This window comes from Camponotus floridanus, unplaced genomic scaffold (genome assembly GCF_003227725.1).
Source record: "Camponotus floridanus strain SB8 unplaced genomic scaffold, Cflo_v7.5 scaffold3, whole genome shotgun sequence".
Classification (NCBI taxonomy): domain Eukaryota; kingdom Metazoa; phylum Arthropoda; class Insecta; order Hymenoptera; family Formicidae; genus Camponotus; species Camponotus floridanus.
This window is the reverse complement of record NW_020229436.1, coordinates 6,814,876-6,870,340: the sequence shown is the minus strand read 5'-3', so window position 1 is coordinate 6,870,340 and position 55,465 is coordinate 6,814,876. Positions and strand designations below refer to the sequence as shown.

The 55,465-nt window shown below is 27.0% G+C and overlaps 6 protein-coding genes and 1 long non-coding RNA gene across 9 annotated transcripts; 5 read left to right on the top strand and 2 right to left on the bottom strand.

Annotated features, from left to right (window-relative positions):
• The first annotated feature begins 7,420 nt into the window (after window positions 1-7,420).
• LOC105247860 (cytochrome P450 4C1) lies at window positions 7,421-13,398 on the top strand. The gene is made up of 12 exons (XM_020030118.2): window positions 7,421-7,821; window positions 8,164-8,273; window positions 8,550-8,640; window positions 8,905-9,090; window positions 9,321-9,414; window positions 9,977-10,079; window positions 10,518-10,614; window positions 10,849-10,955; window positions 11,040-11,108; window positions 11,580-11,748; window positions 12,799-12,978; window positions 13,073-13,398. The coding sequence occupies exons 1-12, from the start codon at window positions 7,668-7,670 to the stop codon at window positions 13,231-13,233; spliced, it is 1,521 nt and encodes a 506-aa protein (XP_019885677.2). The 5' UTR covers window positions 7,421-7,667; the 3' UTR covers window positions 13,234-13,398.
• Window positions 13,399-17,115: 3,717 nt separating this feature from the next.
• On the top strand, window positions 17,116-18,618 carry LOC109610607 (cytochrome P450 4C1-like). Its single transcript, XM_025410142.1, has 4 exons — window positions 17,116-17,210; window positions 17,416-17,584; window positions 18,153-18,332; window positions 18,400-18,618. Exons 1-4 carry the CDS (start codon window positions 17,127-17,129, stop codon window positions 18,561-18,563), a joined length of 597 nt encoding a protein of 198 aa, XP_025265927.1. The 5' UTR covers window positions 17,116-17,126; the 3' UTR covers window positions 18,564-18,618.
• Window positions 18,619-19,152: 534 nt separating this feature from the next.
• Window positions 19,153-26,125, top strand: LOC105248502 (cytochrome P450 4C1-like). Of its 2 annotated transcripts, none has more exons than XM_025410140.1 (13): window positions 19,153-19,295; window positions 21,278-21,493; window positions 21,850-21,959; window positions 22,245-22,335; window positions 22,583-22,768; window positions 22,980-23,073; window positions 23,642-23,744; window positions 23,955-24,051; window positions 24,282-24,388; window positions 24,468-24,536; window positions 24,761-24,929; window positions 25,537-25,716; window positions 25,829-26,125. In XM_025410140.1, exons 2-13 carry the CDS (start codon window positions 21,340-21,342, stop codon window positions 25,990-25,992), a joined length of 1,524 nt encoding a protein of 507 aa, XP_025265925.1. In that variant the 5' UTR covers window positions 19,153-19,295; window positions 21,278-21,339; the 3' UTR covers window positions 25,993-26,125. The 2 variants fall into 2 exon arrangements, with proteins under 2 accessions (XP_025265925.1, XP_025265926.1); XM_025410141.1 differs by having other exon boundaries at window positions 19,162-19,288.
• Window positions 26,126-27,382: 1,257 nt separating this feature from the next.
• On the bottom strand, window positions 27,383-29,023 carry LOC105248281 (juvenile hormone acid O-methyltransferase). Its single transcript, XM_025410073.1, has 6 exons — window positions 28,996-29,023; window positions 28,650-28,880; window positions 28,395-28,569; window positions 28,033-28,165; window positions 27,808-27,937; window positions 27,383-27,600 (listed from the first exon to the last, which is right to left on the bottom strand). Exons 2-6 carry the CDS (start codon window positions 28,840-28,842, stop codon window positions 27,383-27,385), a joined length of 849 nt encoding a protein of 282 aa, XP_025265858.1. The 5' UTR covers window positions 28,843-28,880; window positions 28,996-29,023.
• A 2,688-nt stretch (window positions 29,024-31,711) lies between these two features.
• LOC112638413 (juvenile hormone acid O-methyltransferase-like) lies at window positions 31,712-33,321 on the top strand. The gene is made up of 6 exons (XM_025410072.1): window positions 31,712-31,739; window positions 31,855-32,073; window positions 32,154-32,328; window positions 32,558-32,690; window positions 32,786-32,915; window positions 33,104-33,321. The coding sequence occupies exons 2-6, from the start codon at window positions 31,893-31,895 to the stop codon at window positions 33,319-33,321; spliced, it is 837 nt and encodes a 278-aa protein (XP_025265857.1). The 5' UTR covers window positions 31,712-31,739; window positions 31,855-31,892.
• A 2,268-nt stretch (window positions 33,322-35,589) lies between these two features.
• Window positions 35,590-41,642, bottom strand: LOC112638426 (probable chitinase 2). Of its 2 annotated transcripts, XM_025410130.1 has the most exons (10): window positions 41,620-41,642; window positions 40,753-40,828; window positions 40,353-40,373; window positions 40,117-40,299; window positions 39,501-39,660; window positions 39,106-39,202; window positions 38,636-38,842; window positions 38,346-38,543; window positions 37,973-38,101; window positions 35,590-35,865 (listed from the first exon to the last, which is right to left on the bottom strand). In XM_025410130.1, exons 2-10 carry the CDS (start codon window positions 40,808-40,810, stop codon window positions 35,626-35,628), a joined length of 1,293 nt encoding a protein of 430 aa, XP_025265915.1. In that variant the 5' UTR covers window positions 40,811-40,828; window positions 41,620-41,642; the 3' UTR covers window positions 35,590-35,625. The 2 variants fall into 2 exon arrangements, with proteins under 2 accessions (XP_025265915.1, XP_025265914.1); XM_025410129.1 differs by lacking the exon at window positions 40,353-40,373 and having other exon boundaries at window positions 40,117-40,320; window positions 41,620-41,641.
• A 10,947-nt stretch (window positions 41,643-52,589) lies between these two features.
• On the top strand, window positions 52,590-55,117 carry LOC105256702. Its single transcript, XR_003122983.1, has 3 exons — window positions 52,590-52,687; window positions 52,794-52,874; window positions 53,182-55,117. It is a non-coding gene; the product is annotated as an uncharacterized LOC105256702 (long non-coding RNA).
• The last annotated feature ends 348 nt before the right edge of the window (window positions 55,118-55,465 follow it).

Genomic DNA, 55,465 nt, shown 5'->3' with positions numbered 1-55,465 from the left:
TTGATAGATGTCGCGTTATACAAGATAGCCTTATTGGATTCTTCGTCTCTCACACCGTCTATTATGTATTGAATCTTAGCTTCAATCTCAATCTCAGCGTGACTCGCTAACTCCAACACCCGATATATGTATTCTTGAAAGGTCTCGTCGGCCTTTTTCGTTACTGCGCTCAGTTCCTTATGTATCTGTCTGCTGTTTAGTGCCTTACCGAATTCTTCGATGAGCGCTTTCTTGAGGTCGCGATATGACCGTGCGTGGCACTCGAAATTAGCGAAAAGTTTTGCCGACCCGCGCAATAGTCTTTTCACATATACAACCTTCTGCGCATCTGTCCAAAAACATAGTTCGGCCGTTTCTTCGAATAGCACGAACCATCTTTGTACACTTTGGGTGCCGTCTCCGCTGAATGTCACTAACGCATCCTCGACGTCCTTGAATGTCAACACCGTTCTCGATCTAATATGTGCTTCCTCGCGCATAGCGTGACCATCGTCAAAAGCAGTGTCCTCATTGGTCCGTGACATCCCTAGATCGCGGATCGATGTCACCGCTCTCGTGCCGCCACCTATCGTGCTGCGTGTAACGCTCGTTATACCGTCGCGCACGTCCGCCGTATTTCCGTCATGGACGCCATCTGTGTCTTTCCCGCCATCATCTTCTTCATCACTCGTGTTGTCCTCGTCGTCCTCGTTTCGTTGTAGGGCCGCCCGCAATCTTTCACGGAGAACCGCCTTTGTTCCCATCGTCTGTAATCCTAGCTCGCGTAATCGGCTCTGTAACGCTTCCTTCCGTAACTTCTCCAGACCGTCGCCGATCGCCATCGGTGTCCTCTCGCTGCCGGGAATCCCCGATGCCTCGCTCACCTGCGGTAGATTTTCTTTCGGCTCTAAAGCCCTTCGCAATCTCTCGCGTAACACCATTTGGCCGCCCGTCGTTGGCAATCCTAGATCCTCGAGCTTCTTTACTAGCTCGTTAGTCGACATATCGGTCGGCACGCTTACCGCACTCGCCATATTCGCCGTATTCGTCGCGTTTGCCATTAGGCCTGTCGTTTCGTCACTTCGACACGCGCACGTTTCTCCTTGTAGCACGTAGCCGCACCTCACTACATCTGCCACCTCACAGAATATAGTTTTACCGTGTCGTCACTCAGACAACGTCCCGCCTTATATACTCGGTTTGCCGCGTTGTCTCTCGTGTGTCGCCCGGTTATTTTCTTGTATCCGAAAATTCCGTCCGCGATACTATTATTTCCTTCGCAATTCCGACTCGCGATCCCGGACGAGCCCCCAATTTGTAGGATCGCGAAACTAGAATACGGAATTAACTGGCGGACAAAACTTTATTCGTAATCGAATTACACACGAAAAAAAGATCGCGACCGTTTTTTTGCTCTTCTTCCTCTTCTTCTTTTTTTTTAAGATGCTCTCTTTTTCGCTATTCCCTCTACTCCTCTCTCGACTCTCTCAGTGTCGCCAACTGTGGGAGATCCCTCGTTCCCACATTACATATAAATATTATATTTATTATATCGTGAAAATATACAAGGTGTTGATTAAAACTTTCCACTTGTTTATTTCATGATTGATTATTTTTTTTTGCGAAAAATACCAAAAGACGTTTTATTTTGGAGAGAGACTGATTTAAGTACATTAAATGCAACGAAATTATTTTACTTCCTGCGTCAGGGTAGCTAACCCTTCAAAAATTTTTAATGGCAGTAGAGGTCAAGTGATATATTATTTTAAAGGTCTTTTGATTCCTTGTATAACTGTCTTTCTTTGTTTTTATTTGAGTGAATACATTTGTAGAAATCGTTTTTCGAAGTTTTAGTTGTTAAAAATGTTTTACATACAAAGATACATTTTGAAGTACAATTTATTTGTCATTTATTACAACAAATGTTCAAAATGATGTCCATTATTTTTTAAACAATAATATTAACGATTTTCAAATTCTGAACAAACAGAGTGATCGTAGCAGTAAACGAATAAACTAACGATTACTGGTTTTGCAATGAAATTTACTGGCTTTACAGTGAATTTTACTTTAACTGACTATAATCAGTGATATGAGTACGATAAATATTCGACAACTCCCGACGTTTGTGAATTCCTTGATTCCTCGTCCGGTAACGGTCTCATCTTACGGCGAGACAAATTCAAAATCGTTTATTTTAAATCGTTAGCACAAGATAAATTTGGCAAATTATCACATATTTGTTAAAAATTATTGATTAAACATTATAATAAATATAAATAATTTATTAAAAATTATTCCTTTAATAGATACTTAATCATTTTCAATTGCATCAAAATTAAATTAGAGCCACAGCAATAGTTGCGTAGAAGTGTAAGGAAGAAACAACATTTCCTTCTTTCTGATTAAACTTATATTTTAAATTAAATATAATTACATTAACAAAAATGAATGTCTCGGATCATCTTTGGATCTCTCTTCAGCGCGACGCATTCACTTTTATTTTAATATAATTATGTATAACATGAAATATTATGTATAATTACATTATATTGTATATTTTTAATCTGGTATAACGTATGTTATGGATTGCTTGTAATTATTTTAATATATTTTGCCAACATATTTTACTTTTAAAGCATAATAATATTCTAAATTTTTTAAATTCTTTTTAATTCTTCTCTTTTCTCTTTTTATTTCTTTTAAAATTTGTAGATAAAATCATATTGATCAAATTGATTATATATTACAAAATAATACAAAAGAATACAATATATAAAATAATACAAAAATTAAAAATGTTAAATATAGTTTTATGTTTAATTAATTTTTTTTAATGTGTTAAATAAATATCTTTTTTCACTATTATTCATTTCTAAACGCCAGCAACTACTATTCGCAGTTTTACGTCGAACGCAAAGGAAAATAAATACATAAGAATAAATAAGAAAATATTAAATTTAAGTTACATGTTTATACATTACAGTTTTTACATGCCGTATATAATTATGCTGTATAGAAAATTCCGCGCGTAAGATGGATTTTAAACATAAATATTTAAATTTTAAACTAGAGACTTTTAAAAAATTGATGAGGCTCTATATTTATTCTTGAATGTAAAATTTTTTTTCTCAATGTTACAATTTATAAGTTGTCGGATATTTTCTTATACTAAGTTTAATATATAATATATAATGCAGATATGTATTTTTTAATTCTTTTTAAATAAATCGAAGATTTTGTAAAAATTATGAATTTAAATTTTTCATCTTTATAATATTAAAATGAGAATTTTTCACTTTTGCATGTAAAGATGTTGCTTGACATTTTCTTAAAAGAAAAATTAATATCACATTATAAATAAAGAAGTACAATTTGTAAATGCGGTTATGCAGATGAATCTAGTGAAAATTAATAAATTTTTTACGCGTCATATTTAAACATTTATATGGATCGAAATTTATAATTTTCTCACAGTTTATTTTTGCGCGCGCGCGAGTCAAAAGAACTATTACAAAAATCTATATTAATAGAAATAAAACCCCCTATTTTTCATTACATATGCCTGTAGGTCACCTCGAAAGCTTTCCAAAACATTATAATTAAGAATGTATTGGAGATATATTATAATCAATGAGATCGCCGTGAATTTTTAATTTAACATTCTTAATAACATTCTAAATCATCATGAATTATTTCAAATTTTTTTTACTTGCTCCTTTAAAAGTTATTAATTTTTGAATTTTGCGATTTTAACGTAGGATCTTATGTAAACGTTCAAGAGACGGGTATTAATAAATTATTCACAAACTATAAAAAAAACAATAACAAAAATTTCATTTTGTAATATTATGTTCTTCATACATGTAAAAATGTTCCCACAAAGTTTTAAAACGATTTACTTGCTAGTTTTGAAATTATTATTAAAAAATAACTGTGATTATCGGTTTGACGCAATATTGATGATAAAACGTGGCAACACTGCATAATCTTATTTGTCAAACGATACGCACGAAGTTTGACATACTCTGAAGTTTGAAACTACGGACATTTGAACTTTTTTTTAATGGTAGAGTAATATTGAGAAAAATTAAAAAACAAATCAAATTTATACATATATAAATATATTTATAAATATTATCGTATATTTAATATTATTGTATATTATCATATATTTAGAGCAGTTTTTAAATTATCTTATAAATAACAACAAAATTACTTTATTTTTTGGTGTCAGTGAAATAATTGATAACATTTTGTATAGAACGAGCTTGTAATTTTTCCATTTTTTTGGTTTCTATTTTTTGCTTCAATAGAGCACGAATATCAGAAACACTATCTTTTTTATAAACGTTCATCAAGATTTCCATAGTAAGTGTTAATGTTTGCAAAAGTTCTTGGATCTTAACAAGAGCTGTCCACTGTTCAATTTTTGTGTTAAAAGATATTGCATTTTCTAGAATCATACTTTATGTAATTTTCGATTTACAAAGGATTTTTAGCAGACTCATTGGAATAATGATGCAAATATAAATGTGAATGTAAAACTCATATTTTTCATCTTTTTATGCTCTTTCCTGATAATTTACTATTTTTTTCCTCACAATTGCAATCAATCAATCATGATGATTCAACTATTAATCTTTATGTTGACTGAAATATGTATATGAAGGCAATCAATTCTGTCGATTTAATAAAAACTATCATTAAATCAAGATATTTTTGACCTTTAAATCGAATTCTCATCGTGCTTCATCATTTTTCTATCAAATAATAGTCTATAATATACAGGGTCTACCAAAAGTGTGGAAACCCCTAAATATCTCGGAAAATATACGTTTTACAGAAAAGTGTTTCCAACAAAAGTTGTAGGGTTTAAGAAGATCTATATACTGATTCTATCAGTTTGACCTTGGATGGCGTCGTCAAGGTCAGGTCAAGGTCACATTGACTTTTTTAAATGACACCCCCTACATTTGATTGCATATTCTTATAGCTTAATTCAAGAGCTTTCCAAAACACTATAATAATGTTCATTTTTATTAAGTACTTTGCGAGTTATGAGGGTTGAAATAATTTCTTAATTTTACATAAACCATAAAATATCTAGTAAATCATTCATTTTTCGATTATCTTACCTTCATACTTTTATGTACAAATTAATGAGAGGAATCAATTGGTGTAAAGAAAACACATAGTTGTTTCTAAGAAAAAATATGTAATTTGCAATTAACAATTCCATATTTTTTCTTAAAAACAACTGTATGTTTTCTTTACACCAATTGATTCCTTTCATTATTTTGTACATAAAAGTATGAAGGTAAGATAATCGAAAAATGAATGGTTTACTAGATATTTTATGGTTTATGTAAAATTAAGAAATTATTTCAACCCTCATAACTCGCAAAGTACTTAATAAAAATGAACATTATTATAGTGTTTTGGAAAGCTCTTGAATTAAGCTATAAGAATATGCAATCAAATGTAGGGGGTGTCATTTAAAAAAGTCAATGTGACCTTGACCTGACCTTGACGACGCCATCCAAGGTCAAACTGATAGAATCAGTATATAGATCTTCTTAAACCCTACAACTTTTGTTGGAAACACTTTTCTGTAAAACGTATATTTTCCGAGATATTTAGGGGTTTCCACACTTTTGGTAGACCCTGTATATGAAAGAAAATCTTATGTATATGTATAAATTTCTTATGAGTATAATTATCTTATGAGTATATGTATAAATTTTTTTTCGTAATTTTTAAAGATATGAGATAGTAGTCAAAATAATTATTCAGCATATTTAATTATGAAAAAATTATATATATAGGGTGTTCTAAAAAGTTATGTCAAAAATTTAAAGAGATATTCTTCACCCCTGAAAGATATGATTTAATGGAATCTTGAGTATGTTACAATAAATATTGGAAATGTTCATCATTTTCCTGAATACAAGCGGTGACACGTCGACGCATCGATTCACGTTCAAAAATGCTCTTAAAATAAAACCAAATGTAAATAAGCCTAATTAAATGATTGTCGTCATCTACAATAATTAATCCTAAATTTTTTCTTGTGTAAGTAATACAGCTAATAGTATTTTCAACATAACTCCTGAATTTCCACACTCATTTCCACACCTATATCCATATAACATTTCTTCATCCTTCAGGTATGAGGAATATCTCTTTAAATTTTTGACATACTTTTTTAGAACACCTTGTATAGCAGAATGTTTGTTAAAGTAACAGCAAATGAATCATCCGCATGTATTGATAGTGCGTCAAAAAAAATTATCAACGTAGTAAAAAATTATCAACGTAGTAATTAATACGAAAGTTTGTTTTTTTAGCAATTAATATTTATTGTAAGTTTGTGAAGTAAATAGTAAGAGATATTTCTTAAACACTTTTATTTATCTTCTTACTTATCCTTCATATATTGTTTTAATAATTCGTATTAATTTAATAAAATAAGGTTATTATCTTCTTTTTCGTTCTTACAAAGTTTGTCAAAGAATGAATTATATTATTTTATATAAATTATTGAATATATGTATATATAATAGATATATGTTAATATATCGTGTGTCTATGTGTATGTGTGTAAACTACAAAGTAAACTACTATAAAGTAAAGTAAATTATATTTTTCCTTTATTCAAGCATAATTCATAAATACAATTAATGCAATCTACTTATAATCATTATTTAAATTATTAAAATTATTGCTTAGTTAATAGAAAATGAGCAAAAATGGGCGAATTCTCTAATAATAAAAATAATTCACTTAGTAATAAGTGACTAAAAGTGTGGAATATGCACTAATCTAGATTAAATTTTATTTACTAAATCTTTGGAATTGGCTCAGTGTTAAAATGTGTGACAATATATATTTTTTAAACAATTTATTTTTCACGAGAAAAATTTTTCTCCTTGTGTATCATTGATATTATTGAAATATCGATATTTAAAAAAATTGATTTTAAACGACAGTTAAATTGATCATTTAAATATTTTAAATCTCAAATCCAACTTTCCGAGATGATTGCATAATCATTTCTGAGATAAATACCATCTAGACCTACTTAGACTTGCAAATCACATTATTAATAAGATATCGTTCTTGAAAAATGAAAATATATTCCGATTATCTTAACATACGACGGTTATATTACGACGGAGTCTGAAAGAATCGGTCTAACTGAGCGGACGTAACTTTATTCGTAACTCATTTTACGAATATTCCGAGTTCTCGTGTGAATTTTGGTGGTTTATTCTCTTGTTCCTTTTAATTCGTGTCATATTATTTACGAGTGTGTGAGTGCCGCGTGTATAGCATGTGCCGATCAGTTCTGTAGCGCGTATTTGATACATATTTCCAGATCTATGGAAGCAACAATATTTGCTCTTGAATTATATAAATATACGTATAAACCTTACATTTACATTGTTAATTTGTAGAAATTTATCTTACTGATATATATAGCTTTCTGTAGTTATTAATAAAAAATAAATTAACGCGTTTATTCCATTTAACATATTTGGGATATCAAGATAATTATCTTAGTTTTAAGTAAAGCAAATATAATTTATTTAGTGACCAACGATCTGAGAACCAGAGTATTGAGAAGCTGAAGAAAACTGAGTTGAATAGACGGCTAATCTTAATTTAATACACATCGAGGAATAATGTTTATTATTATATTACTAGTATTCATTCTTACTTTATTGTCATATAATTATTACGTGCATCATAGAAGAAATGGACGACTCATTAATTTGATACCAGGACCACCGAGTTTTCTGATTGTTGGCAATATATTCGAATTTATTGTTTCACCAAGTAAGTAAAAATTTTTAATTTTATTTGCATTAAATGATATACAATACATCATTTATATATACAAGCAAAAATTTAATTTGTAAATTCTTTGAATTCTTTGAAATATATGCCTATCAACATTATTGGTTGTTTTTAAAATAATTATTCAATATTATCAGTATTTTTCTTCACAATAATATTCTTTTAATATTTTCTTAATTATCATTAATTTGTTTGTAATGTATTTGATATAATAACACAGATTAACATTCAAAAATACTGATAAAATCAAAAATTCTAATGATAATCTCTACTGATAATCTCAAAAATTTTTGTACTTATATTTATAATGTACTTATTCAGAGAAACAATGGAAGGTGCTGCATTCTATGCTTAACGAATATTATCCCATTACAAAAACCTGGACTTTCTTTTTACCTTTCGTATCTATTCGCCATCCAGATGATCTAGAGGTAATAAATTACAAAATTTAATTTTTTTATTATTAAATTATGATTTAGCTAGATTTAGAAATCTTACGTTACATATAAAAATATATTCGCACGTAAAAAAATGTATTTTAACAAAGAAAAAGAAGAAATCAAAGATATATTAATTTGAGACTTTTGTTAGAGATTATTTGTGTATATGTCAGAGATTAAAGTGAAATGATCTGAGATTGAATGCTATAATAAACTGATGTTTCATATTTAATATCTATTATCATTTTTAACCTATTGTAATTATAGACGATAATGAGCAGTACCAAGCACATCGAGAAAAGTGCTATGTATAGTCTATTACATCCTTGGTTTAGTACAGGTCTTCTTACTAGCACAGGTAATGTCATTACATCACACATATGTATAAACGAATATATATTTTATTATTACAGTTTGATATTATCTATTTTAATCGCGCAGAGAATGAAGTGAAATTCAGCGATATGAAATGGAAATAAATTTGAAATAATAAATTTGAGTAATTAGTATTACCCAAAGATTTGATATCAAATTGAGAAAAACAAGAATATATTATTTATATTATTATAATTATTATTTATATTTATATATCAATTAGATATTATCTTGTTTTTTCTTTCAGGCGCGAAATGGCAATTGCGGCGAAAGATATTAACACCTACATTCCATTTCAATATATTGAACCAGTTTGTTGACATCTTGAGTAAGGAAAGCGCTCACATGATAAAGTCTTTAAAGGATGAAGAAGGAGCAATTGTGAAAGATTTAATACCATTTATTAGTGAACATACCCTGAATATAATATGTGGTAAAGTTCCTGCATTCTGTAAAGTTCTTATTGTTCTCTGTTTGTAATTATGTACGAGCGTTTTGTTTTAAATAATCAGCTTAAGAAAAGAAGACGAAAACATAAAATATCAATAGTGAGGGGAAGATCGATAATATTAATATTAATGAAAAAATTAATTCGATTTTTATTCTACAGTATTTATATTTTTCGGCTGTGATTTCGGCTCTTTATAACAAATTCATTTATAGAAACTGCCATGGGCATCTCTCTGCATGATTTCGGAGCATTTCAACAACAGTATCGAGAAGCAGTTCATCAAATGAGTGAATTGTTTGTTTATAGGTAATTTACATAATCAGATAAGAAAAATACAGTGAATGATTATTATATATCTACAATTCTTTAAATTGTGATATATAGTTATATTTTGTAAGAGGTAGATTAATTATTGAATTGCAAAAATTGATAATGAAATAAATCATTTAATTAGCAACATTAAAACATATTACATACACTCAATTAAACGTCTTATTTTGAAATAAAAAATATTTGCAGTTTTTATATTGTTGAGAATATCAATAATATTATTATATTAAAATATTAAAATTAATAAATTGTGCAACAAGATCTAAAGATCTTTGATTAAAGAATCTATAAACAAAACTAATAAAATGTCTTAGAAAAGTTTATTCTTAGAAATTTTCAAAATTAATAGAAGGAAAATACGTTCTTGATATACATATACATATATAGTTACAAATTTTGCAATATTTACATATTCATATATGTATATATTTTCGTTATATATAATTACTTAAAATTTACTTCATAATTTAACGGAGGCTTAAAATAAGACCTTTATAAAATTATATAAATTACATAATCTTATTTTATTACGATTTAGATTAGTGAGGCCTTGGCTGTATATTAATCTATTATTCGCATTGTCTCCACAAGGAAGGAGACAAAAGAAGATCCTGAAGATATTACATGGATTTACGGAAAAAGTGCATCACAAATCATTTTACTTAAAATTTTCTGTATTCTCTTCTTTTATGTGAACGTAATAGATATTAGATATAATAGATATAGATATAATAGATTTTATAATCTTCATACAGCAAAATATTATACTGTTATATTATAAATATTAATAACATAAACATATATTAATAGTATAATATATTATTTAATACAATTTATTAACAAATATTGAAAAAAGCTCTCTTCAATTTAATAATAAAATGGAAGAACATAGGCAATAGAGAGCATGTAAATAAATAAATTATTAAAGATCAAGTACAAGTAATAATAATTTAATAAAGTAAACTATAATTGATATAAACATGTTAAATACGATATAAATAGTTAAAAATAATAATAAAAATGTACGGTACAATTTATTAAAAAATGTAATATCATTGTCATTTATTCTATTTATCTAGATCATCGCAGAAAGGAAACTTTACCACGAACGCACTAATGATCGATATTTGAAAAATTTTGAAAAAGAGGAGACTGATGATGCAGAAGTATTTGGAAGTATGTAAGATAAGAGATTTTATTTTAAATTTCATCGCGTATTACAATGTTATAAATCGTACTTTTATTTATATTAAACACATATCATATATAATCACACGTAATAGTGCAATATATATCTGCCGTAAAATTGTTCGTTATTTATAAGTTTGAATTTTAAACGAGAACGATGAAATTTAGTTAAAATGCAATATGCAGAAATGAAAATGACGCTAACATATTCATGCTTTTTAGTCAGCAAAAAACGACTAGCCATGTTGGATCTCTTAATAGCTGCATCTCGAGAAGGATCTTTAACTGATTTGGATATTCGAGAGGAAGTTGATACTTTTATGTTTGAAGTATGTTTTTGTAATTTTCCTTTTTTTATAATTTTCTGTTTTTACATAGATTATTTAAACATGTATAATGTGACGTAATTACAGGGTCACGATACTACAGCGATGGGTATAACGTTTGCATTGTTATTATTAGCTGAACACAAAGATATCCAGGTACCTTTTTGTCTATAAACATCATTTATATTATAATTTTTATTCAAATTACTATAGACATATAACTTTTGTTACTCTATATTGTTTCTATATGTATATTATAATTATTGACAAATTATATATTTATTATATAATTATAATTATATATTATATAATTATAATTATTAATAATAGTTAATTTAAGTAATAATTTAAATTAATTTAAATAATAAATTTTAATAAAGTCTTTATATTTATTTTAAAGAGATTTTAATTTTTTCAAAATGTATACGAATATATATGTATGTATATACATATGTATATACATGTATATACATGTATATACATGTATATACATATGTATTTTGAAAAAAATTAAAATATCTTTGAATATCTTGAAATAAATATAAAGACTTTATTGAAATTTATTAATAATTTATGTCTACTTAGATCATAATATTATAATTATTCTAATTATTATCGTTAATGTAGGAACGTGTGAGGATTGAAGCCAATACCGTGATACAAGAGAACGAAGGAAAACTTACTATGAAATCATTGCAAAATTTACCATATTTAGACAGATGTTTAAAGGAAGCGCTACGTTTATATCCCAGCGTATATTTTATATCACGATATGCTGCGGAAGATGTAAAACTTCGTGAGTAATTTATTACTTTTTTGCTGCATGTATCTTCGTTGTCACATAACATATTATCGAAAACATACACAGTATTACTGATTTAAATCTAAAATATAATATCAAAATTTAATTATGAAATGTTCTGTTAAAAAAATGATGGTCTCTAAACTAGAGATAAATTAAACTTCATTCTAATTTTCGTGCGATGTTAAAACATTATGTTCCTCACCATCCCTCGCAATAGGCTACAGTCTGTTTTTTTTTATTTACAATCCTGTTTATTTCTTCGCAAAACCGTTGGCCATCAAGCTCACGCTCAAATATCTAGAGATACATTGTAATATTGTACCTAGTGATGAGAGAATTAATGATATTCTGTAATTTCTTCAACCATTCAAGGAACTAACAATTATTTGACATGAAATGAATTGAGTTTTACAGTCTAAATACAAACCTATCAATGATCTCCAAGCTTCAAGAATAGAAACATTATTCATTCCAATAATTCTGTTCTTCATCAATGTCTTCTAAACGAAACGTTTGTAAGCGTATTTCCTGAAGAAAATGTTTTTTGTTTAAGAACTCCTAGAATTATATTTCAAGTTTTGCCATTTAACCCAGCATCCTGCATACATATTTCATTTCTTTAACATTGTAAGATATATCTGTTATGTACATTTTATTTTCCAAAAGAATTCTTATTTTTGTATAAATTATATTTAATTTTATATTTTTAAATTTTATATATTAATTTTATATATTAAATAATAAATTATATATTATAAATATATAGATATATAATAATATATAAATATAATATAAATATAATATATAATAATAATATATAATAATATAAATATAATATATAAATATATAAATATATAAATATATAAATATATAAATATATAAATTTATAATATATAAATATATTATAAATTTATATATTAAATAATAATTAATTTTATATATTAAATAATAATTAATTTTATATATTAAATAATAAATAATTTTATATATTAAATTTTATATATTAATTTTATATTTTTAAATTTTATATATTTTCTTCAGAGTCATATGTAATACCTGCCAGGACGGGTATACATCTTAATATCTATGGAGTTCATAGAGACCCTAATTTCTGGCCAAATCCGGAAGTGTTCGATCCTGACAGATTTTTGCCCGACAGAATTCAGAATCGTCATCCTTTTTGCTATCTACCGTTCAGCGCAGGACCGCGGAATTGTATAGGTAAATTACTCACGATTTTTGTTTTTTTTATCATATCGATAGCTTCCGATATATTTTCGATATATAATATATTTAATTATATTTCCAATTGCAGGTCAACGATTCGGTCTGCTGGAAATGAAAGCTATGATAGCTCCACTTGTACATAATTTTTATTTGGAGCCTATTGATTATTTAAAAGACATCCAAATGAAAGCCGATATGATACTTCGTCCTTCTCATTCGGTTCATATAAAACTCGTTCCAATCAACTAACGATTGTTTAAAACAAACACGGTTATTACTAAAATGTAAAAAATTCATATCTTGTAAAAAATGGAAGAAAATATTATTGAGTATAAATATTATATTTATTATATCGTAAAAATATACACAGGATATCTTGCAAGTCCGAGTAACAAATTCTTATATTATAAAAAAATCTTACACAATTAAATGAATTTGTTGAAATTCAACAAATTCATTTAATTGTGTAAGATTTTCTCTATCGTTATTTATAATCGCGCTAAAAATGAAAATAAAAATATATACATATACACAAATGGTAGAAAGAAAATAATGTGAACACCTGAAATAAAACGAGAATTTTTTTCATTTTTACATGTAAAGATGTTGCTTGACGTTTTCTTAAAAGAAAAATTAATATCACATTATAAATAAAGAATTACAATTTGTAAATGCGGTTATGCAGGTAAATCTAGTGAAAATTAATAATTTCTTTACGCGTCATATTTAAACATTTATATGGACCAAAATTTTTAATTTCTCACGATTTATTTTCACGCGCGCGCGCGCGAGTCAAAAGAAATATTACAAAAGTCTATATTAGAAATAAAACATAAATATATTAATATCTGATTTTTTCAAAATTATAACTTGTATAAATATATTTGATTACGAACGAAGAAAAAGAAACACAAAAGAGATAAAAAAAACAGAAAATTATTTTTGGATATCTTATTATAATTTGAATCCGGCATCAACTCTTGACATTTACTTTAACACCGTTCGTAATTAAGACGATAAATTGTATAAAAAATATTTGTAATATAAATATAATCTCTATTTTGACAATTTATGTTACATTCGATACATGTGATTTAGAAATCGATTTTCGTATTCATATTTATTTTCAGTCATATTCATACTTCTCTAAGAAACTCATCTCTGTAAGCTAATATCATCAAAAAATGATAAAGACAAATGTTTTAAAGAAATATATCTTACAACGTATTTATAATATAAGGTAATAGTCAAAACATTTATGCAGCATATTTAATCACAAACAAATTATGTACATAGTAGCATGTTCATTTAAATAATAGAAGATGAATCAGTCGTATGTATAATGTATGTATGTTCTATTTGAATGACAATCCATCAAAAAAAATTTATCGATTACTTATAGAGATAAAACTATCTTAATGTGCACATAATGTTTATAATTTTACACAATACCAGTATAAAATTATTGCATTGCTAAAATCAATAGTTCAATGTATAGAATGTATACCATAAAAGAGTTTAATATGAGAGTTTGTTCTTTTAATAGTTAATATTCATTTAGTAGTTAATATTCATCGTAAGATCATTATGAAATAAATAGTGAGTATCTTAAACACTTTTATTATTATTTATCCTTTAATAAAATATTTGGAATTGGCGCAGTGTTAGAATATGTGCCTATATACAGGGTGTTTCCGCAATATACACATCATTAAGTCGGGTTGCCTTTGCTCACTCGCTTTACTGGGCTCGCAGAATAATCAAATTGGAATAAGAAAAAAGAAATTTGTTTTTATCACTCTATTATAATGAATAATTGTGAAATTTAATATAAAATAAAATATTTATCGAATAAAATAATAATAAAATAAAATAAAGAAAATAATAATAGAAAAAATAACATAAATAAAATTTAATAAACAAATTTGGATAAATAATATAATAAAAAATACTTATAATAAAAAATATATTTGATTTTTAAATATAATAAATTATAAAAACTCGATATAATCACTATTTTCTTCTAAACATAAAGCAATCTTGCTGAAAATATCTCTCACTTGTTTTATCAGAAGAGTGATCACTGCCCATGGATCTTAAGTGGATCTATGGACTTTTTTATGTGGAATATCTTGAAGAATAAAATATATAACACCCTGTCGGAAAATGCAGAAATTCTTAAAAATAGAATTCATAACGCATGTGTGGAGATCATTTCTCTTATAATAAGTCGCGTGAAAGAAAATTTCATAAGCAGAATTGCTTTATATTTAGAAGAAGATGGTGGTTATATTGAACATTTATTATAATTTATTACATTTAAAGATCAAACATATTTGTCATTATATTATATTTGTTTATTATATTTTTTACTATATTTATTCAAATTTATATTAAATTTTTGTTATTAATATATGTTAATATATATTAATAATATTTATAATATTAATAATATTTATTAAATATTATAATTAAATCTTATAATGTTTTAGTAAACAAATTTGTCAGTTTATTAGAATTGAAATTTATAATAATTATTTTACGTATATTATTATTATCTATATTATTAAAAATATATTACATATAAATATATAATACATATTATTAAATATATATTTTATCTATATTATTAAATTTTGCAATTATTTATTATAATAAAATTATTTACTATAATAAAATAATAAAATTTCCCTTTCCTTAATCCCTGTTGAACTCGCATTCTAATCTTATTCAGCGAGTCTAATAAAGTATGCCCCTGACAATGGGCAAGCCGATTTAATGATGTTGCGGAAACACCCTGTACATTTTTTAAACAACCTTTTTCAAAAGAAAAATTTTTCTCTTTATGTATCATTGATATTATTGAAATATTTATTCAAAAAAAAAATTAACTTTAAACAAAAATTAAATTAGTCATTTAAATATTTTGAATCTTAAATCAATTTTCCATTCGGGATTTTTACACAATCGGTTCTGAGATACATACTATTTTATTCGGATTTTCAAAAATTACATTACTGATAATATATTGTTCTTGAAATGTGAAAATTCGAAATGTGAAATTTCTGATATCTTAATATATGACGATAATCTGAGTCTGAAACCACTGTCAGACTGAGCGGATGTGTCTTTACTCTTTCATATTAGGAATATTCCGAGTTTTCGTGCATAAATTGGTTGTTTATTCTTTTGTTTCTTTTAATTCGTGTCATTATTTACGAGTGCCACGTGTATATCATGTGCTGATCAGTTGTGTAACGCGTGTTTAATATATATTTTGAGATCCACGGACACAATGTCCTTGAATTATATAAATATACATATAAATCTTAAATTTACAATTTGAATCTGTAATTTAGTTTATGGAAATTTATTTCACTGAAACTTACTGATATATATATATATATATATATATATATATATATATATATATATATAGTTTCTGTTATTAATAAAAAGTTATTAATAAAAAATAAATTAATGCATTTTATTATACTTAACATACTTAGGATATCAAAATAATTATTTCAGTTTCAGTAAAGCAAATATTATTTCGTGGCAAATGATCCGAAAACCAAAGTATTGAGAACCTGAAGAAAACTGAGTTTAATTAGATGGATAATCACATCAAGGAATAATGTTTATTATTATATTACTAATATCCATTCTTATTTTATTGCTATATAATTATTACGTGCGTCATAGAAGAAAGGGACGACTCATTAATCTGATACCAGGACCACCGCGTTTTCTGATTGTTGGCAATTTATTTGAATATCTTGTTTCACGAGGCAAGTAAAAATTTTTAATATATTTGCTTTAATTGGTATACGATCTGTTATTTATATATACAAGCAAAAATTAAATTTGTACATTTTTTGAATTTCTTGAAATATATGCCGATCAACATTATTTAATGTTTTTAAAATAATTATTCAAGTTTAGCAGTATTTTTCTTCAATAATATTTATTTTGCGTAATTAATCATTTGTTTTTAATGTATTTGATATAAATGATACAGAGTAATATTCAAAAATAAAATGAATCTCTGATAAAATCAATCTCAAAAATTTTTATATTTATATTTATAATACATATTCTTATATATTTTTTTAGAGAAACAATGGAAGAGGTTGCATTCCATGCTTGACAAATATTATCCTATTACGAAAACCTGGACTTTCTTTTCACCTTCCATATCTATTCGTCATCCAGATGATTTAGAGGTAATAAATTACAAAATTCAATTTTTTTATTATTAAATTATGATTTAGCTAGATTTAGAAATCTTACGTTACATATAAAAATATATTCGCAACGTAGAAAAATTTTACTAAACTAATTTTATAAAACTTTATTAAAATTTATTAATAATTTATCTCTACCTAGAGCACAATATTATAAATATTTTAATTATTATCGTTGATGTAGGAACGTGTGAGGATTAAAGCCAATACCGTGATACAAGAGAACAAAGGAAAACTTACTATGAAATTGTTGCAAAATTTACTATATTTAGATAGATGTTTAAAGAAAACGCTACGTATATATGCCAGCGTATCTTATATATCACGATATACTGCGGAGGATGTAAAACTTCGTGAGTAATTAATTACTTTTTTGCTGCATGTATCTTCAAACGTTGTCGCGTGACATATTATGGAAAATATACAGAGTACTCCTGACTTAAATGATCAAACTTGAAATATAATATCAAAATTTAATTATTAAATGTTTTCTTCAAAATGATGATTTCCAAACCAGAGATAAACATTGTACCTATTGATGGGAAAATTAATAATATTCTGTATTTCTTCAAAGATTCAAGGAACCAGCAATTATTTAATATGAAATAGATTGAGTTTTTTCTTGTTTACAATCCAAATATAAATCTATCGATGATGATCTCCTAGTTTCAAAAATAAAAACATTATTTATTCCTATAATTCTCTAACTTTAGAAATCAATGTCTTCTGAACGAAGCGTTTGAGAGCATATTTCTTGAAGAAAATGTTTTTTGTTTGAGCTTTTAGAATTATATTTAGAATAATATTCAAGTTTAGTCATTTGATCCGACACCCTGTATACATATTTAATTTCTTTAACATTTTAAGATATATGTGTCATGTACATTTTATTTTTCAAGAAAATTTTTATATTTTCTTCAGAGTCGTATGTAATATCTGCTGGAACGAGTATACATCTTAATATCTTCGGAATTCATAGAGATCCTAATTTCTGGCCAAATCCGGAAGTGTTCAATCCGGATAGATTTTTGCCCGATAGGATCCAGGCTCGTCATCCTTATTCCTATCTACCGTTCAGCGTAGGGCCGCGGAATTGCATAGGTAAATTACTCGCGAGTTTTTTGTTTCTTCATTATATCGATAGTTTCCGATATATTTCTAATTGCAGGTCGACGATACGGTATGCTGGAGATGAAAGCTATAATGGCTCTGCTTGTACATAATTTTTATTCGAAGCCTGTTGATTGTTTAAAAGACATCCAGCTGAAAACCGACATAATACTTCGTCCTTTTCATCCAGTTCATATAAAATTCGTTCCAATCAAATGCTAATGATTGTTTAAAACGAACACGGATATCACAAAAAGGCAAAAAATTCATATCTTGCAAAAAAATGGAAGAAAATGTTATGTATTACGTATAAATATTATATAATATTATATTATACGTGAAAATATGCGTACAAAATATTATAAAAATTACGTATAAATATTATATAATATTATATTATACGTAAAAATATACATACAAAATGTTATGATAAATTGAGATCACAGATCCTTATATGTCCAAATTCTCAGTAAATTCATTTAATTATGTAAGGTATTCTATCGTTATTTATATTATTATTACAAATTTTGACAGCTTGTGTGACAGTGAGAAATGTATATGTATATAATAAAAAGGAATAAACGGCGCGCGCGAAGCGCGCGCTTTGCGTTATCTAGTATTAAAAATTACAAATATAATATAATAGTTAAAACAATTATTCAGTATATTTAATTACAAAAATTATATATAAAGCAGGATGTACGTTTAAGTAATGGCATATAAATCGGCCGAGTGACGGTGTATCAAAAAAATTATCAGCATACAGATAAAATTATCTTAAGCAGTTTTATAAACAATGTTACTTAAGGGTCAGTATAAGAGGATTCATCGCATTGCTAAAGTGCCAGAGTAGTTAATACGAGAGTTTATTTTCTTAGCAGTTAATAGGAATAGTTCATTGGAATAGTTAATAGGAAGTTTGTGGAAGTTTATTGGAAGTTTGTGAAGTAAATAGTAAGATGTCGCTTAAACACTTTTATTTATCCTCTTACTTATCCTTTAAATATTGTTTTAATAATTCATATTAATTTAATAAAATAATATTATCATCTTCTTTTTTTCTTTCTTACAAAGTTTGTCAAAGAACGAATTATATTATATATATATATATATATATATATATATATATATATACACACATATATCATGTATCTATATGTATATGTATAAACTACAAAGTAAACTACTATAAAGTAAAGTAAAATTATATTTTTCCTTTATTCAAACATAATTTATAAATACATTTAACGCAACCTACTTATAATTATTATTTAAATTATTAAAATTATTGCTTAGTTAATAGAAAATGAGCGAATTCTTTAATGAAAACAATTTATCTTGATAATAAGTGACTAAAAGTGTGGAATAAAAGTGTAGAAACTTTTATTTTCTAAATCTTTGGAGTGGCTCAGTGTTAGAATGTGTGACAATATACATGTGACAATATACATGTGACAATATACATTTTTTAAGCAACATTTTTTCTTCGAGAGAAAAATTTTTCTCTTTGTGTATCATTGACATTATCGAAATGACAATTTTGAAAAAAGATTTTAAATGAAAATTGAAATGACAATTTTAAAAAAAGATTTTAAACGAAAATTAAATTGATCATTTAAATATTTTGAATCTCAAATCAACTTTTCTTACAAAATGATTGCACAATCGTTTCTGAGATAGATACTATTTATTTGGAGTTTCACAATCGTTTCTGAGATAGATACTATTTATTTGGACTTTCAAATGACATTGCTGATAATGTATCGTTCTCAAAAGATGAAAGTTTATTCTGATTAATTAATTAACGTTCTTGAATTAAGAGATTAATTATAAATATTTATAGATCTTAAATTTATATTCTTAGTTTGTGGAAATTTATTTTACTAATAATAAACATTAATTTTAGCTAACTGTTTTACAAGATTTGCGATTTATATTTAAATATTAAATAAATTCATCACACACACACACACACACACACACACACACACACACACACACACACACACACACACACACACACACAGCTTTCTGTAGCTATTAATAAAAAATTAATTAATACATTGTATTTTATTTAACATATTTAAGATATCAAGGTATATATCTTAGTTTTAATAAAGCAAATATACATATATATATATACAGGGTATCCCATTTTAATCGATGACCCCGAATAACTTTTTTAATTTTGATTTTGATGTAGGAAAACATGTTTCAGACAAAAGTTGTATGACTTGAAGGGGGACATAAGATGGTGTCTTTAGTTTGACATTGAAGAGTCACCTGAAGGTCACATCCAACTTTTTAAATGGGACACCTTGTATGCTTTTGCATATTTTTTTAGTTCATCTCGAGAGCTTTCCAAAAAACTATAATTAAGTTAAGTGGTGTAAAGGAAAAACACAGTTGTTTTTAAGAAAAAATATGGAATTGTTAATTGCAAATTACATATTTTTTCTTCGAAATAATTATGTGTTTTCTTTACAGCAATTGATTCCTCTCATTATTTTGTACATAAAAGTATTAAGGTAGGATAATCGAAAAATGAATATTTTACTAGATATTTTATGGTTTATGTAAAATTAAGAAATGATTTCAAGCCTCATAACGTACTCAATGAAGAAATACTTTATTATAGTGTTTTGGAAAGCTCTTGAGATAAGCTACATGAATATATGTAATAAAAAATAGGGGGTTCTATTAAAAAAATTGAAGATAGTCTTCATGAGACCTTCAAACAACTTTTCACGATAAAACCAATGATATCATCTTATGTCCCTCTTCAAGCCATACAACTTTTGTCTGAAACATTTTTTCCTACAATCAAAATTAAAAAAGTTATTCGGGGTTATCGATTAAAATGGGACATCCTGTATATATATATATATATATATATATATATATATATATATTTACTTCGTGACCTACGATTTAAGAAACCAGAGGAATGGGATGCTGAAGAAAATTGAATTTCGACGATTAATTACATCAAGGAATAATGTTCATTATTTTACTGCTATTATCGATTCTTACTTTATTATTGTCGAATTATTACGTGCATCATACAAGAAATGGACGACTTTTTAATCTGATACCAGGACCACCGGGTTTTCTGATTATTGGCAATTTACTTGATATTCTTGTTTCACCAGGTAAGTAAAAATTTTTAATGTATTTTCTTTAATTGGTATATGATATGTTATATATATTTAAACAAAAATTAAATTCGTAAATTTTCTGCTTTGAAATATATGCCTATCAACAATATTGATTGTTTCTCAAATAATTATTCAAGTTCATTATTCAGTATTTTTCTTTGCAATAATATTCATTTTCTTAATTATCATTAATTTATTTTAATGTGTGTTTGATGTAATTTATTTTTATTTGATATATTGATACAATGATATTCAAAAATAATGAAAAAACCAATTTCGTTAAAAATTGTTGTGTTCACATTTATAATATATATATATATATATATATATTTTTTTTTTTTTTTTTTCAGAGGAATTATGGAAGTACCTTCATTCCACATTTGATAAGTATTATCCCATTACAGGAAGCTGGACTTTATTTTACTTTCTCATATCTATTCGTCATCCAGATGATCTAGAGGTAATAAAACACAAAAATTAAATTCCTTTTAGAAATTATAATTTAGCTAGATTTAGAAATCTTGCGTAACATATAAAAATATTTTCGCACGTAAAAAATGTTTTTTAAGAAAATAAAAAGAAAAATCGAAAATAATAATAATTTGAGATTGTTATTAGATTTATTAGATTACTTGTGTGTGAAAGATTAAAGTGTAATGATCCGAGATTAAATGATTATAAACTGATTTTGTCTATAATAAACTGATTAATATCTATTATCAGTTTTAATTTATTGTGATTTTAGACAATAATGAGTAGCACTAAACACATTGAGAAAAGTTCTATATATGAGGTATTACATCCTTGGTTTAGCACAGGTCTTCTCACCAGCACAGGTAATGTCATTACATTACACTAAGCGCATATATATTTTATTAGTACAGCCTGATATTATCTATTTTAATTATTCAGAGAATCAAATAAAATTTAATGATATAAAATAGAATAAATGAATAAATTTGAAATAATTAATATTACCTAAATATTTGATATCAAATTAAGAAACTTAAAACAAAAATATATTATTTATATTTGAATTATCACTTATATATCAATTAGATGTTATCTTGTTGTTTCTTTTAGGCACCAAATGGCAATCGCGGCGAAAGATATTAACACCTGCATTCCATTTCAATATACTGAATCAGTTTGTTGATATCTTGAGCAAGGAAAGCGCTCGTATGATAAAGTCTTTGAAGGAAGAAGAAGGAGCAATTGTGAAAGATTTAATACCATTTATTGGTGGACATACGCTGAATGTGATATGTGGTACAGTTTCTGTAAAGTTCTTATTGTTCTCTGTTTATAACTATGTATGAACGTTTTGTTTTAAATAATCATAACTTAGGAAAGAAAAACAATTTGTCGCTATGTAAAATATCAATGCTGAAGCAAAGATCGATTGTATATTTGATTTTTATACTACATTATAGTACTTTTCGGCTGTGATTTTGCCTTTACGTAACAAATTCATTTATAGAAACTGCCATGGGTATCTCCTTGCATGATCTCGGAGCATTTCAACAACAGTATCGAGAGGCAGTTTATCAAATGACTGAATTGGTTGTTTATAGGTAATTTACATAATCAGATATGATGAATACAGTGAATTATTATTATATATCTACAATCATTTAAGTTGTAACATATAGTTATATTCTGTAAGAGATAGATTAATTATTGAATAGTCACAAAAATAGACAAAAATAATTGAATAGTTATTTAATAGTTATTTAATTAGCAATTAGAAACATTAAAACATATTGCATGCACTCAATTAAATATTTTATTTTAAAGTAAAAATTATTTGCTTTTATAATATTAAGAATATTGAAAATATTAAAATAAATAATTGTGTTGTATTAAAATAAATAATATATTGTGCATTGAAGTCTGAAGATAAGTTATCTTTGATCAAGAAATTTATAATTATAAAAAAATATAATATCTTTAGAAAATTTTATATTTAGAAATTTTTAATATATAATTATATATCTTGCAATATTATATATAATTACTTAAAATTTATATCGTAATTTTACGGAGACTTTAAAAATGAGACTTTTAAGAAAATTATACTTGAGACTTTTGCAAAATTACATTATTATTGAAATTACATAATCTTATTTAATTACGATTTAGATTAGTGAGGCCTTGGCTGTATAATAATCTTTTATTCGCATTGTCTCCACAAGGAAGGAGACAAAAGAAGATCCTGAAGATATTACATGGATTTACGGAAAAAGTGCGTCACAAATCATTTTACTTAAAATTTTCTGTATTCTCTTCTTTTATGTGAACGTATATAATAGATTTTATAATCTTCATACAGCAAAATATTATACTGTTATATTATGAATATTAATAACATAAACATATGGTAATAGTATAATATATTATTTAATACAATTTATTAAAAAATTTAATATCATTGTCATTTATGCTATTCATCTAGATCATCGCAGAAAGGAAACTTTACCACGAACGCACTAATGATCGATATTTGAAAAATTTTGAAAAAGAGGAGACTGATGATGCAGAAGTATTCGGAAGTACGTAAGATAAAAGATTTTATTTTAAATTTCATCGCGTATTACAATGTTATAAATCGTACTTTTATTTATATTAAACACATATCATATATAATCACACGTAATAGTGCAATATATGTCTGCCGTAAAATTGTTCGTTATTTATAAGTTTGAATTTTAAACGAGAACGATGAAATTTAGTTAAAATGCAATATGCAGAAATGAAAATGACACTAATTCATGCTTTCTAGTCACCAAAAAACGACTAGCCATGTTGGACCTCTTAATAGCTGCATCTCGAGAAGGATCTTTGACTGATTTGGATATTAGAGAGGAAGTTGATACTTTTATGTTTGAAGTATGTTTTTGTAATTTTTCTTTTTCTAATTTTCACATAGATTATATATTTAAGCATATAATGTGACATGTAATTACAGGGTCACGATACTACAGCGATAGGAATAACGTTTGCTTTGTTATTATTAGCTGAACACAAAGATATCCAGGTACCGTTTTGTCAATATATATTATTTATATTGTTGATTTTTATTCAAATTAATAAATGTTTAACTTTTTTTATTTTGTTATGTCTATATATGTACATATAGATATTAAAAAAATTAAAATATTTTTAAAATAAATATAAAAAATTTATTAAAATATACTAATAATTTATTTCTACTTGGAGATCATAATATTATAAATATTCTAATTATTATCATTAACATAGGAACGTGTAAGGATTGAAGTAAATACCATGATGCAAGAGAACGAAGAAAAAATTACTATGAAATTGTTGCAAAATTTACCATATTTAGACAGATGTTTAAAAGAAGCGCTACGTTTATATCCTAGCGTACATTATATATCACGATATACTGCGGAAGATGTAAAACTACGTGAGTAATTAATTACTTTCTTGCTACATATTCGAATATTGTATATTATCACATTACATATTATCGAAAATATACTGAAATGATCAAATTCGAAATATAATATCAAAATTTAATTATTAAACGTTTTGTTTAAAATTATGGCTTTTAATCCGGAGATAAACATTGCACCTATCGATAAGAGAATGAGTGATATTTTGTAATTTTTTCAAACATTCAAGGAACTAATAATTATTTGAACATAGAATGGATGGCGGTTTTATTTACAGTCCAAGCCTATAGATAACCTTCAAAACCAAACCAAAAAAACATTATTATTGACAAGAAACATTATGTATTCCTACAATTCTGTAACTTTAGAAATCAAAGTCTCTTGAGTGAAGCGTTTGCATGCACATTTTCTGAAGAAATTTTTTTTGTTTCACGTCTTAGAATTATATTTCCAGTTTGATTATTTAACTCACCACCCTGTATACAAATTTAATTTTATCTTTAACATTTTATTTATCTTTAACATTGTAAAGATAAATGTGTTACGTACATTTTTATATTTTTCAAAAGAATTTTTATTTTTGTATAAATTATATTGAATTTTGTACATTTCCTTCAGAGTCATATGCAGTGCCTGCTGGAACGCGTATACATCTTAATATCTACGGAGTTCACAGAGATCCTAATTTCTGGCCAAATCCGGAAGTGTTCGATCCGGATAGATTTTTGCCCGACAGAATTCAGAATCGTCATCCTTATTCTTATCTACCGTTCAGCGCAGGGCCGCGGAATTGCATAGGTAAATTACTCGCGATTTTTGTTTCTTCACCATTTTTTCTTCATAATATACATAATATAACTGATAGTTTCTTCACAAATTTTTTTTCATATTGATATATTTATAATTGCAGGTCAACGATTCGCTATGTTGGAGATGAAAGCTATAATAGCTCCACTTGTACATAATTTCTATTTGGAGCCTGTCGATTACTTAAAAGACGTTCAAATGAAAGCCGACATAATACTTCGTCCTTCTTATCCGGTTCATATAAAATTCGTTCCAATTAGATGCTAATGATTGTTTAGAACGGGCACAGATGTCGCAAAAATGTAAAAAGTTGATAACTTGTAAGAAAAGGAAAAAAATATTATTACATATAAATATTATATTTATTATATCGTGAAAATATACAAGGTGTTGATTAAAACTTTCCACTTGTTTATTTCATGATTGATTATTTTTTTTTGCGAAAAATACCAAAAGACGTTTTATTTTGGAGAGAGACTGATTTAAGTACATTAAATGCAACGAAATTATTTTACTTCCTGCGTCAGGGTAGCTAACCCTTCAAAAATTTTTAATGGCAGTAGAGGTCAAGTGATATATTATTTTAAAGGTCTTTTGATTCCTTGTATAACTGTCTTTCTTTGTTTTTATTTAAGTGAATACATTTGTAGAAATCGTTCTTCGAAGTTTTAGTTGTTAAAAATGTTTTACATACAAAGATACATTTTGAAGTACAATTTATTTGTCATTTATTACAACAAATGTTCAAAATGATTTCCATTATTTTTTAAACAATAATATTAACGATTTTCAAATTCTGAACAAACAGAGTGATCGTAGCAGTAAACGAATAAACTAACGATTACTGGTTTTGCAATGAAATTTACTGGCTTTACAGTGAATTTTACTTTAACTGACTATAATCAGTGATATGAGTACGATAAATATTCGACAACTCCCGACGTTTGTGAATTCCTTGATTCCTCGTCCGGTAACGGTCTCATCTTACGGCGAGACAAATTCAAAATCGTTTATTTTAAATCGATAGCACAAGATAAATTTGGCAAATTATCACATATTTGTTAAAAATTATTAATTAAACATTATAATAAATATAAATAATTTATTAGAAATTATTCCTTTAATAGATACTTAATCATTTTCAATTGCATCAAAATTAAATTAGAGCCACAGCAATAGTTGCGTAGAAGTGTAAGGAAGAAACAACATTTCCTTCTTTCTGATTAAACTTATATTTTAAATTAAATATAATTACATTAACACAAAAATGAATGTCTCGGATCATCTTTGGATCACTCTTCAGCGCGACGCGTTCATTTTTATTTTAATTATGTATAACATGAAATATTATGTATAATTACATTATATTGTATATTTTTTATCTGGTATAACGTATGTTGTATGGATTGCTTGTAATTATTTTAATATATTTTGCCAACATAATTTACTTTTAAAGCCTAATAATATTCTAAATTTCTTAAATCCTTTTTAATTTGTGCTTATTTAATGTATTCGAGGTGTAGTATTTGTTAATAAAATAAACAATAAAGCAATTTTATTATAAAATATACATTTTTATTATCGTTATATACATCTTAATAATACATTATAAATTGTAAATTACAAATTATACATTATACATTATAAAATATACATATTAATTATATATTTTTATTACTGTCTTTGTTACTGGTTTAATCCTTGGCTTAATTGCGTGTATTGATACAATATCATATTTATCGGTACAAGTATTTAAATTACTTTGATAAACGGATCCTTTCATTACATTCAATTGATTTGTAAATATATTTTCCATATACTTTTGTTGTCCAGGTGACATCTCGTTTATAAAAGGAAGGCCGCAAAAAATGTAGGCTGGAAGAAATAATAATTATTATAAATAAAAGTATTTCTCTCTCTTTTTCGGTATTATAAAAATAAATAGTAAATAGAATTATTAAAAATAAATAGAATTATTGAAATGAGTCGTCTCATCATAAAATAGAATTTGTTAGAAAAAATTTAATTTTTTTAAGTAAGATGTTAATATTTGTTCGATATATTGAAAGTAAGAATACTTACGTAAAAGATAATTGGATTCATATTCGACACTGTCAAGATCGCAGTACTTTATAAAAAAATCGGCATTTAGTAGTAATTGACATACATCTGTATCAGCACCACATGCATGTTGAAACGGCGAAGTGTATTTCTTCATATGTCATGTAAAAACAAGATAAAATTAAAAATATGTAAAAAAACGTATATGATTAGAAAATAATATCTAAAATATTAACATATCTATACCTCGAAATATGATCCATAAAATGGATAATCTTTCATACAGTCATATATTTTAAATGCATCGTGAGATACAATCATACTTAAATGGAATATCCCTCCAGGTTTCAACATCTTATAAACATTCTGAAACTCTTGCCTGTTAATAAAGAAAATAATATATTTAATCGATAATTATAAAAGTTGAACATATTAAGATATTTTTGAACTACAAATTTTATTTTGTTAATTTGATTCTATTTTAAATAGTATCAAAATTAATTAACAATAAAAAATTTTCTGTGTTGCTAGGATGTTGGATTATAATTTGAATCATAATATTTTAATGACAAAATGTTGATTAAAGAAAATAAGAAATTTATACTTACAGAATATCATTACGAGAATGCACGGTGGGAAATGAAAATATATGATCAAATTCGGCGATATATTTTTCCGGCAAAACACCTTTCGTTTGAATATCAAGAACTTCAAAATCGATTCGGTCAGTATTATCATAATTTTTCCTAGCATATTCGATCATGCTTTCTGAACTATCAGTACCTATCAATAAGCAATAATTAAGAATTAGAGTATAATTTTATCTTAATTATATATTCTTATATAATCGATTATATTCTTACCTATTATTGTCGATTTTCGATGAAGCATTTTATGTATCTTTGGCAAAAGAAAATGTCTCGTTGTATATCCGAAAGAACAATTGATTTCCATGCATTTTCCAGGTGGCACTAACCCTTCATATTTTAGATCCCATGCGTCTGTATAGAGACTAACATTTTTTTCTTTTAAAGTTTCCTCTGGATTGACCTTCATTATTTTTATGGAATCAAAGCCGTACAAAATTGATGACACTAAAATGATATTACTTTTTTATAATTCGTTCATTAAACTAAAAATATTACGTTGTTCAACTAATTAAAAATATTTATGTATTATAATATTTTGAAAATTCCACAATACACTTACACAACGCACACACGAAATCTGTACAGAACGTACAATATAGTCCGACTGTTGCATACAGAATGAGACCCAAAATTTTGCATGGCTTCTCGGGCACGCAGTCAAGTTTGGGGGTATAACGAAGTGGGGAACAGCTATTGTGTCTACTTAGTGCAGGTAAGATATTTGTATTTTGTCTCAGTGATCAGTTGAATTAAGCCTTCTGGTTGGTCAATCTTTTATTGGTCCAATCGCACCGTGGCTAGAAAGTCATTTCATTTTAGGGCGGTAAACTTTCTCTTTTTTTCGACATTTTAGGGCGGTAGACTTTCTCTTTTTTTTATTGTATATCTATTTTGGCTGTTTTCCGACATTCCTCGCCAATAAAATCTATAGTTCTGAAAATCTATAGTTTAAGTCACGCATACTATATCTATACTATGTACTTCTTGTATATCTATATATACTTCGTCTTCATAGATTGGCGAATAAGAATAGGAACTTTAACGGCGATTTAAAAAAAAAAATGTTATTATTTTCTTAAGCCTAACAAAATTGATGAATGATAGATGTTACATTTATACACAAGCCGAAATTTTCGAAAAATATATATATTAATCCGATCTGAATTGTATCTTTTATGCAAACGATAATATTACGAAACCATCTTTCCCTCAATTTTTCTTCTTTCCATATCTTTTAAATTAAGACAGCAATATCGCATACGATTTTTGACGAGCGATTACAATTGTCGTAACAAGTTATAAGCCGACATGTTTCCGAAATTCTTCAATACAATTTTGCAAAATTGAGTTTAATTTTTTTTTAATTTTCTTGCATCTCTATTTATGATTTTAAAAATAATCTCTCAAGAGAGCTTTCGTCGATGATGAACAAAAATTTTCAGACATTTATAATATACAGTAAGTAGACTGAAATTCTGTTCATATGAAATAATTTATGACTTACGGATGGAAAAAGATTTTTCTTTTATTTTCTTTTATTTTCTTCTATTGTGTCTATTCCATACATATATTGACAAATGGTGATAGAAAGTAGCAAAGAAAAAAATTTTTATTTTCCTCTGAGTTGACTAAAGAAAAATTGGATATTATAATTAAAACACGACGACGAGCAATTGCCATTGTCATAACGATGTAGCATGCCCCTGTAGGAATGTTTCTAAATTTCTATACTAAAATTTTGAGAAATTTATTTTATTTTTCTTACATTTTCTTTCATATTTGTGATTTTAATAATAATCTTCTAGGAGAGGTTTTATCGACATATGCAGAAAATGAGAAATTTATAGGCATTTATGATTTATAGTAGGTAAATTGAAATCATGTTTATTTAGGATACTTTACGAACGACGGGGAGGCGGTGGGCTTAACAAGCTTTCTTTCATTTTCGACTATTGTATTCGTCGTATAAATACATAAACTTACAACTGACAGTAGCGAAAGAAACAATTGTTATAAATGTCCTGACTGATAAAATTGTAGAAAACTGGATATTACAATTAGAACACACAAATTGAAATTTTGAAGAAATATATACGAAATATGGATCCTATCGACATTCTTTTAATGGTTTGTATAGTCCATGCGAGCGTTAAAGCTATGTGACTATCTTGCCGCTTTTTCGCTTCTTCTTCTTCTCTCTTTTAAATTAAGAGAGCAATATCGTATATGATTTTTGGTCGAGTGATTACTATCTTCACAATGAGTCATATGTCTAAGAACGTACATAATATCGCAATATCGAAAAATTATTTACAAAATTATAACAATAATTAACTTTTATAATAAATAATGCTATTAAAATTCTCGAACTGCATATTTTGCGTAATTTATGCATTTAATCAACTAAGAATCGTAGTAACTGAAATTTAAAATAAATTATTATTTCGACATGAAATCGATTTTTCGAACAGATATTGTTTCTTTAATGATATTTATAGAGTCAAATATAATTCGTCCGCGACGCTTTATTTTTCGATCACTTAAATAAAATTTCAGGGTCGGATTTAGTGGGGCGGAAGCAACAGAAGCTGAAGATGTCAGCTCATAACTTGTTACGACAATTGTAATCGTTCGTCAAAAATCGTATGCGATATTGCTGTCTTAATTTAAAAGATATGGAAAGAAGAAAAATTGAGGAAGAGATGGTTTCGTAATATTATCGTTTGCATAAAAGATACAATTCAGATCGGATTAATATATATATTTTTCGAAAATTTCGGCTTGTGTATAAATGTAACATCTATCATTCATCAATTTTGTTAGGCTTAAGAAAATAATAACATTTTTTTTTTTAAATCGCCAGTTCCTATTCCTATTCGCCAATCTATGAAGACGAAGTATATATAGATATACAAGAAGTACATATAGATATAGTATGCGTGACTTAAACTATAGATTTTCAGAACTATAGATTTTATTGGCGAGGAATGTCGGAAAACAGCCAAAATAAATATACAACAAAAAAAAGAGAAAGTGTACCGCCCTAAAATGAAATGACTTTCTAGCCACGGTGCGATTGGACCAATAAGAGATTGACCAACCAGAAGGCCTAGTTCAACTGACCATTGAGACAAAACACAAATATTTTACCTGCACTAAGTAGACACAATAGCTGTTCCCCACTTCGTTATACCCCCAAACTTGACTGCGTGCCCGAAAAGCCATGCAAAATTTTGGGTCTCATTCTGTATGCAACAGTCGGACTATATTGTACGTTCTGTACAGATTTCGTGTGTGCGTTGTGTAAGTGTATTGTGGAATTTTCAAAATATTATAATACATAAATATTTTTAATTAGTTGAACAACGTAATATTTTTAGTTTAATGAACGAATTATAAAAAAGTAATATCATTTTAGTGTCATCAATTTTGTACGGCTTTGATTCCATAAAAATAATGAAGGTCAATCCAGAGGAAACTTTAAAAGAAAAAAATGTTAGTCTCTATACAGACGCATGGGATCTAAAATATGAAGGGTTAGTGCCACCTGGAAAATGCATGGAAATCAATTGTTCTTTCGGATATACAACGAGACATTTTCTTTTGCCAAAGCTTCATCGAAAATCGACAATAATAGGTAAGAATATAATCGATTATATAAGAATATATAATTAAGATAAAATTATATTCTAATTCTTAATTATTGCTTATTGATAGGTACTGATAGTTCAGAAAGCATGATCGAATATGCTAGGAAAAATTATGATAATACTGACCGAATCGATTTTGAAGTTCTTGATATTCAAACGAAAGGTGTTTTGCCGGAAAAATATATCGCCGAATTTGATCATATATTTTCATTTCCCACCGTGCATTCTCGTAATGATATTCTGTAAGTATAAATTTCTTATTTTCTTTAATCAACATTTTGTCATTAAAATATTATGATTCAAATTATAATCCAACATCCTAGCAACACAGAAAATTTTTTATTGTTAATTAATTTTGATACTATTTAAAATAGAATCAAATTAACAAAATAAAATTTATAGTTCAAAAATATCTTAATATGTCCAACTTTTATAATTATCGATTAAATATATTATTTTCTTTATTAACAGGCAAGAGTTTCAGAATGTTTATAAGATGTTGAAACCTGGAGGGATATTCCATTTAAGTATGATTGTATCTCACGATGCATTTAAAATATATGACTATATGAAAGATTATCCATTTTATGGATCATATTTCGAGGTATAGATATGTTAATATTTTAGATATTATTTTCTAATCATATACATTTTTTTACATATTTTTAACTTTATCTTGTTTTTACATGATATATGAAGAAATACACTTCGCCGTTTCAACATGCATGTGGTGCTGATACAGATGTATGTCAATTACTACTAAATGCCGATTTTTTTATAAAGTACTGCGATCTTGACAGTGTCGAATATGAATCCAATTATCTTTTACGTAAGTATTCTTACTTTCAATATATCGAACAAATATTAACATCTTACTTTAAAAAATTAAATTCTTTCTAACGAATTCTATTTTATGATGAGACGACTCATTTCAATAATTCTATTTACTATTTATTTTTATAATACGGAAAGAGAGAGAGAAATAATTTTATTTATAATAATTATTATTTCTTCCAGCCTACATTTTTTGCGGCCTTCCTTTTATAAACGAGATGTCACCTGGACAACAAAAGTATATGGAAAATATATTTACAAATCAATTGAATGTAATGAAAGGATCCGTTTATCAAAGTAATTTAAATACTTGTACCGATAAATATGATATTGTATCAATACACGCAATTAAGCCAAGGATTAAACCAGTAACAAAGACAGTAATAAAAATATATAATTAATATGTATATTTTATAATGTATAATGTATAATTTGTAATTTACAATTTATAATGTATTATTAAGATGTATAACGATAATAAAAATGTATATTTTATAATAAAATTGCTTTATTGTTTATTTTATTAACAAATACTACATCTCGAATACATTAAATAAGCACAAATTAAAAAGGATTTAAGAAATTTAGAATATTATTAGGCTTTAAAAGTAAATTATGTTAGCAAAATATATTAAAATAATTAGAAGCAATTCATAACATACGTTATACTAGTTGCCTAAAAATATACAATATAATTAAACTATAATAAATTAACAGAGTAATTTTGATATCTGAAATATTTAAATATCTGAAAAGTCTATATGTATCAATTAATTGGAAATAATTTTCTAAAATAAGATAAAGAACATTATTAAAAATTGAAAAAATTTGGCTATAATAAGGATAACGTAAAATTAGATTAAAATTGGAAAATTAGAGCCATAGCACGATAGTTGGAGCGCAAGGAAGAAACAATACTTTCTTCTTTCTATGACTTTCTGTGTATATTTTTTTTTTTCGTATATTTCAAATTAAATATAATTATATTAAAAAAACGAAGGCGTAGCGCTAAAGAGAGATCGAAAGATGATCCGAAAGGTTCGTTTTTGTTAATGAAATTATATTTAATTTGAAATTTATAATTAATATTTATAGAAAGGAAGTGTGTTTGTTCTTTACGCTCCGTGCTGTGACTGTAATTTACCAATTTAGATTCAACACGATTGCTTTTTCTTTATTTATATATTACACATGCACGTATAACTTTATATTAAATGTAAATTTTAAATGTATATGAATACAAATGTAATGCATGTATATATTAGTATAAAACTATTAGTTTATGTTCATTTTACAAATAATTTATATTGTAAAAGACAATTTTCAGTTAGACAATATACCTTAATAATTTTGATAACAATTTAATTTTTTACATTTTTTGTTTACATTTGCTCACGGTTTCATATTATATTTTACTTGTGTATTTATATTTTTTTGTTTACGTTTGCTCGTTGTCGCTTCCATGTCGCTAAGCTATAGAATTATTGTTAATTTCGCTAAATAAAAATTGTATTTTTTATTTTACCTAAACTTTTAATAAGTGTTTGTATATAACTTTCTTCATTTTGCAAAATACATACGTAGACACCGCAGTCACCGCATGTTCCGCTCCCCCCCCCCCTATGCGGGTGTTCCGCTTTCGGAAGATATAATCTAACCCAACTCGTGTTTGTGGAACATACTTGGCTTCGCATACAAACTTGCAAACTTATATAAATCATATGAACTATGTAAAGCGAAATGTCATATATCAAGGTATTTCCTACACTTTAGACACAGGTTGGGTTATATCTCTCGAAAGTGGAGTCCCCCGTAGGGGGGGAGGGGGGGCGGACCATGTGGTGTCCACGCATGTACTTTGCAAGACAAAACAAAATTTACAAATACATATATTTTATTAAATATATTTCTTCTTGAACATACATGATGTGGTAAAATTATATTCTATTCATGAAACTTTTTTTGTTAATAACTATTTAATAAATAACAAGCGACTAAAACTTTCTGAAAGTTATTCAAAAAGATGATCTTGGGAAATGTAAGCAGAAAAATATAAACATATTTAGAATGTAACGAAAAGATGATACAAGTAAGTATAAAATTTCAAAATTGCATATCTCAGGGATGAAGAGAGACTGCCACAAAATTCGAACGGTGTATTATTTAGGAATGTATTCTCTACAATATGTAAAAATAAAAATTTTTCGAGCTGTGTAACCTAAAGTAAACGGTTACCAAAGTTTATTTAGGACATAATAATTTGTTTAAAAAAATAAGAAGTTACGTTCATAAAGAAATATTCGATAAAACATAACGAAAAACAAATGATAACATATGATTATATTATAATAATAAAATAATAAAGTTATCATTAAAAATGTAATAATAAAAAAGAAGAAATGGCGCATGCCTTATGTTATTCTAATATTATAAATAATGTAATGTATTTTATACCAAGAGACAAACACATAATTTCTTTTTATTAGTACATGATATACACATATACACAACATATAACAAACATGTTATATCGCAGATTAATAATATATTTTTACGATATAATAAAAAATATTAGTAAAAGGAACGATCTATAAACACGAGCATTAGCGCAGTCTAATGCTTTTTGTTAGTTATTAATTGTTATCAATTATTATTATTTTTTTATATTAATTTAACAATTTTTTACGATTAAGATAGATATTTGTTTAAAGAGAAAAAGAAATCATTGTGATTAATAGTGTAAATACAATGTTTGAGGGTAATTGCACAGATAAGTTTGGCTCTTTCTTCTCTTCGTGTGATACCGTGTTACCTGTCAATACTTCATTAATAGTTTTCATTAGAGGATACCTTTGCGACGAATGCGAACATTGTCCTCGAAAATCGTCCATGTCGATGCTGAATACCATCACACCCGCCAGTCTCCATCTTTTTGCGTATTCTACCTAATGAAGTTTATTAATTTTTAAATTTTTAAGTACTCAAGATTTGTGTGTGAAAGCTTAAAAGACTGAATTATGCAATTATTATTAATTGATGTATATATACATATATACATATATGCATATATATACCCCTTTTAAAATAAAAATAAATAGCTTTTACCAAAAATCACAAACAATTTTTAAGTAAATCGGATACGCTCTACCAAATGGTGATATTTTCAACTTCTGATTCCGACCGGAAATACGCCATCCGGATCGGAAGTTGAATTTTTTTAGGGGAACATGGTACTTTTTATTACAGATTTGAATTGTGCATGAAAAAATAAGAAACTTTTGTATTAAACGTTTTTACTGAAAGTGCCTCTGTCAATCTTAAAATTGACTTGATTATTTCATCACAATTATTTTCAATATCTATTTTATGTATATATATATATATATATATATATATATTTTCAATATCTATTTTATGTATATATATATATATATATATATATATATATATATACATAAAATAGATATTGAAAATAATTGTGATGAAATAATCAAGTCAATTTTAAGATTGACAGAGGCACTTTCAGTAAAAACGTTTAATACAAAAGTTTCTTATTTTTTCATGCACAATTCAAATCTGTAATAAAAAGTACCATGTTCCCCTAAAAAAATTCAACTTCCGATCCGGATGGCGTATTTCCGGTCGGAATCAGAAGTTGAAAATATCACCATTTGGTAGAGCGTATCCGATTTACTTAAAAATTGTTTGTGATTTTTGGTAAAAGCTATTTATTTTTATTTTAAAAGGGGTGTATGAGTGGTCTGGGACACCTTGTATATATATATATAATATATGCATACACACACAGAGTGTCAGGGCAATCTCTTCCCCCAAAAAAGCTCTTGTAGCTTATCTTAAAAATGAATATTTTACTAAATATTTTATGAGTTATGTAAAAATTAAGAACTTATTTCAAGCTTCATAACTCAAAAAGTACTCGATAAAACAATACTTTATGATAAATTTTGAAAAGCCTTCGAAGTAAGCTACAAGAGTTCTTTTTTGGGAAGAGATTGCCTACTCTGTATATATACTACAGAATATTCATTTTAAAACTTTCCACCCGTTTATTTCACGATTGACTATTTTTTGGGAAAAATGCTAACAGACATCAATTTTGCTTCCGAGAGGAACGTTTAAATACATTAAATGCAACGAAATTCCTTTCTCCCCTTTGTCGGCATAGTTATCCTTTCAAAAATTTTAGAGAGCAATAGAAGTCAAGTAATATATCATCTTAAAGGTCTTTTGAATCTTTGTACATACAACTCTCCTTCTTTTTTTTTTATTTAAGTAAATATTTTTCGACGAATTGCATCTAGAAATTTTAGGTTTTAAAAATATTTTACATACAAAGATACAATTTAGAGTAGAATTTATTTATTTATTAGTCATTTATTATAATAAATGTTCGAAATGTTCTCCATTGTTTTCTAAACAACAATATAAAAGATTCTCAAATTCTGAATAAATACTTTGAAAAAGTTTTTTTTTCTGTGAAAGTCCTTAAAATCTGTTTATGAAACACGAGTGGAAAATGTAAACAATTTGCGATGAAGAATGCAGAGCTATTTCTGTAGAAACTTTTCAAAATGTTCGTTTAGAAACTGAGAACCCTTTATATTATTGTTTAGAAAACAATGGAGAATATTTTTTTTTAATGTTTGTCATAATAAATGACTAATAAATTTTACTCTGAAACTTCTCTTCATTAAACATTTTTGATATCTAAAATTAATAATTTTTGAAAATATTTTTATAACTTTTATCATTTTTATTAAATATTTTTATAAAAACAACAAAATATTAAAATCAATCCTCTTTTTTATTTTATGTTATAGTTTTAAAAAATTGATATATATTTCTGAGCAATAAAATTCTTCTAACGATTATGTGAGAAAGATTTAGGAAGAGTATATTTGAAATTTACAAGACTTAATAATTTGATTAGAAATTCTAGATTCGTTTCTATAGACATGTAGTTAAAATTCAATACAAAATTTAGAATTAGTAGAAGATGTGTTTCGTGAAAAAAAGCAAAAAAGATGATACCTTTATCATAATTGCTTTGCTATTATCGTAAACCATAACGCGATCTCTTCTAATCGCGTAAGCTGTGCTGCTATAATTATCCCATCCAACTGTCCATTCTTGCGGATGTAACATTAACTCCTCGCAAATCTGCATGTTTAAAATATGTGCAATTTATTTATATATTTTATAATATATTTTATATATTTTATATATTTATTTATATATTTTATATCTTTTTCACACATTTACACATGAAAAATTTTTCTATCATATATTTTACTGTAATTACGAAAAGTTAAACAAAAATAATTTTTACGATAGTTGTCAAAGATATAAATATTATAAAAATTATGGAATATGACATAAATATAAGAAATATGGTGGAAAGTACCTCATTGAATCCCATGAAACCATCGTCGAATGTATAAGGTCCTTTGAATCCAACCTGTAGACTGGACAAACCAAACGGATTTATATTTGGTGTTGATGGTATAGTTGTAAGAATAAAAGTTCTTCCGAACAATGCCAGTCCTAAGACTAATTTCTCAGCTGGTGCGCCTTCTTTCAATAAATACGTAATAGTATCTTCCTAATAAATATTGAAAAGACAATTACATGATAATGTTGAATTTTGACTGCACATATATATATCGTTGCTCATCCGAAAATTATATTTCTTACCACATTTAAATAATCTTCGCTTTTCATTGGCGTATGTGGAAAAACCACTTTATTCCATGCTACATGATAATTATATGCCGTGACGTAAATGTAATCGAGGTATTTGGAAATTTTAGGAATATCGTATCCCGAAAAAATAACTTCTTTGACTCCGCTTATAGGTGCCGTTAACAAGAAGTGGGACTGGTTAAAAGCATCTCGCAATTCCTATCGCATAAATAACGCGTTTATTTCGTATAATAGAAATAATAATAGAAATAATAATAAATTAATAAATTATATATAATAGAAATATAATAGAAATAATAATAAATTATATATAATTATATATAATAATTATAATAATAGTAAATTATATTAATGATATAATAATTTATATTAAATATATTAATGATATAATATTAAATATATTAATAATATTATATATTAATAATTAATTACAATAATAGTAAATTATAATGTTTCCCTACCTGTACGAGGCTGACAAAATTTTGCTTATCATACACAGCACCACCGAAAAATCCAGGAAATTCCCAAGCAAGGTCCAGCCCGTCGAAGTTGTATGTTCTATTGCAACAAAAATTTTATTTACAAAAAATGAATCGTAAAATATAAAAATAAGCAAATGTAAATAAAGAAAAAAGGAAAAATGGATTAATAAAATGGATTAATATGAAATAAAGCGAAATAAAAAGTTTCAATATCAAACTAAACTTTAGTATTTCAAAGTAATCCGATAATCGTATTTCGATTTTTATCGATTATTACATATAAAACATTTCTAAGTTCTTGATGAATTAATTTTTTATTATAAAATATTCTAAGAATAAGAAAAAAATAACAATTAATATTGGGACGAACGCACTTGAGAAACTTCACAACGCTATCGATAAAAGTTTTTCTACTTTCCCATGATGAAGCCATCATCGAATAATTCACGCTGCCTTCAGACCATCCGCCGATACTGAGTAATACTTTCAAACCTTTCTGACGAAGCATTGTCATCTTTCTATAGCTGCCAATTCCTGTAATCGTCCGGATATTTTAAAATTATATTTACGAAATTTCAGTAATAATATAAATTAATCAAATACATTAAATAATTTCAGTAATAATATAAATTAATTAAATAAATTAAATAATTTCAGTAATAATATAAATTAATCGAATAAATCAAATAATTTCAATAGCAATATAAGTTAGTCGAATAAATCAAATAATTAAGTTAATGAAAGTCCAAAAAATTAAAATTAGTAAAAATTAGAATTAATTAATTAATAACTTTTCCGAATTATTTAATATTTTATAATTATTTCTCTTTATCTTGTTGAGATAATTTTCTCTTTCTTTAAATAACTTGAGATTTTATCCCACATATGTTAGTAATTTTATTAGACAAATTATTCTTTTACTCAATTAATTGTTTTAATAATTTCGAATTATTATAATTGGATATAAGCTTATAAAGAAGTTGCAATTACCATCTTTCTCTATATCTTCCCAAGGATTTCTACTTCTTATTGTCCAATCTGAGGTATTCAAACCAGCGTATGCATAAATCAAGTGAGTGCAGTATTGTGGATGATAATTTTCAAAGGAATATGCACCATTTCCTGGTCTATCGGCTGCCCAAGACGCGACGTAACAAACAACGACTTTATCATGTTGATTTGACTTTATAAGACCTATAATACGTAACAAACAACGATTTTATCATGTTGATTTGACTTTATAAGACCTATAATAAAAACTTATTAGAATCAATAAAAGTCATTCAGAAAATCAATGATCCATTCATAGATGAAATGCGAGAAGCTAATTTCGAGACTCTGTATATACATTCACAAGCCTTATGAAAATATCGCCTTCTCATCGTGTGTCGGCTTTTACTTTCGCTTGTTAATATATTACATACTGGAATTTTAGCAACTGGATACATGGTATAAGATATATATATATATATATATATATATATATATATATTCTGTATTATTAGAAATAAATGCAACATATATATTAATATATATATATATATATATATATATATATGTATATATATATATAATGCAACATATATATTAATCTCACAAAAATATAGATTTTACACGCAAACTCACCATGAACATAATAAGGCTCAAAAAATAGAAGTAAGAACGCCACGTAAGTAAACAACATCGTGATACACTGAATTTCCTTTCAATGTGATTTATTTAATATGTTTAACAAGTTATCAGTGATTAAAAATGGTATTTATCAGAAAATATCTTCGAAATATACGATAAACATTAAAATCCCGTATTTAATGTGAAATCATGAATTATTATTCATAAATTTATATCTCAAAGATTTAACGTCTTATTCAGATTTTCTTCATTTACTGCACACTTGACGTGGCATTTGTCGTATTTAATAGATGCTAGATGACGGATTTCCAATTATTATTATTATTGACAATTGGAAGATTTAGCTTTTATATAACTTCCCTGGTAGAAATTCGTGCAGTTTGACCGGACACTGGGTCTATTATCATCTAATATTACTGATTTCTTTTTATGCATGGAAATTTTTATTGCATAGTACTGGGCAAAATTAGCTAAAACAATTCTACTGCATAATATATAAGGTGGGTAAAATTTTTACAATATCTCTATTTATTATTTATTTAACTTCTAAAAATAACTTCTGTAAAATAACTGAATTTAGACGTTGTACACTTTTTCTATGAAGTGAAGTAATTGCGCGAAAAGCGTTGCATCTTGATTAGGATGCCAAGCAGTTTACTGTTCAACTACTAGAAAAGAATCGGTACTGGTCAATAATTAATCAAAAAAAACTGCATTTAATTTTTACCAAGCTTGTGATAATGTCATTTTATTTATTTAAGATAATTAGACAATATCGAATTTTTCCCGCTATTTATCACTAAAAACGTTTCTCAATAATTCAGATAACGATTATACATAACTGATAAGCTATAAACATACCGACACCGATTTGTTCGACTGTAAGCTATAGACTGCTAGGAGTTAGATACGCGCGAATCAGCCAAGCCAGATTATTTTCACTCTCTGTTCATTCTCAGCAAAAACGAAGATAAACATAACCGCGAGAAGAATGCATTTAGACCCGGATGTATGAGAACCGGTTAGGAATTACCTAACCGGTATTATATATTACTGGAAATTTGATGTTTTACAGCTCCTCTATTGACTTTCCGAAATAAATAATCGTTCCTCTGCATTTATATTCTGTGTATGTTTTTTTACAAATGGATTAAAATAGCCTAAAAAAAAACAAATACGCTGACGAAGAAAATGCAGAAAAACAAAAATAAAGGAGTAGATTAAGATAAAGGAGTAGATTAAGATAAAGTTAATAAAACACAAAAATGTATGAAATGCAGGTAAGCAAGTACGTTGAGAAAATAAAAAAAAAAAGAAAAGAGAAATTAAAATATCAGGAAGAAATAGTGAGACCAATGAAGAAAATAAATTTGAAATTGTATAGTGGCATTCGTGACAATGCTAAAATCTCTCTTTTCGCTTTTTCGCCTTAAAATATACCAATAAAAATAGAAAAAACAGCTTTATTATGTTAATAATATTGTATTAATATTGTATTAATTTTGTATTAATATTATGTATTAATATTGAGAATACAACAATTGTTGTCACATATTAAAAAGAATATTTTAAGATTCTATTTGGAAGAATAGTCTCTTTCAAATTTGTAGATAAAAATCTATGCAAGAAAAATCTATGCGAGAATAAAAAAACATCTGGTAAATTCGGAGAAGCACAACTCTTCACACTTCCAGAGACAACATCTGCGTTCCATTTAGTATTGATCTACCGCTGTCATCTTGAAAATTTGTAAGATACAATTGTACAATAAAATCAAAACGTGAATATAAGAAAAGTAAAAATATTGTAAGTCAATACTAATATCGCTTTCGTAAGATTTTTAACAAAAAACAAAACATTGTCTGTTTTCACACAATTTTTTAAATATTAATTAAAAATGCATTTATATAATTGATATTAATAATATAATTATATTAATTATATCATATTAATCATATTAATAATATAATTAATATTAAAAATATCAGAATCTTTGAAAAAAATCCAAATCTACAGAATTTAATAAAAACGGCAAGCATCGCGATCACCTTCTGGCAGACATTTATAAAAATTAATCATATTATTATAGTAAATAATTTTCCAATTGATCGCGATCGCGATCGCATCAGAAAAGAAGTTTAACGAAGCGTCTCGCACAATCACTTCACTGTTCGAAAGTCATCGAGCGAAAAAAAGAGCCAAGGCACATAATATTAGCCTGACATCATATGCCATCAAGGTCGAAAATCGTGTTATTATTATTTTGTTGCTAAAATATTACTATATATTATGGCAGACATATATACGAAATAAACCTTCGAAATCTATCGACTTAATTATTAATCTTACGTTAAAAATGTAATGATATATTTTCAATCTCCTCTGAGCGATTTTAAGTGCTTGAAATATTATAGATTGTAATTATCAAAAAAATTTTCTTAAATATAAATTTTTAAATATAAATTTAATCTTTTAAAAAATCTGATTCTTATACTTATGCCAAAGTCGAATACTGTGTTATTGTCCAACCATCTAATTATTTTACGTACTATGCGAAATAATTACGCGGAATATTAAAATGTAAAAATATTTTACATTATATAGATTAATGATACGATTATTTATTAAAAAATTAATGTACAGGGTGTTTCCGCAACATACATATCATTAAGCCGAGTTGCCTATCTGCCCACTCAGGGCATGCTTTATTGCAGGCTCGCAGAATAAGATCAAAATAGGAATAAGAAAAAAGAAATCTGTTTTTCATTCTATTATAATGAACAGTTGTGAAATTTAATAATATAAATAAAATATTTATCTAATAATCAATAAAATAATAATAGATAAAATAACGATAGATATAATAAAAATAGATAAATAAAATTTAATAAACAAATTTGGACAAATATAATGAAAAATACTTATGATGAAAAATATATTTGATTTTTAAATATAATAAATTATAAAAACTCGATATAATCACTATTTTCTTCTAAATATAGAGCAATCCTGCTGAAAATGTTTCTCACTTGTTTTATCAAAAGAGTGATCTCTGCTCATGGATCTTATGCCTATGTACTTTTTTATGTGGAACATCTTAAGTCTTAAAAGATAAAATATCACACTCTGCCGGAAAATACAGAAATTCTTAAAAATAAAATTCGTAACGCATGTGCGGAGATCATTTCTCTCATGATAAGTCGTGTGAAAGAAAATTTCACGAGCAGAATTATGTTTAGAAGAAGATGGTGGTTACATTGAACATTTATTATAATTTATTACATTTAAAGATCAAAAATATTTGTCATTATAAGTATATTTTATTATATTTGTTTATTATATTTTTTACTATATTTGTTCAAATTTATTTATTAAATTTACATTATTAATATATGTTAATATATATTAATATTTATTATTAAATATTATAATTAAATGTTATAATGTGTTATTAAACAAGTTTGTCAATTTATATATTAAAATTAAATATTTTATATATATTATTATCTATATTATTAAAAATATATTACATATAAATATATAATATATATTATTAAATATATATTTTATTTATATTATTAAATTTCGCAATTATTTACTAAAATAAAATGATCAGATTTCCCTTTCTTTATTCCCCGTTGAACTGGCAATCTAATCTTATTCAGAGTCTAATAAAGTATGTCCCTGATGATGGGCATTCCAACTTAATGATGCGTATGTTGCGGAAACACTTTGTATATGACGAAGCCTCTCATTATATTAAACATTTAGATCTACGATTCGATTGTTTTACTGTACGTTTTCAATCCAAATTATACAGGGTCGGATTTAAAGGTGTGGAGACCCTGGGGCAACGAAGAGGTGGAGACCCCTAATCATTTTTAAATCAAAATCAAATAGAAATTTTTACGTTGTTTAAATAATTTATTGCGAAATAACAAGGTCAAGCAATAAACTTTGTAAGTGTTGTATACCATTCGATAGGAAATTTTACCCAAAAATTTGTGTTGTGGGAGGCCCCTGGGCTTCAGCCCCTGTTGCCCCGTACTAAATCCGGCCTCGTGAATATAAATCATTCGTCACTCTTTATCTATTTTTCGATTTAAATGTAATTCAGATTGAGATCGTGCAGTAAAACGATCGAATTATAAATATAAATATATCTTACATAATGAAAGTGATCCTTCAATAAATAATCATATAATTAATCTGTATTATTTAAAATCTAAATTTCTATACTTTAAAATATTTCGCGTATATATTTGTCAAAGTACGTAAAATATTTCGAACAGACAATAACACAGTGTTTAGCCTTGACGTATACAATAGCGCGCTAATGTTTACATTCCGCGGTCTTGATATTATTCATACGGCGACACTCGAGTAAGATAGTGGTGCGAAACGATACTCTTCGTATATTATCGAATTTACTATTAATTGGACGATTATCATGATTTTCAATTAGATTAATCTTTCGATTTTATAATTCGTGTTAATATAATATTAATTAAACGGAGCATTTGTAATGAGTAGTGCATGAATTTGAAACTTTATATAAATATCGAACAAAAATAGTACTTTTCTCGTGTCTTCTATTTCTTACGATATGTTAAAAAGTGCGTTTCTCATGTAATTATTCCACGATCGGGAGTGTCGTGCAAAGTATCTCGCGATCGTTCCATATATAATTAATTATTATTATTCGTATTTTCGGAAGTGAATGTGAGTGCTACGAAGAAATAGCAAAGGACGAAAAAGAGAGAAAAAGGAAAAAGCACATACGAACAACATATACGGAGAAATATAAAATGTAAGTCATTTATAAATTATTTATTATTCATGTTACTTTTAGACATATTGCCTGTTGCTTTTTCATCTTTTAAAATCTGTAAGACCGTATAAAAATAAAAATAAAAGTAAATAGACTATAGGAAATTATTCAGCAATGTAAGTGTTTTTGAAAGGTCAAATAATGATTGAAAAAAATTAATAAATAATATTAAATAATAGAAAAATAAATAAATAATGAAAAGGAAAAATAATGAGTCAATAGTATAAAATAATGATTGTCATTAGTATAAAAATCAAAAATATATGCGGTCCATTAACAATTAGATAATTAAAATAAGAAAATAAAAATCATAAAAAAATATACAAAAAATAAAAAATATAATTTTTATAATTAAACTTGTGCGGAATTTAAAAGTTTATATGGACATAAAAATCATTAAGATAAAAATAACTTACATTGCCATAAGGAACAAAGTTGAACATGTATGTCGTTAAAAGAATCATCTGATGAATAATTATGTTAACATTTTTAAAAAATTCTTCTGTATCACTTTCTCTTACGAAGGCAAGAATATAAATGACGAAAATAACAGTTAGTCATATAAATTTCTGTGTATGACCCTCAGACACTAGGAAGTTTATTTATTATATCGTTGTAAATGTCAGGAAAACATTCTGTATCCGTTTGTAAATTTAAACCGTTATGTTGTCGTTTAATGAATAGCATTTCAGAAATTAACCTTTTGTTATAAAAGGATTCTTTATCTAATATCTTGACGTCATCCCATTTGAATTCATGATCAAAATTCAATCATTATTCATTTGTTTTTTATGTTCATTTATTTGAATAAATGAACATAAGAAACATATCGATAGATGTACAACTAATAAGTCTGTCATTACCGAACATAGATTAAATTTTGATTTAAAAAATTTTGAATTTTCCAATATTGATTTGCTTATAATTTTTGAATTAAAAGGAGGCAAACAAAAATTCCAACGGGGCATTGGTGGGCAAACGATGAGCAAACGTTTGCAAAAAGAAAATTTTGAATTTTATAATATTGGGGGGCTAACTTCACATGACTCCTGCCGTGGACATACAGTCAAGTTTGGGGATATAACGAAGTGGGGAACAGCTATTGTGTCTACTTAGTGCAGGTAAGATATTTGTATTTTGTCTCAGTGGTCAGTTGAACTAGGCCTTCTGGTTAATCAATCTCTTTGATTCAATTGCACCGTGCCTAGAAAGTCATTTCATTTTAGGGCGGTAAACTTTCTCTTTTTTTCGACTATTGTATCTATTTTGGCTGTTTTCCGACATTTCTCGCCAATACTGAAAATCTATAGTTTAAGTCACGCGTACTATATCTATATGTATTTCTTGTATATCTATAGGTATATATACTTCGTCTTCATAGATTGGCGAATAGGAATAGGAACTGGCAATTTAAAAAAAAAATTTTTATTATTTTCTTAAGCCTAACAAAATTGATGAATGATAGATGTTACATTTATATACAAGTCAAAATTTTCGAAAAATATGTATATTAATCCGATCTATGTATGAATCCGATCTACGTATCTTTTATGCAAACGATAATATTACGAAACCATCTCTCCCTCATTTTTTCTTCTTTTCATATCTTTTAAATTAAGACAGCAATATCGCATACGATTTTTGACGAGCGATTACAATTGTCGTAACAAGTTATGAGCTGACATGTTTCCGGAATTCTTCATTACAATTTTGCAAAATTGATTTTAATTATTTTTTAATTTTCTTGCATATTTATGATTTTAAAAATAATCTCTTAAAAGAGTTTTCGTCGAAGTATGAACAAAAATTTTCAGACATTTATAATATACAGTAAGACAGAGAACCTATTCATAAGAACAATAGACTGATATCCTATTCATATGAAATAATTTATGACTTACGGATGGAAAAAGATTTTTCTTTTATTTTTGACTATTGTGTATCTATTCCATACATATATTGACAAATGATGATAGAAAGTAGCAAAGAAAAAAATTTTTATTTTCCTCTGAGTTGACTAAAGAAAAATTGGATATTATAATTAAAATACGACGACGAGCAATTGCCATTGTCATAACGATGTAGGAATGTTTTAAAATTTCTATACTAAAATTTTAAGAAATTTATTTTATTTTTCTTACATTTTCTTTCATATTTGTGATTTTAATAATAATCTTCTAGGAGAGGTTTTATCGACATATGCAGAAAATGAGAAATTTGTAGGCATTTATAGTAGGTAAACTGAAATCATGTTTATTTAGGATACTTTACGAACGACGGGGGGGGCGGTGGGACTAACAAGCTTTCTTTCATTTTTGACTATTGTATTCGTCGTATAAATACATAAACTTACAACTGATAGTAGTGAAAGAAACATTTGTTATAAATGTCCTGACTGATAAAATTGTAGAAAACTAGATATTACAATTAGAACACATAAATTGAAATTTTGAAGAAATATATACGAAATATGGATCCGATCGACATTCTTTTAATGGTTTGTATAGTCCATGCGAGCGTTAAAGCTATGTGACTATCTTGTCGCTTTTTTGTTTCTTCTTCTTCTCTCTTTTAAATTAAAAGAGTGATACCGTATAGGGGTAAACAGTATAGTGATTGGCCACTTAAGCAAGATCGCAAAACAAAAATTGAATTATTAACCTGAATTTAATAATTTAGAAAAAAAAATTACTACTAATAAAAGGATCATTGAAAAATTGTAGTCGACCAAACTAGCCAAAAAATTAATTTTATTAATACGACGTTTCGACCATATGGTTGAGGTCCTTATCAAGTATACACTAGAAAGAATTTATAAATAAATTAATTAATTAAATTAACGGTTTGAATACATAGTAACGCACAAAGAATTAAAGTGTGAAACAATTTTTACCGATGTAATAATAATCAGAAGGCAGGCGTTAATGGTAAACATGTAAAACAACGCAATCACATAATAAAAGAAAAACGTTATTTAACTGGATTCAAATTAGAGAGAAGTTGATGTGTCCGTGTGAGACTTCGTCAAGAACTAAACATAACCAGAAGAAAGACGATGCTAAGTGATCTTTATAATTTTGTCGTAAATATTATTTAAACTATCTGTGTCTTTCTGTAGGTTGATTAGATTATTAAATCTCTTGATAAAGAACATCTCAGCTATCTCTCTTTTACGAACGTACTTTTTATTGTACAAGATATTGGGTTTCGACCAATCAAATTCGTGTCCGGATTCCAATCTGTGTTTGCTAATCACGGAGTGATTAGACTCATGCAACTTTATGTTGTTAAAATGTTCTTTCACTCGCGTCCGCAAATGTCTTTTTGTTTGCCCAATGTATGATAGATTGCAATCCTTACAATTTAATTTGTATACAACACTTGTCTTGTCATTATTGTGTAACCTGTCTTTACCACATCTAATTAAGTTATTTAGTTTTTTTTGTTACTTTGTAGACGACGTTAAAACTACTGTTTCGTAGAAGACGGTAGAGATCTTGGCTCGTATTCTCTACGTATGGTATAGTGATAAAATGAGTTTTATCTGGACGAGTAGACTTGGCGTCATCAGTATCACTGAGGTCGCGGTTGTTTAAAAAAATGATTTTTTTTAGAATGTGTCTATAAATAATGTGTTCAGGAAAACAATTATTAACTAACGTGTCATATATTAACTTAATATTCTCTTGTTTAAAGCAGTCGTCAGATAGTAAAATAGCATGGTCAACTAAATTATAAATAGTATTAATTTTATATTTTAACGGGTGATTCGAGTAAAAATTAATATATCTCCCAGACCATGTAGATTTCCTAAACTAATTGGTGATAAGTTTTGTTCCCAACCGAATGATTTTTACACTGAGAAAACTAATCGAAAAATCAATTTCTTTCTCGTACGTGAATCTTAAACGTTCGTGATAGTTATTAAAAATGGTTAAAATATCGTCAACTTTTGTGCGTGGTACAATTGTAAAAACATCACACATTGCATGAGTCTAATCACTCCATGATTAGCAAACACAGATTGGAATCCGGACACGAATTTGATTGGTCGAAACCCAATATCTTGTATAATGAAAAGTACGTTCGTAAAAGAGAGATAGCTGAGATGTTCTTTATCAAGAGATTTAATAATCTAATTAACCTACAGAAAGACACAGATAGTGTAAATAATATTTACGACAAAATTATAAAGGTCACTTAGTGTTAGATCGTGTTCCACAGATGGTATCTCAAACACATTGTTGCCCTTGATCTTAATCGAAATCCAGGTGAGGTTGTTGATCTCATCGTGTCACACGTGCATTCAATTCTTTAAAACGTGATCGGACTGATTCGGAAAAACTGTCCTTGTCGGCGCAACAATGCATGCAGTTATCCGCTCGTTCATGAAAATATACTCTTGGAGACATTCATGACAAAGATTAAAGTTCTCCACGCGCTTCGCTGTATCTTTTCTTCTTTTTGCATTTTTATTTAAATTTTTAATTAATTATTTAAAATTATTTAAAAAATTTTATTAAATTTTATTAAATCTTTCTTCCTTTCGCATTTTTATTTAAACAAAAATTTTTAATTAATTATTTAGAATTACAAATTATTATTCAGCTCGTCAGAAATTTAAACAAATTAAGACAAAACAAAAGGCAATTACGAGCAATCACAAGATGTTGAGTGTGTAAATGTAAATTTAGTATATATTTAAGTGAACGTTTCGGTTCTTTGAACCATCTTCAACTTTGACCCATCTTCAACAATGTCTCATTCTATGTATCATTTCTAAACATGATAATACTATCAATACTAATGATAATACTATGAATTTGCAACAACATGATAATGCTATCAATTTGCAGACGGATACTGAGAATTTAAACGAAATATAGGGTACATTACAACGATAGATAAAGTTATAAAAAAAAAAAGTAATAAACAACATATGCGTATCTCTGCGTATATAAGACAAGAGAACGACCTATGCGAGTGTATTGTCAGCCTCTATACGTAATAACTTTATTTTAACAAATATTTCTGCGTTTACGTGCTGGTACGTTAAAAATTTATATATTTCAATTTTTTATTTTTTATTATTTTATTGTATTATTTTATTGTATTTTTTATTATTTTATTGTATTATTATTTTATTGTATTTGTACCCGGTTGATCGAATGTAGTGCTCTATTTAATAACTGTTGTCAAGGATCTGGACATCATTAACTTTCCTTGCTAAACAACGAGAGATAAGCAGCAGACCAACACTGTAATTAGTTTGAAATTCGAGTTTAGATGTTATATACACATATTGGTTTTTTTGTCATATATTGACATACAATGGGTTTATCGCTATCATTTACAATTAGTTTTTAGACCGTTTTTATAATTTTGTAACGACCGAACGATAATATATGTATTAATTATAATTTTTAAATTGTATTTTGTGTTGAAGATGGTTCAAAGAAAGAACCGAAACGTTCACTTAAATATATACTAAATTTACATTTACACACTCAACATCTTGTGATTGCTCGTAATTGCTTTTTGTTTTGTCTTAATTTGTTTAATTATTTAGATAAAAATTTTTATTTAAATAAAAATAAAAATTTCGGCTCGGACTCTTGCACAAAAATTTGTGAAGAATCTATGCACGTCTGAATTACTTAAATAATGTATATTTTTCTAATAAAATATTTTATTAAAAATATTTTCTTATAAATGATAAAAATATTTTCTTAAATATAAGAATATTTAGAAGTATTTAGGGATAATGTGTTAATTAATGACATAAATTAAGACTAGGTGAATACACTAGGTATGCGCGCGTACTGCAACTCGTTTTATTTATTAGATGGAAGAAAAACATGAAGAAAGTAGAGTAGTCAAAAACAATAGCAAGTTCGTGTACGAGTTTTAACTCGTAATTCACGGCACAATGGTTGAAAGTGATATTTCACTCTTTTCTTCGTCTTCAATTTACCGCGTATTATTTAAGCGAACTAGCCGAAATTCATTATCGAAACTGGACAAAGATCCTCAAGTGCCAAGATCGATAGGGAAACCGGAGATGAGCAAGTCCGTTAGTCGCGATCATCATAATTAATATTTTTATATCGTATCTTTGACGTTAAAAAGATTCGCACGCGTAATCTGCATATCAGCATGTATCTGTATGATCCAAGAGTGATTGTATAATTCCAAAATACAAACAAAAATAAAATGTATATGCTATTAATTTTAAGGCATGTAAGATAGAATAAATAAATAATTTTGTGAAGAAATTTCGCGTGAAAGAATGACATAATTTTAAGTTATTATGCTCAAGTCAGTTCCGTATTAAACCTTTTGCGTGAAACAATTATCTAATTTTCATCTCGAGATAACCCAGTATGTGATCTTCGTACAATCCAGGATAAAATGGATGGGAAAAGTACTAAACGCGCGTAGAACACATTAATGGACTTATATAAATTTTGCAATCTATACATATATTTAAAAGTTCTATAAATAAAATAAACCTGTAAAATAATAAAACAAAATAAAACATTACATAATGCGAAAAACTCACAAAAATTGTTGCATTAAAAAAAATTTACAAACGAACTCCTCTCAAAATCATGTTTTTGCTAGGTGGATTTTTTTTTCACGGTTCCGACTAACAATTATCACTTTCCACATCGAGGTCCACCGAGTATTATTGGCTTCCCTTTGAACTCCTCGCGGCCATTCGAACGCGACGGTAAAACAAATTTTATTTCGCCCAATTGTAACGAGCAGATCACTCTGCGTAAAAAAAATGTGTAAAAAGGCACGATGCCCTTTTTTATTTGAGTATTTTTTGCTTTTTTAGTGGAACAGCGACGAGAAAAGCGTCGGAAAACTCTGATTTCAAAGTGAAATCGAGGGAGAGATGGCAAAATAATCCGATGTCGGATCAAAAACGATCGAACATAATTGGCGAACAGTGGATCGCATATTCACGTTGACGGCCGAGGAGAGAAATGGTTGCTTTCAAAACTGATGCACTTATCACGCTACTTCTAATCGCTAATATCTGCTGTCTCCCTAATACCAGAAAGGACAATCTATTTTTGAAGAACTTTGGTAAATAGATTTATACTATATTTCCAGTTGTATCAATGAAAATAATTACTGATTTAAATAATGAAATGATTTACTGATTTAAATAATGAAAAATGTTTTTTTTTAGATCAGGTGGAAAAAGAGGAAATTTTCGAAAATGCGTTCGCTTCACATGGACAAGAGATGAGATTTGTCAATAAACGTGGATGTAAGTATAATATTATTATATTTATATATAGTATAACATATTATATTATATTGCTTCAAGTATGCCACGAGGTCTTGCCTGTTTAAATTACGTTATCGTGAATGTAATAGACTTTAAAAGTAGGCTTTAAAATGAATTTTAAGAATTGTTTCGAAAGAGAAAAGCCGCTCGTACGTTGTGAATAATAAATGAATCTCTCCCACGTCAGTTAAAAAAATGAATGGAGGACTCGCGCCTTTTACACTGCTATCGCAATGTTTAAGCATAATTTAAATACAATTAAAGAATGATTGCCATAAAAAAATAGGGTTGCCACGATGAAAGCTTGCCACGGCCCTATTTAAGGTCCACCACTGTTATTGGCAGTGAGGATATTGTTATTCAGAGGGATCTTGAGGGATGTCACTATGATTGTGCTCGTCGGTATCGTTTCTTATGGAAGGCCAGTCGGAAGCCAACATGCAGTGGGCGCGAATACCTCCACTGTCACTTATTTGGTCAGCGAGCGACCTTTCAGGGATCCTCCGTGGCAATCGGCATTGTATCCATCAAGCGAGATACCAACATCGCTCTGGAATCGCATATCACTGTGTTAAAAAACAACATTAGGTATGAGGTCGGGATAGCTCAGTGGTCCAGAGCAATTGTCCGGAAAACGAAAGACTTGGGTTCGATTTTCGATTCAGCCACTTGCATCTCACATATTTTTCTAGTCCACAAATATTGTTTTCTAGTAATTATTCGTTGGGCTGACAAATGCTCTTGTGTGAATGCTCTCTTCACAGGATATGCGTCGATGCTGTTGCCACGGATGGATTCTGGCGCTCGTTGGCCAAATGGATATATAGATATGTTTAACCTCCTCGCACATCCCTATCTTTTCTATGTAACATATCAATGCGGTCAAAATGGTAAACGATATATTTGGTTTTGCCTCTCTTCCCTAAAAATAATTTCGAATAGTAATTAAATAACGTGAAAAAAAATAATTCATGCATTTACACGTATCTCCGAGCAATAAAGATAACTCGAGAAACTGATAGGTATTATAACTGATTATAATTGATTATAACTGATAGGTATTATAACTGGTTATATAACTGATAGGAAAGATTTTAAGATGGCAAACCGGTTAACGTTCACCGGATATGTATATTTATAAACTAAGACAATGACCTATATCATTTTATAATTAATTTAACGTTTTTTCGCTATTTTGCAATAGTTATATTCAAATTAGTGCCAAATAAAAAACACATCATCGTTTTTTTAATTATATAATTAAAGTTTTTTAATTATATAATTAACCTTAGCAAATATTATAGTACAATTAACAAATATTTATTAAACAACAAGATAAGAAAATTGGCGTATCCGAGCCATAGAGACGTTCGTCCCGATATTTTTCTCGTCTACGTCTCTTCAGGGGAATAAAGAGGGTTTTTATAGAATTTCTCAAAAATGAGAATCTATATATCTTGGTAAATGCACCAAATAAAATATATGCATATGCCTTGCTCTCGTTTACATTTTCGCGTACAATTAAAGTATTTTTAGGCATTACCATCCGCTATGGCTCGGATACGCCAGTTTCGACGATTCTCTTTTTGAACAATATTTTATTTGGCGTCGTAATCATTTTGACATTTCTCACGAAAGGAGATTGCGAGTAATATTTTCTACCGTAAATTTGAGGAGAACACGAGAAAAATTCACAGTTGAGTTAACAAGGGAGACGAAATCGGAATCGTACTTGAAAGGCCACTTATTGACGCTTACTTTCTACAAGAATATTTATAATGAAGCGCACGGAAGTTCTCGTTTTCACTGCGACCTTAGTGGATCTTGTCTCTGTCGTTAAAAGCGCGCTTTACTAGGTTTACATCTTTCTTTGTACCGAAAATGAAATGCTACTTTATAGTCTCACTAAATTACCTTTCCTGTAGCAGTTGCTGAAATTTTAATTAATTCACTTAACGATGAAATTTCACGGTTTAACTAGTACAATTTAAGCATCTAGTTGTAGTTAATTTCTGTTAAATGGTAGTTAATGTGCATCATAATATAAATATTATCTGATATTATTCTTTTAATCTTATTTTTTCTTAATTGAACTTAATGAGTAGTATAGTAGTGTGGTAGTAAAGTAAATATTCCGTGTTAATGTATGTTAATTTACTCTCAAAAATAAAAATACTTTCAATGAAACCATGCGATGAAATTGGGTCACAACATTTCAGTGTGTCAAATCTATTCGATGGAAATAATCATTCTAGTCAATCGAAATCAGGTTTCTCAAAAACATTTTTCTTTATAATAGAAAATTTTCTATAGAATAGAAAATAATCTTATATCTTTTATTTATATATATAATAAATATAATTTTTTATGAAGAATTATTTTGCAAAATACTTTTAAATTTTTATTAATTCAGGTCTTTGAGTGCTAAGATAATATTAAAGAATAAATGTTATTTAATTATTTTTTAAACAAGATGACATATATTGTTACTGACGAAATTATTAAATTTCAAAGAAAAAATATAAAATTAATACATTGGAAAGTATGCAATTTTTTGATACTTAATCTCT

What these genes read in the sequence shown, in the direction of transcription:
- LOC105247860 (XM_020030118.2), top strand. Translation starts at nt 7,668, where the DNA reads ATGTTTATTATTATATTACTAGTATTCATTCTTACTTTATTGTCATAT. An exon ending in AGGTCTTCTTACTAGCACAG is followed by an intron (nt 8,641 to 8,904) that starts GTAATGTCATTA and finishes TTTTTCTTTCAG; the next exon opens with GCGCGAAATGGCAATTGCGG. An exon ending in TGCGGAAGATGTAAAACTTC is followed by an intron (nt 11,749 to 12,798) that starts GTGAGTAATTTA and finishes TATTTTCTTCAG; the next exon opens with AGTCATATGTAATACCTGCC.
- LOC109610607 (XM_025410142.1), top strand. Translation starts at nt 17,127, where the DNA reads ATGCTTGACAAATATTATCCTATTACGAAAACCTGGACTTTCTTTTCA. An exon ending in GTCATCCAGATGATTTAGAG is followed by an intron (nt 17,211 to 17,415) that starts GTAATAAATTAC and finishes TCGTTGATGTAG; the next exon opens with GAACGTGTGAGGATTAAAGC. An exon ending in TGCGGAGGATGTAAAACTTC is followed by an intron (nt 17,585 to 18,152) that starts GTGAGTAATTAA and finishes TATTTTCTTCAG; the next exon opens with AGTCGTATGTAATATCTGCT.
- LOC105248502 (XM_025410140.1), top strand. Translation starts at nt 21,340, where the DNA reads ATGTTCATTATTTTACTGCTATTATCGATTCTTACTTTATTATTGTCG. An exon ending in AGGTCTTCTCACCAGCACAG is followed by an intron (nt 22,336 to 22,582) that starts GTAATGTCATTA and finishes TGTTTCTTTTAG; the next exon opens with GCACCAAATGGCAATCGCGG. An exon ending in TTGATACTTTTATGTTTGAA is followed by an intron (nt 24,389 to 24,467) that starts GTATGTTTTTGT and finishes ATGTAATTACAG; the next exon opens with GGTCACGATACTACAGCGAT.
- LOC105248281 (XM_025410073.1), bottom strand. Translation starts at nt 28,842, where the DNA reads ATGAAGGTCAATCCAGAGGAAACTTTAAAAGAAAAAAATGTTAGTCTC. An exon ending in TTTATGGATCATATTTCGAG is followed by an intron (nt 27,938 to 28,032) that starts GTATAGATATGT and finishes TGACATATGAAG; the next exon opens with AAATACACTTCGCCGTTTCA. An exon ending in TGAATCCAATTATCTTTTAC is followed by an intron (nt 27,601 to 27,807) that starts GTAAGTATTCTT and finishes TATTTCTTCCAG; the next exon opens with CCTACATTTTTTGCGGCCTT.
- LOC112638413 (XM_025410072.1), top strand. Translation starts at nt 31,893, where the DNA reads ATGAAGGTCAATCCAGAGGAAACTTTAAAAGAAAAAAATGTTAGTCTC. An exon ending in TCGAAAATCGACAATAATAG is followed by an intron (nt 32,074 to 32,153) that starts GTAAGAATATAA and finishes GCTTATTGATAG; the next exon opens with GTACTGATAGTTCAGAAAGC. An exon ending in TTTATGGATCATATTTCGAG is followed by an intron (nt 32,691 to 32,785) that starts GTATAGATATGT and finishes TGATATATGAAG; the next exon opens with AAATACACTTCGCCGTTTCA.
- LOC112638426 (XM_025410130.1), bottom strand. Translation starts at nt 40,810, where the DNA reads ATGTTGTTTACTTACGTGGCGTTCTTACTTCTATTTTTTGAGCCTTAT. An exon ending in GCGAAGATTATTTAAATGTG is followed by an intron (nt 38,544 to 38,635) that starts GTAAGAAATATA and finishes AATATTTATTAG; the next exon opens with GAAGATACTATTACGTATTT. An exon ending in GCAAAGCAATTATGATAAAG is followed by an intron (nt 35,866 to 37,972) that starts GTATCATCTTTT and finishes AAACTTCATTAG; the next exon opens with GTAGAATACGCAAAAAGATG.